Here is a 72,089-nt window from a genome sequence, read left to right on the forward strand (position 1 = left end):
TGAACTGGTAAATTAAATCGAATTGAACTAGTGGATTTAGTTTCAATACCGGGTTTGGTTAAGTCCAATATCGATTTTATTTTTTTCAAAGCCGATCAAAATCGGTCTAGTTCTGATTTTTCTTTTTCTAACTGGATAGGTTCATATATATATATATATATATATATATATATTATTTTATATTATATAAAATATTTTTTATATGATTTTTTATTAGATAATTATATATAAAATAATTTTGTATTATATGATAAATCACTAATTAATGTAATATTAAATTTTAAAAGCCTATATAAATTACTAGATATTATCATTATAGTTTATTGTATTAATAGTTATACTAATACTAAATCAATATATATTATAATATACTATAATATCTTACTCCATTATATACTATAATATATCACTATAGTCTATAATATAATTATAATATATATGATAATATACAACAATATATTCACTATTTTATTATATACTATAATATAGTATATTATATATACTATATAATATACCAGAAAAACAGACCAAACTAGACCAGAATCAGTAAAATTTAAAGTATCGGTTTAATAGTATAATTGGTGCGATATCAGTTTTTCGAATCGTAAAATAAGTATATACCAATTCGATTATAAAATATATCTAAAACCAAACTAAACCGGTTACACATTTATCTTTATTCTTGTTAAACTTCCCTTCAATATTTTTCTTTTTTTCTTTATATTTTATCTTTTTTAAATATTACTTTTCTTCATTTTTCTTTAAGTTCTTTTTAAAATCTCTTTTTACTTTTAATTAAAGTTGAATACGATTTTCTTAAAGATGAAAAATCGTATATATCTATAATCATCATAAATGTGCGCTATTCTCCTGTGTTTATGAGTATAATGATAATATTGTTATATCTCAAATCATGTTTGTAACAATTTTTTATTATATATAGTACTACAATATATATTATGAAAACTATTTAAAAAATAACAATTATCTTGATGTTATTTCATTCTCCAAAGATAAATTTTTGTTGCGCCATTTCTAGTACGAGAACAATAACAAGCACGCACACACACAGGTACTTATACCGAGTAAGAAGAAATAATTGATTAAGGCCTCTTTGGGTTGGGGCAAATTATTAAAAAATATTTAAATAATTTTAAAAAAATTAAGTTATTTGAGTATTATATATTGAAACACTTTTAATTTTAAATAAGTTAAAAAGTACATTTGAAGAATATAATTTGATACTTTTTCTCAAATGTACTTTTTTAAATGATACGGAACGTAATTTAAATTTAAAAAAATTGTTAATTGACAAAAATACTCATACAATTTTTAAATAATTACAACTTTTAAACTTTCAAAGATATGATTATAAGAAAAATGCTAGACCTACCGACATTTGGGTCCTGATAAAAGTTTTTGCTTTTTTTTTCGTTTTTGTTTTTTTTTTACTTAGTGATTGAGGAAATGTTTTTTTTTTAGTGATATTGTGAATTGTTTTTATAAATAAATATTTAAGAATAAAAAAAATGAATGAAAAATAAATAAAACTTTTTGCTTTTCTTGGGATGAGTCTCGTGTTACATTTTCAGTGCTGCTCATTATCATAATCTTTAAAAGTTCAAATAATTGTAATTTCTACATCAAAAAGTATTTTATTTATTTATTTTCAAACAAATGTAACATGTTTAAAAGTGTTTTAAATATAAAGTTACCAAATTATAAATAACTTTTTAATAGTAGAACTTATCAATTAAGTTATAAAACTATAAGTCTTAAAGGTATAAGTTATATTTTCCACTGCAATCCTAAACATGCATTGAATGGTTCTATTAACATGTACAAATTTACTTATTTACATGAATGTAAAACTTATTAAAACAGTTAATATAAAAAATATTTTTATTTTTATTTGTTATTAGCAGTGTGACGCCCCCAAATCCTCATGCATGGACATAGAGAAATTGAGACGTCCGGATGGTGACATCGCGGGTCACCACCCTATCTACGAGTGTCAAGTGTGTGTATAAGTAACAAATGTGCATGAGAAACACGCAGCGGATAGTAAAGTCATATAACTAAGTACTATAATTTTTCTTAATTTAATACAAAACTGTTCAAAACTTACATATTAAAATATTACAAAACACAAATATATTTTCAAAGCCGAATATAAAGCATAACCCAACTCAGAACTCCGGCGGAGCCGCATCCTCGGGCTCAGCCTCCTCCTCCTCCTCCTCGAACTCTGCATCAAAATCTACGGAACCAAAAATGGTGCCGCAGGTAAGTAAAATCCAAACACCACTAGATAAAAACATATAAAACTCAAACAATATGCATGAAATAAAAGCCAATGCCCATGTCCTGTAAAACCATATTTTTCCACGCACGCCAAAAACCCATTTGGCCCAAAAACATATCGCTTAAAATCAAGCCTCGCTATTATCCCAGATAATGGCCCAAACCACCATTTTCCCTGAAAATGGTTCAAAAGCCTCAAAACCAAACCTCGCCATTTTTCCAGAAAATGGCCCGCATCCGAAAACCATAAAAACGATCGAATTATGCATACACCACGATCTCCCCTAGGGATCATCCGCACACCTTGGCTCTATGCCACACCGCAGGTAACGACTACGCGTGTGACACCTAAACGAGCGATGCCCAGACTCGCGCCCAGCGCGTACCAGGCCAGGTCATCCTCTAGTCCCCGCCACTCTAAGGACCACAGAGTCAACATGACAGCGTTACTGTATCGTGCGATCCGGTTGTCACCCTGCGACAACCCAGGGGATGTCACTCAGTATTATCCACTCCCGAGTTACCAGAGGAGCTCCAATGACATAATAATCTATCCCGGCTTGGGCTCGTGAGACACAAGCACCCGAAAATCCATTTACGCCAACAAAATATGATTTTCTCAATTAAAATAAAATATACATGTATGCAAAATGTAACGCATGCCTCATGGAACAAATAACCAAGCAATCATAAACAACCAAAACCAAGCACTCCGTCCACAATCCATCCGACCTTCGAACTCCTCGGACTCAGTTCGGAATCAATCAACCAACAGATAAATATTCATTGTAAGAGCATAATATATTTAAATCTATAAGTAGAGTTTATAAAATATTTACAGTGCTATACGGTATTTTTTGAAAGCTCGCGGCGTTGCAAAAGGTGGAGGAAAAGCAACGTAATAGTGTAATTTACATTGTGGCCGTGGGTAATAAATTACCCACTTTCGAACGGGGACAAACCAAGGCACGAAATTGATAGGGAAAGGTCTTGAGATATTTATGAAGTTAAGGGAAACGAGTTTTGGCCGTGGGTGGTGGTGGAAACGGCGGAGGAAGCGGAAAAAGCTCAAATCGGAGTTGAGCTCGTGGGAGCTGCTCCGGCAACGGATCGAGGCTGGAAATGGGTGGGTTAGGTCGATAAGAGGTAGGGGAAAAAGCTGTGAAGAGATGTTGGCTGGAGGTGGTGCGACGGCGCCGGAATCGGTGAAAAATCGTGTGGCTTGGAGGAGCTCGTGGTGGCTAACAGTGGATCGGATGGATGTGAAACTTGGTAGGGATGTTCATTGGTGAGAGGGGAAGAAAACTGGGTGGGTGGTGTAGGCCACACCGCCAGCGAGCGGCGGTTTTGGGCTGCGAAAGCAATCGGCGACAGGGGAGAAAAATAGGGCAGGTGCCGTGACTTCCAAGGGCTCGTGGCGGCTAACGGCTGGTCCGATGGCTCTGAAAATCGGTAGCGAGGATCTCTGGTGGGAGGGGAAGAGAATGGTGGGGGTGGTGCACTATACGGTCGCCGGACGGCGGAGAACCTGGCGGTCAAAAGGGCGGTGACGGTAAGGAGAAAAGAGAAGGAGTAGCGTGCGGGGAGAGAGGAACCGGGGAAAAAGAAGAAGAAAAAGGAAGAAAAGGGAAGAAAAGAAGGAAAAGAAAAAAAGAAAAGGGAAAAACAAAAAGAGGAAAAAGAAGAAATAAGGTCCAATCCTCACTCCGGAAACCAAAAACAGATCCGCTGAAAACGATTTTAAAAACCGTAAAACGACTAAATAAATTAAACACAACCTCAAACAAATTAAAAATCAATTAAAATACATTAATTTAAAATAAATAAACCAACATATTAATTAAATTAAAAACAACCCTTTAGTGAAAATACACGTAAAAGCAGGTCATCACATCCTCCCCTCTTAAAAACAAATTTCGTCCTCGAAATTTATAAGATCAAACACCAACTTGAAACAAGCCACATAAAACCACCTGTGACTAAGATTAAGAGACGTACCGTCTTTTACTCAAACAAGTATGGGTGCTGCTCCCTCATGTCAGCTACTCTCTCCCAAGAGAAATCTTGAGCTAACGGATCACCCCATGCCACCTTTACCAGATGTATTGTCTTGGATCTCAACTGTTGCTCTTTTTAATCCATGATCTGTGACGGAACAACCTCATAAGTAAGGTCCGGTTGCAACTGAATACTCTCTGGGTCGACAAAGCGCGGCTCTTGTTGTCCAAAACTCTTCTTCAAGGATGATACGTGGAAGACATCATGAATATCCCCAAAATATTCTGGCAAAGCAACTCTATAGGCGACGGATCCTACCTTCTCCAGGATCTGAAAAAGGCCGACATACCTCGGATCCAGTTTCCTCTTTTTACCAAAACGCTTAACTCTTCTCATGGGAGAGACTTTGAGATAAACCCAATTATCTTCTTCAAAAGATAACTCTCTCCTCCTAGTATCAGCGTAACTTTTCTGATAACTCTGAGCTGTCGCCATTTTATCCCTGATGATCCGAACTTGGCTTTGCATCTCTTGAATTATTTTGGGTCCAATTATCTTACTCTCCCCGACTTCATCCCAACACAAAGGCGATCTGCACTTCCGCCCATAAAGGGCTTTATAAGGAGCCATCTGAATGGTCGCATGGAAGCTGTTATTATACGCAAACTCTATGAGCAGCAAGTGGTTTTCCCAACTCCCTTGAAATTCCATGACACATGCCCACAACATATCTTCAAGGGTCTGAATGGTGAGCTCTGATTGGCCGTCTGTCTGCGGGTGATATGTAGTACTGAACTTTAACTTAGTACCCAATGCTACCTGTAAACTCTTCCAGAACTGAGACGTGAACCTTGGGTCTCGATCCGACACAATACTCTTCGGTATACCTTGCAACCGTACTATCTCCTTGACGTACAAGTGGGTCAACTTACCCAAGGAATCAGTGTTGTTGACAGGCAAGAAATGAGTACTCTTCGTTAACCGGTCAACAATCACCCAAACAGAATTCTTCCCACTAGGAGTTCTCGGCAAGCCCACTACAAAATCCATCATGATGTCATCCCACTTCCACTCAGGAATAGGGAGGGGTTGGAGCATACCTGCGGGTCTTTGATGCTCGGCCTTGACTTGATGGCATGTATGGCATTTCTCAACATACAAGGCAATATCCCTCTTCATTCCATCGCACCAATAATTTTTCTTCAAGTCTCGGTACATCTTCGTACTGCCAGGATGAACTGAATAAGGGGCCGTATGAGCTTCTACCATGATCCGCTCCTTGAATTCTGAATCTTTGGGGACCACCCTACGATCTCGAAACCGAATAATTCCATCTTTATCCATACTATAATGCAACGGCCCTCAAGATTTTCTGACTCTTTTTTTGATATCCAACAGCTTCGGATCATTCCTTTGAAGAGTCTTTAATTCTTCAAAATCAGTTACTCGAATATCAAGAACTGAAGATAATATCTCCTCTTGCTGTGAACTCTCAATAAGGAGTCTTCTCATCCCGCAAAGCAAAGAATCCAGTCCTGACGACTCGGCCTCATCTTCTAAGTGCGATTTTCGGCTCAAAGCATCAACAACTATATTAGCCTTCCCCGGATGATACTTGATCTTGCACTAGTAGTCACTGATTAACTCCAGCCATTGCCTCTGCCTCATGTTTAGATTCTTCTGAGAAAACAAGTGCTTCAAGCTCTTGCGATCGATGTATACTTCACAAGCTTCCCCATACAAAAAGTGTCGCCAGATCTTGAGAGCAAAAATAATCGCAGCCAATTCCAAATCGTGCGTCGGATAATTCTTCTCATGATCCTTTAGCTGACAAGATGCATAGGCAACAACCCGTCCTTCTTGCATAAGGACACAACCCAATCCAAATTTAGACGCATCGCTGAAGATTACGAATGGCTTATGCGGTTCTGGGAGTGCTAACACTGGTGCAGTCGTGAACCTGTTTTTCAATTCTTGGAAGCTTCTCTCACACTTATCTGACCAAACAAATTCTGCATTCTTTCTAATCAACGCTGTGAGAGGTCCGGATAGGCGAGCAAATCCCTCCACAAATCTTCGGTAATATTCAGAAAGTCCCAAGAAACTCCAGATCTCGTGCACTGTAGTCGGACGCTGCCATGACAAAATGGCTTCCACCTTACTAGGATCAACAGCCACTCCGTCTTAGGAAATCACATGCCCAAGAAATCTGACTTCCTCCAACCAGAATTCACACTTGCTGAGCTTGGTATACAATTGGTGTTCTCTCAATTTCTCAAGTACTAGATGAAGATGATACACATGCTCTTCAACATCTCGGGAATAAATCAGAATATCATCAATGAATACTACCACAAAGGAATCCAGATAAGGTCGAAATACTAGATTCATTAAATCCATGAAAGCAGCAGGTGCATTGGCTAACCCAAACAGCATCACCTTAAATTCATAATGCTCATATCTCGATCTGAAAGCAGTTTTGGGCACATCCTTGCCTCTGATCCTCAACTGGTAGTATCCTGACCTCAAATCAATCTTTGAGAACACGACTGCTCCTTGAAGTTGATCAAATAAATCATCGATCCGTGGGAGAGGATATTTATTCTTGATGGTCACCTTATTTAATTCCCGATAATCGATGCACATACGGAGGGTTCCATCTTTCTTTTTAACAAACAAAACTGGCGCACCCCACAGCGAAGTACTTGGTTGAATGAACCCCTTATCTACCAGCTCTTGCAACTGAGTCTTCAACTCTTTTAATTCAGCCTGTGCCATGTGGTGAGGAGCTTTATGTACAGGAGCCGCTCCAGGTTCCAAGTCTATAACAAACTCCATTTCACGAACAGGGGGTAGCCCAGGCAAGTTTTCCACAAACACATCCGAAAATTCCTCCACAACGGGAATGTCTACCAAAGACTTCTTCTCAGACGGTGTAGACAGCATCTGAACTAAGAAGGCATCCGCTCCCAATGCATTATCTCTTCTTGCTTGAATTGCCGATATAATTACCTGCTTTTCCTTTAACTAACTTCCCACAAATTCCAGACAATCACCATCTGGAAGCTGAAAGCTAATTACCCGACTTCTGCAATTAATACTCGCAGAATATCGGTATAGCCAATCCATCCCAAGAATGATATCAAAACCCAATAGCTTAAACACCACTAAATCAGCATCCAAGAACCTTCCATTAAAATTTAATGGGCAACCCAAAGCGACCTTGGAACACCACACCATTTCACCATTAGGTAGAGCCACTACCGATGACTTCGGCAAAGGTTCCATGACCAAATTACACATCCGAGCAAAAGTGGAAGATACAAATGACTGTGAAGCACCCGAGTCAAACAAAGTGCAAGCATAAAACTCATATAAACGGACTCTCCCTGAACCAAACACATTAACCCATGAAATCCAAATACATAAGGAAATCAAAGCACACCAAAAATCAAATCCAACATAAAATTAAATTAGATCCATACCTGTAATTACTCTAGCATCATGGGTCGCTGGTGCCTCATCATCCACATCTCCGGGTGTGACAGTATAAACTCGGGCTTGCACTGTTTGCCTTGGATTTGTTCTTCCACCGCGCCTACCTCCACGGCTTCCTTGAACTGGCCTCGGACACTCACGAGCAAAGTGACCCTGCTGGCCACAATTATAGCATCGAGCCCCACCAGAAGGGCACTCACCCACATTGGCTCTATTACAAACTCCGCAAACTGGCACTCGTCCTCCCATACGAACACCTGAGGACGCTTATGGTCGAGTTCCGGTCCGCTGAACAAATTTCTGAGGCGACCCCGATCTACTTCCTTCACCAGAAAAACTCCGCCTCTTATGTCCTGGTGGGGAGCCCATACTTAGATTATTCTCTCACTCTACAAGAGTGGCCACATCCACTAAATTCTAAAAAGTGGATATCCGGTGGCTGACCACCATACGACGTATATCAGGACGTAGACCCTCCTGGAAATGCTCGGCTCGCATTTCCTCTGTGGCGATGAGGTGGGGAGCAAATCGCCCAAGTTCTATAAATCTTCGGGCTCCACAGTCATGCTCCCTTGGACCAAGCTTGAGAATTCTCTTGCCTTTTGCGGCCTTACAGAAGCGAGAAAGAAGCGATCATTAAACTCTTTCTTGAAGCGCTGCCAGCTCACAGTGGCAAAAGATCCCAACTCTGATTCCAGCATTACTCTCTTGGTATCCCACCAATCAGAAGCGGTGCCTTGCAACAGATAGCTGGCGTAGAGCACTTGTTACGCCTCAGTGCAACCACACACCTCAAAAGTTCTTTCAAAGTCTCTGACCCACTTTCCAGTTTGAAGTGGATCCTCTTCTCCAGTGAAGTGTGGAGTTCTATGCGCTAGAAAGCGCTCATAGGTGCATCTGGCTTGCACCATGCTACTAGGCCCTCCTGGGTATAGCCAAGGCCCTCCTTGAGGTGGCCAAGGACCTCCTTGTTGTGACCAAATCCCTCATTGTTGCGGCCAAGACCCTTCTTGTTGGGGCCTAAAATTCTGCTGCATGAACTCCGTCATCTGTCATATTGCTTGGGCTATGGAGTCATCTCTCGATATATCGTCCCGTGGTTCCTGAATAGATTTCCTTGGTCTCACCATTTTTTCTGCCACAACACAACCTTTGATCCCTTTTAAGAAAACAAATAAAACCAATATAAAACCAAAAACCAAAACCAAACCATATAACAAGAAACAAAAGAAACCAGCATGCAATAACATAACTAAATAAATAAAAACAAGCAAACAAGTTCAAATAATTAAAACAAATAAAACATGTCAAATAGCAATTTTACTTAAAATAAATTTTAAAACACAACTTTAAAAAATTATGGTACTACCTATGAGACATGTGGTTTTACCCAGAGCCAAACCGCTCTGATACCACCTGTGATGCCCCCAAATCCCCACGCACGGACACGAGAAAATTGAGACGTCCGGATAGTGACATCGCGGGTCACCACCTTATCGACGAGTGCCAAGTGTGTGTATAAGCAACAAATGTGCATGAGAAACACGCAGCGGATAGCAAAGTCATATAACTAAGTACTATAATTTTTCTTAATTTAATACAAAACTGTTCAAAACTTACATATTAAAATATTACAAAACACAAATATAGTTTCAAAACCGAATACAAAGCATAACCCAACTTAGAACTCCGGCGGAGCCGCATCCTCGGGCTTAGCCTCCTCCTCCTCCTCGAACTCTGCACCAAAATCTACGGAACCAAAAATAGTGCCGCAGGTAAGTAAAATCCAAACACCACTAGATAAAAACATATAAAACTCAAACAATATGCATGAAATAAAAGCCAATGCACATGTCCCGTAAAACTATATTTTTCCACGCACACCAAAAACCTATTTGGCCCAAAAACATATCACTTAAAATCAAGCCTCGCCATTATCCCAAATAATGGTCCAAACCACCATTTTCCCTGAAAATGGATCAAAAGCCTCAAAACCAAACCTCGCCATTTTTCCAGAAAATGGCTAGCATCCGAAAATCATAAAAACGATCCAATTATGCATGCACCACGATCTCCCCTAGGGATCATCCGCACACCCTGGCTCTGTGCCACATCGCAGGTAACGACTGCGCATGTAACACCTAAACGAGCGATGCCCAGACTCGCGCCGAGTGCGTACCTGGCCAGGCCATCCTCTAGTCCCCGCCACTCTAAAGACCACGGAGTCGACATGACAGTGTTACCATATCGTGCGATCCGGTCGTCGCCCTGCGATAACTCAGAGAATGTCACTCAGTATTATCCACTCCCGAGTGACCAGAGGAGCTCCACCGAGATAATAACCCATCCCGGCTTGGGCTTGTGAGACACACGCACCCGAAAATCCATTTACGCCAACAAAATATGATTTTCTCAATTAAAATAAAATGCACATGTATGCAATATGTAACGCATGCCTCATGGCACAAATAACCAAGCAATCACAAACAACCAAAACCAAGCACTCCGTCCTCAATCCATCTGACCCCCGATCCCCTCGGACTCAGTCCGGAATCAACCAACCAACAGATGAATATTTATTGTAAGAGCATAATATATTTAAATCTAAAAGTAGAGTTTGGAAAATACTTACAGCGCTACACGGTATTTTTTGAAAGCTCGCGGCGTTGCAAAAGGCGGAGGAAAAGCAACATAACAGTGTAATTTACACTGTGGCCGTGGGTAATAAATTACCTACTTTCGAACGGGGACAAACCAAGGGAAACGAGTTTTGGCTGTGGGTGGTGGTGGAAACGGTGGAGGAAGCGGAAAAAGCTCAAATCGGAGTTGAGCTCGTGGGAGCTGCTCCGACAACGGATCGAGGCTGGAAATGGGTGGGTTAGGTCGGCAAGAGATAGGGGAAGAAGCTGTGAAGAGATGGTGGCTGGAGGTGGTGCGACGGCGTCGGAATCGGTGAAAACCGTGTGGCTTGGAGGAGCTCATGGTTGCTAACGGTGGCTCGGATGAAGGTGAAACTTGGTGGGGATGTTCACCGGTGAGAGGGGAAGAAAACTGGATTGCGGCGGCGGTTCTGGGTTGCGAAAGCAACCAGCAATAGGGGAGAAAAACATGGCAGGTGTCGTGACTTCCAGGGGCTCGTGGAGGCTAACGGTTGGTCCGATGGCTCTGAAAATCGGTAGGGATGATCTATGGTGGGAGGAGAAGAGAATGGTGGGGGTGGTGCACTACACGGCGGCCGGACAGCGGAGAACCGGGCAGTCAAAGGGGCAGTGACGGTAAGGAGAAAAGAGAAGGAGTAGCGTGCGAGGAGAGAGGAACCGGGGAAAAAGAAGAAGAAAAAAGAAGAAATGAAAGAAAAGAAGGAAAAGAAAAAAGAAAAGGGAAAAAGAAAAAGAGGAAAGAGAATAAATGAGGTCCAATCCTCACTCCGGAAACTAAAAACAGATTTGCCGAAAATGATTTTAAAAATCGTAAAACGACTAAATAAATTAAACACAACATCAAACAAATTAAAAACCAATTAAAATACATTAATTTAAAATAAATAAGTCAACATATTAATTAAATTAAAAACAACCATTCAGTAAAAACATACGTAAAAACGGATCATCACAAGCAGAGTTGTAAAGAATCGGGCTATACGATTGTTTGCCTAATAGCTGTTCAATTAAACTCAAATCAAACTTGCAAAAAAGAGTTTAAACGTGAAAGTAAAAACCTACTCGATTAGTAAATAACACATTATTAACCAAACTTGTCTCAACTTAGTTAAAACTTGTTAAGGCTGTTCGTATATGCCTGACTTAGCTCATAAGCATGATTAGTTTAGGGCTCATCCAAACATCGTTGAATATATTTATATATAATGCATTCTCATATAATAATATAAGAATATATATATATATATATGTGCGCTTGCTTATATACATATTAAATCTAACGATATAAGTATAGCAATATTTCTAATTAAATATGTACTATGTAACCGAGTTACTTATGCCTAGTCATTAATACCTATCTATGGAAGATAGTTCATACATACACATTAGTCAATTAAGAACTTAAGTAATTACGTTATAGTAGCTATTTTCTAATATGTATAATAGTTAGTATGTAGGACCTAGTAATTTCATATACTACAATGTAAAAACCATATAAGAAATGTATTCATAAAACTTTTATAATAATTGAAAATAGGGTTCATATATTAGTTGTAAAAGTTTATTAAATTTAATAATTTTTTTAAAATTTTGTATTTTTAATTATTTAATTAATTTAAAAATAAATAAAAAATATTTAAAAGAGTGCAAAGTAATACTGAAGTGATGACGAGTCGGCTAGAGTTCGTTAAAAAGCACAAGTAAAAATGCACGGCTGAAGCTCGAGTTTGAGTAACTGAAGTCAGTTTTGATTATCTTATTATGAGTTTTAAAATTTTTTAAATAAAATATAATAAATAATTTAATTTTTTTAAATTTTAAGATAATAATATTAAAAAAATATTTTAATAATATTTTATAAACTTTTAACTTTCATTTAAAATTATTTTAACTTATCTAACTGTCTAAATAACCTCTAATTCGGTTTTGCTTGGTAAACTTCTGGCTTGAGCTTAAACTCAGATTATTTGAATTAAATTCGACTCGATAACTCAAAAAATCAATCTGACTCGACTTAATTACCGCCCTAATTATAATTATTTTCGGACACAAGGACTTACATTTAGCAAAATTCGCCCTATTATTTAATTACTATAATCAATTTCATTCGTATCATAAAGAGTCCGGTAATTTTTTCTTTGGATATAAAAGTAACTGTACTTACGGGGCTCCGTGTTTTGTTTTTACGGTCAGCAACTGTATAAGGACAACAATGGAAATACACAAAGAAAGCTGGGGCAGACTGTGCAAAACGTAGAGGTAGGAATAGTCAATACAACCCCAACGCCTCCTTCCCCATTGTATACGAAAGTGATGGCTTCAGCTATATATACCCTCAACTTCTCTCTGCCCCCCTCTCTCTCTCTGCGTCCTCGGCGTATTCTCTTCCTTTTCCTCTAGAGACCTTCAAATTCTGGTTCGTGGGTTTTATGTTTTGGAGCAAAGCTACGCAGAGAGGCACGCTGGGGAGTTACATATTCCATTTTTCTTTTCTATATATTGGAAGGTTGTTTTTGTTTATGTGCAATTGCAATGGCTACGGCACCGGTGAAGTCTCAGCCACTGCACAACTTCTCCCTCCCTTTCTTAAAATGGGGAGGCAAGAGCCACACCAACACCGCCATCCGCTGCCGCCGAACCGTCTCACCGGTTTCCTCCGAACCAGAATCTGACCAACACGACTCCGACCCGACCGCTCGCCTTGGATCCCGTTCATCGCGCAACCGATTCGGATTCTTTCCCTGCTACCTTGCCGACAGACCTCAGAAGCAGCCGGAGCGAGGAGAGAGCGGCGCGGAAGCAGATGACGTCGGACAGAGGATGCTGCAACCCGCCGAGGAGGAGGAGGGGGGTGAGGAAGCCGAAGCCGCGGCCGAGGAAGCGGCGCAGAAGCCGTGGAACTTGAGGCCGAGGAAGGCCGTACAGAGGAGCACAATGATTGAGATTATTACGGAGAATACCGCTAGTGCAGTGCTTGCGATTCCTGCCGCTCAGCAGCAGCAGAGCGAAAACGCGCAGCCGAAGTCGCTGCGGCTTCGGGGGATAGCGGCGGAGTCGCACTTTGCGGAGAAGAAGGAGAAAAGGAAGTTCTGGATCGCTTTGTCCAGGGAGGAGATCGAGGAGGACATCTTTGTCATGACTGGGTCCAGGCCCGCTCGCCGGCCCAAGAAGCGGCCCAGGAATATCCAGAAGCAGATCGACGTATAACTCTCTCTCTCTCTCTCTCTCTCTCTCTCTCTCTGTGTACACATATATATGCTTATGTTACTATGTATAATGCGTATGCATATATTTGTTTTGCTGTTTGATTGTTTTCGATGCGCTTGAATTCTTTTATGGTGGCTGAAAGATTATTTCCTTTTTTTTATTTTTCGTTTCAGAATGTTTTTCCCGGGTTGTGGTTGGTGGGGACGACGGCTGATTCATATCGGGTGACCGAAGCTCCCGCAAAGGTTCTCTCTCTCTCTCTCTCTCTCTCTCATTGCAGAGTTAGATATGCTCTGCTTATGCTTAGATTAATTTCTGATACAAAGGTCTAGATTCTGTCGGCATGCTTATCCGTGAAAGTTTTCATTTCAATCTGTTCAGCAAGTTTCCTATTTTTATTTTTTAATTTTCTGAAATTCTTGGTAATTTTATACTTAATTGTTTCTGAGAAGAAACTAATACTTTCTTGACGGGATCTGCAGAGGTAGACACGACCACAAAAAATAATGATTTTGTGAAATCTTGAAAGGTTAGAGACATTGCTTCTGCAAAATTGAGTCTTCAATTGGAGGTAAAATGCGCTGCATTTTGTTAAAAGGAGGAAATCAATTTATCAATGGAAGGAAGAAAATGAAAAAGAAAAAAAGAAGAAGAGGGATTAATTTCTTTATCCTTTATTTCTTTTTTCATTTTATGTTGCGCATTTGGAGTATATTTCTAGAGGTATAGTTAAGTTGTCTTTTACTGTAGTAAGTAGTTTGAAGATGTAAACATGAAAATATAGTGGAATGAATATTTGTGTGTGCCTGTATACGGTTTTGTAACTTTGGGCAAATTGTGTCTAGTTTGAAAGAGTTCTGATTAATTGATTTATTTACAATGTTTTACAGGCTTCCCTACATCAACGTGGGGGTAGGTTATCAAACAAGCTTGTAGTTATTTTGCAAAAACATTATTCAATTCAAGATTTATTTGTGGGGGCATTTCTTGCTTCCTTGGCTCGAAGAGCTATTCTACTTTTAATTGAGCTTCATGAAGAGGAACCCCCCTGATGCGGTTCAAATGTTTATATGTTGACTGCTGCCCCCTTTCTATGTTTGTTTTCCCGTTCTGAATTGGTGCTTAAAAATACCTTTTGACTCGGTAACCATATACAATGCCTAATATTGGTTGATAGTTACTCTAAACATGCTGATATTTTAGAATGATTGACGGGATAAACATTTTTGGCATCTTGGTTTTTGAAAATTTTGATGTTTTAGGATAGTGGGAGATTCTTATAATTTGTACACATTTAATTTTTTTTTTTTCTTTTCTATATCATAATGTGGAAGGCACCATGCAGTAGTGGTTCTGATAAACCTTCTAGGCATATTGAATATTTTTGAAGAGTCTAGAAGTGCTACTTCATGATTAGGATCTCTTGGGTATCTGAGTATGCAATTAATTAAGAAAAGTGTGAAGTATATTCATGCCAAACATTGTAGTACATATTTTACCATCGAAGCCCCTGAAACTTGTGCACGTGCTTCTTTTTCACGATTATAATTTTACCGGCAAGATGGCTGCTAGCTGCTGCGAGTGTATGGCGATGAAATGTCAGACTTGAGTTTAAGTTGCCTTGTCAAAATGGACTCTGCTTTAATCAGTTTCCTTCTTGGCTCACTTGTTTGAGAAGGGAGAGGTGGGGACGTCTTTTAATTGCTAACTATTGTATCTCTACCTACTTTCTTAGCTATCTCAAGTCAGAATATCCATGGATTATTATTTTCTTTGATGACGTAGAACTTCACCATGATAGGACACTTCATACTTCCGAAGGTGTAAACCCAAATACATGACTCCACCTATAATTCGAAGGAGCTCTTATTGCAGAATCAAATCCAGAATGTCGGTCTACAGCTCATCCCAATCCCATTCCTTGATGCCTAGGCTGCACCATGATGGGTCTTTGGGTGAATATGATACTCTGTATTCCATGTTGACCTCCATTCGGCTTCTTCTTTCTTTTAATGCTGAACTTGCGTGTGTGCTTCATGGAATACATGTATAATGATGACAAAATATAGATTGCATCTGACTTGACAATAATTAAGGCATGAATAGTGGACCTGGTGACTTCATCACTTAAATTTCTACGCCAGGAATTATCTTTTTCACTCCAAGTTTAGCAATAAAAAGGGATGTCGGAGGGAGAGAGATTCTCTCAAATGGTGAGATGATATAAGAAGTTAATAATATATGAATATTTTGTACCTTTTCAGACCTAGACTAGTTGAGCATTATTTCTATTGCCAATGAGATGGTGGCTTTCAAATTTATGATCTTTTTACATTTCCGATTTGATCATATACCAATTTTGTGTGATTAGAAAAGTATGTTAGGCATGAAGAAAGTGGCTGGGATTTCGAGTTTGTAATAAATAATAAAGTAATGTCTTATATCACTTCGCTAATTTAAGTGGCAACAAATATTTTGTCACATTTTGCAGGTATGTTATGATTTGATGTAATTTCATTCATTTTTGTCAACTGAAGTGAGGCCGTGGAGCCTAATCCTATAGTAGGCAAATGCTGGTGTGCATGTGTTTGTGAGGGTGAACAAGAGAGATTAGCCTTGTTTGGGGTACCAATCTCTTTTATGTACTCAGTTTTTGCCTCAAATTTCAACGGCAGCTTAGCCACTTTTGTGCTTGGTGCCTATTTTTTCCCTGGCACCAAGCCAATAAATACAATTGGATTATTCTTTCTTCTTTCTTAGGTCAATCTCTCTCTCTCCGTTTGATGTGGTTGTTGTGGAACCTAATGATGACCAAGAGAAAAAGAATGCGAGATCGGGTATAATAAATCCTAGAAATGACCGCATATGACCAAAAACTTTCAAAGATTTGTTAGAGGTATATAGGAATCAAAATACTCGAAAAGGAAGTTGTAGTAGTCCTAGATAGAAATTTTAGAATTTGTTAAGAACAAAAAGAATTTTGGATGACATGGTGCCAAGTGGCACACCATTAGATCAATGGCCAAGTGACGTGTCAAACATGTGCCAGCTCATCACAACAGCCCCACATTTAAGCCAAACGCCCAAGATGGCTCTAGAAGCCTCCAAGCAAAAGTGCACGGTCAGTAACTCACTAGCCATCACTCTACACCTCACCACCAACTTAAAGTGCCACCACCTACTTAAGATGCAAATTTGATTTGTGGAAGCTACACAAAAGTAAGTATAACTGTTTGATCTTTTGATTGAGATTTCTGTTCATATGATGCTTAATTAGTTGGAGGTGCGATTCCAAGAATGAGCTTGAAGCAAAAATGATGAACACATACATCATCATGATATACGTGGTCTCAGGTTTGAGCTCTTTAGTTGTAATTAGTGTATGATATGTGTAAGCTATTATGTAAGTGATGAGTTAATGGTTAAAAGATGTGATTAGGTTCTGTTTAAAGCTTAACAGGCGATATAATTTATGATTATGCAAGAGTGTATGTGAAATTAGTATCGATTAGAAGTTAGATGACACAAGTTGGATTTAGGGTTAATGATCATCATTATGAAACCGCTTTAAATGTAGAACTTTGGGTTTGGTTCATGCCTCAATAACTTGACTAAAGTGTGCCAAGTGTTTACTTTAATAGTTTGAATCAAGAACTAGAATTACAAACTAAGATCAATTCGGTTATAAGGTTTATGATCACCAATGAAGAGTATAATATGTGCTTTGCCTAATGTCAAGTTGATTAGGCATAATTAGGTGTTCAATGGACTGAATTAGTAAAAACGGGTTAGTAGTAACAAAAAGAGTTCATAAATTTAGAATCTTAGCTTGTGTCTAGATGAAATAAAATTTATAAGGTAACGAAGTTAGCCAATTAGCAAAAATTGAGGTTTAGGAAAGGTTTAAGGATTTCGGCCCTAGGAGGTTTAACATGCTAAGTGTGAGCTAAATTGAAAATGAACTTAGATACGAGTCTAGATAAGAAGATAACGAAGTTCATAGAAAACGGTTAGAGTCGGGGTCAAAATGCAAATATTGGAAAATAGAGGGGGCTAAGTTGCAAATTATATTTTATTAAAGAGGATATTAATCAATTTGGTAAGAATTTTTAGTTAAGAAAAACTTTACTCATTATCCCCATGCCAGATATTATACATGATTTTTTAGTTATTTATTTTTTTTCCTTACCAAATATATAATATATGGATGATAAGTAGAAGAAGTTAATTAGTTTAAAAAAAATAAAATTAAAAGTAAATAAAAATAAATGTGATATATGATATGTGAGATGATGAATAGTAAATCTGGTTAGTTAAAATCTAATTTTAACTCATAATTGACCACTGCACAGAAAATGAGGACTAAAGCCCAAACTGATATGTGTTGGTTTGGATAGACAGATAAAACACAAAGCATCTCATCTAAATTGTACGGATAGTTTTACCTGTGCATCTAAATGCTCAAATGTACGTTTTTAACTCATCTGTATATCTCTACGTTGTACATTGTTTACCTAGACAAACTTTTGACCCCTTTTGATAGCCCACTGCTTCATGCCTCCCCTACCCCTACCATCTACAAACTTTTGAGAAAGTCAAACTGTCAAAAGTAATCCTACCGCCAACTTTATCTTCGCCTCCTCTTCCCTTGCCACTGTTTTACTATTTTTTATATATTGATAATATTTTTTAATTTAATAATTAAAAATATTTTTTAATAATTAATAAGACCCACCCTTTTACCAAATTTCTAAAAACTTAACCATTTAATTTTATCTCATCTCACTATTTAAATATATATTTTTTTATAAATTATCTCATCTTATCTTAATTAAAAAATCTCACTACAATTCAAAATATTTTATCTTATCTTATTTAAACTGCATTAATCATACAAGGTATAAGTTGTTCTTATAACCTCTGTGAGCTTTCAAATGAATGTTTTATAGCCGATTGCAATAGGCATATAGTATGTTTTCATGCCAATATGAGTTTAATCAATGAGCCTGCTGTAGTAATGTTTTGAGTTTTCCTTATAGGGAAATTTGGTCACACACCTCTTGTGCCATACCCGACTTTTGATTATTTCATTGGCCAATTTTTTAGAAATAAGACCTGTGCTTTTAGTTATTTAGAAATAGGTCCATCCTCAACTTTTCCGTCCATCAGCAGCAAACACGTGTCCCAATCACAAACTTACACAAGTCATCTATAATCTTCTAAAAAAATAAATCAAATTTGTTCAACCAAAACTAATTTTAATAATAAAAACATCAAAAAATTAAAATTTTTAAAAAACGACAGACAGCTGGCCACCACGAAGCGTTAGCGGAGTGGCCTGTTTCTAAATAACTGAAAGTCTGGAACCAAAAGGGCCCAAGGGGTGTGTGACCGAATTTACCTCTCATAAAATATCATATGCGTGAATGAATGAATATGTTGACACTGAACTTGTTGAGAATTTTAACTTCCCAAATTTATCTTTTTAGAATCTATTGAAATACCAAGAAAAAATAGAAAAATAGTAATAATATAAGATATTTACATAGAAACTCTTAAACATAAGGAAAAATCATCAAACTCAAAGAAAAAAATTTATTATATAAAAAATTATTATAATAACAATTTTTTTTTCTCATCTCAAACACACCTAGCTTTTCTTATTAACAAAATTTTAACTCACACCTCTTCTCGTTTTATAAAAATGAATAATATAAAAATTTAACTAGAGTCAAAAAATTACTAGTTAAGTATTTGACGGATGTATTTAAACTAAAAGGTTAAGTCTATTATTTATAAGCCATTCACTTTCCATCCATACGAGACTAAGAAGAGCAAAAAAGTCAAAGAACCTACGTTGGGGGCATCACACCTAATTTCTATCCTTTTTTCAAAACTGCTTCATGATTGTAAGGAAAACAAAAAAGCCTTTCACTGCATGATGTGGATATATATGGTGTACCGAAAGTAGAAAACAGCAACAATTATGGAAGTTGCTTCGAAATTATTGAGCACAAAGGCGTTTGTTCTTCTTACTTTCCCCCTTAAGAAGTCACAGAAGCAACTCTTTTGGTTTATTACTTGGTAAAACAATTAAACTTGAATTTCCACTCCCCATTTTTTCAAAGTTTGACGTCAATTGGTTCGGTAGCCACCTTTGTTTGGAAGGAAAAATTTAATTGTAAGTATAATTGTACATTAATTTACGTATAAATTCAATGTGATTGGTCAAAAAGTAAATTTTATTAAAAATAATGTTAATTTAAATTTTAAGTATAAAAAAATCAGTATTGGTACGTAGATTAGTACGCGACTTTATTTATATGTAGTAAAACTCTGGTTGAAAATTCAAAACATTGCATAGTTAGAAGCTCGTAACAGTGACATCATATATTAAAAAAATGCCTTCCTTGTAACCTTTTCTGTTGCGTTTTCTTCTGAGAATGACCGATTTAAGTTGTTGATTCCTTTGCTGCATTCAATAATATATATAAGCAAAAGGATCAGGAACTACTGCTATGATATTCTGCTTGTAGGATTAATTATCCACAGAATCTTTATTTCTAGATTATCCTGCTTACCTTGGGACTTCCAACTCTCATACTGATTGATCCTTGATGAATTGAGGCAAGCACTTCCATCACAACTTGAGTCAAAAGCTTGGAGGTCCAGATTTTGACCAGATGGGTTGACAGTTTCTCATACCAGGTAATAAGCGTACACATCTTGTGGGCTGAAGATTCTATTTTGATCATTGGGCCTTAAGTTCTCTTTTTAATTAAGCTCAGGTTAAAAGTGGTTGTAGGTATGAAATCACTACTTGCACAGAACGTTTAAATTTACGAAAAGAGATAAATTTAATTATTTATGTTATATTCAGATAAACATTTCATCTTCTTCCAAAATCTCATAGTGGCCAAATGTTATTTGGGGGGGGGAGGGGGGTGGCTTTTTGTGACGTCGCCAGTTTGGAGAAACCAAGGCCTATTGCTGTTGGGAAGTGAGGCCTAATTTTCTTCATCTTTATTGTTGGACGGTGCAAGCTAAGTGGTCACCACTGTCAAAATTTGTCTTATCCTGTTGATTACTTGGTGGAAAGATGGTATCCAATTATCTATATAAGCCCGTAACTCAAATATAATTTAGGTTATGTTTGGGAAGTAATATTATCTCACTTTAAAATTTTTTATAATTTTATTTTTAAATATTATTAAAATATAAAATATTTTTTAATTTAAAATTTTTAATTTTTTTTATCTAATCTTTTACCTGATTATTATAATTTTTTTAAACTTTCAAACAAAACATAAAAGATAATACAACTCATTCAAATTTTAAAATAAAAATAATATTAAAAAATCATATTCAAGTAATTTTTTAATTCTATAATATTTTTATTCAACTTTTTCTTCATCCTTTCTTAAAATTCAATAAAATATCTTAATTTAAATTATATTTTTATTACTATTTATAAACTATTTTATTATTATTTATAAAATTCTTATATCTCTTATTATCCAAGCATTTCTTAATTGACGTAGAAAATATTTTCTATGTCAATTATTGTGTCTACAAAGACTCAACTCATTGGTCTATCATCTTTTATTATCGTCATTTTATTATCGTAGTTAAGAGAAATTATATAAAAGAATTTTCAAATTATCAATAATGAAAAGATGATGAAGGGCATTACCATTTATAATCAAAATGTCATTGTCATTTTCTTCTACGGGAAAATGCTGAAATATTCAACCGGAACTTGTGGGATAAGTCACACCGCTCGATTATATAATTTATGTATTATTTTGTTCCGAGTTGACCCGTCAACACAGCAATGCCTCCCCCCCGCCCCCCGATCGTCTTATGTAAAATCCCACCCCCTAGTCGTCTCGTAGTCTCTCTCTCTCTCTCTCGCCGAAATCCTATCCATCATCGCCGGTGACTAGCAAAGGCTGCCATTTGGCTAGATTCGGTGTTTTCTTTTTGGGTTCTATTTCCTCACCCACTTTTTCATCATCATGTCATTGTCATTTTCTTCTCTAGGAAAATGTTGAAATATTCAACCGGTCCTTGTGGGGGTAACTTACACTGCTCGATTATATATATGAAAAATGATAAATACACAATGCTTTTTTACAACATATTTCATAATTATTTTAAAATAAGGGATATTATAGTAAAATATTATATAAAGGTAATACCATTTTATAAAAATAGCTTCATTTTACTTCATTTGTTATAAAAAATATTACGTAGAGTGTTGTACGTATATCGTTACTCCTCGTTTGAAAATTAGGACTGAACAGTTAACTGCCACATCACATTCAGCAAAAAAAGGATGCGTATTATATTATGTGCACTCCGCATTTAAAAATCTCAAACAAATATTCATTAAGCATAAATAGAAAAAAATGTAAAATTAAAAAAAAATTAGAAATAAAAAAATTTAAAGAAATAAAAAATAACATAATTAAAAAAACATAAAATAAAAGTCTATAGACTAATTTAAAAATAATAATAGAAAAATAATAGAAAAAATAAAGTTACGAATACTAAAACATCAACTAAACAAAAAATAAAAACATATATAAAAAAATAACAATAAAGTTTTTTAAAGCACATAAAATTTAAAGCAATCATTAATTTTTTTTTATAAAATTTTGAAAATTATTAAAGAAATAGAAAAATTAAGATAAACAAAATAGGCATAAAAATAACTGAAAAAGTTATCTATCAATTCTTTATTAAAAAAAATAAAAAAAAGTGAAGAGAGAGAGAGTAACTAGCCACCCACGAGAACAAGATGTGGTTGTGGGTGTCCATCAAGGGCACTTGGACGGCACCCCTTTGGGAAATCCAATTTGGGCCTCCCTAAGGGGCCATCTTTGCCTAGCCCTTGGGGTGTCCTAGACCAGTCCACCCAGCGGGTGTTTGGTGGTTAATGTCTTCCATCCTCCTGGGCAGCGTAGTTTGGGTAGCCCAAACAGTTGTTGGTGGAGTATTCATTGGTGGCCCTAAAAGAGGCCACTGTTGCCCATTTTGGGACGATTGCTTGGGAGGCCTGATTTAGGCCACCCAAGCCCTGTGGACAGCTAGATTGAGCCACCCAGATGTAACATCTCGTTAGAAATTTAAGAGATACATTTATTTAAGTTTTAGAAATCTCGTGAAGACTTGAAAGTATTTATTTTCACGAATAGACTCAATTGTTTGTTTTAGTATGTCAGCACAGTCAGTCTATCCACTCACTATGGTATTAGAAGTACGGTTTTATTTATTTGAGGTATCTAGAAGTATAAGAATGGGAACGGTCTGCGCCATTAATTTTGTTTGAATATTTAAGATTTTATGGTACAATAGACCTATTTTTAATTTCCGAACGAAATGCTTGTTCGAAAACGCGTTTTGATTATTTTGAGATCATTTGGATTTGAAATTTGATAAAATATTGGCACTATTAGGTTAGTACGATTATTTAAGATCTTTAAGTGTAAAGTTTGTTTTTTACTTTTTGGCGTAAATAGTAATCTCGATAGTAGCACCAAGTGTAGTGTTTACAAAATCACTATTTAGAATATCTAAATTAGATTAGAGAAGTTTTATTTAGATACTTGCAAAGATCTTAACCACACTCAGTGAATAGTATTGAAAACTTGGTACCAAGAGATATCATAAGATAGAAATGTGAAGGAAATCAATGTGTAAGAACATGCCACCTAAGCAAAAACTCTATTCCATCCAACTATTGGTATTGTGTCAAACCAAATAGGGTTTCACTTTTAGTGAAACCCTAAACAGTTGAAATCCAATTGACACCCCAAAATCTTAATTAAAATAGAAACTCTAAACAGTTTTCCCAAACCCTAAACTTGATTCCAAACCAACCCTCTTTAAACCTTAAAATGAGGCCCATTCAGTTAAAGCCCATTAGGCCCATGAATTTAGACCTCCTTGGCAAATCTTATTGAGAAAGTTTCCTCCCACCAATGGTAGACTAACCTCTATCCAAGGTAGCTCTCAAATGGTACTTGATGGGAAAGCAAAGTCCAACTCATCATCACCTCACTAAATGGCAGCTGAAGGCAACCCAATACCATGGGTGGCTTGCCCTTTTCTTTTTTGGTCCAAACCATTGACATGATCTCAAATGTGCTTCCAAATGTAGAACTATCAAGTTATATCAAGGATAAGTTCAAGATTGTATTCCACAGAGATAGTGGATTATCAAAACATTTGTAAACTTTATTGTAAAATAAACGTGTTGACTATGAGAGATGAAAATAAAATAAAATGCAATGGAAAGAATCTTTTTATACTTTTTATGGTTGTATAAAAACAAAATATGCTATGCAAAACTAAACTTAAAATGAAATGGTGAATTTCACTTTTAGTAACTTAACACATGAAGATTCTTGAAGATGAATTAAGATGGAATGAACTGACATGATTTAAACAGAGCATGGATTGAACTTGAAACTCAACATGACATGAACTGATATGAGAAGAACTGAACTGACTTGAACTTAAACATGACATAAAGTTGAACATGAATTGACTGAAATTGAACATGAACTGATGTGAACTGACTGAATAACATGAACATGAATGTGAAACATATGAACTTGGAAACTTGTTTAATAATTAAGCGTGATTAATAAAAGTGAAATGGGTTGCTACATGAGTTTCCTTGAGCCATGTGTCTCTACCGATTATTGCATCACAATATAGGTATTTGCATCACCTATGAGTGCGTAAACATATGTGCTAGTTCATAGATATCTGCACATGCTTTGAAACACGTAATGTACGTATCCTGTGTTAGGTATTTGCACCAGTACAAAGTATGTATAAAATGAAATTGAAATGTGGGTGGCACCAGCAACGTTAGTGCCTGACTTTGCTCAGGTGATGAGTCAATTAGGTCTCATTTGAAGCTTATTGATCTTTACCTTGTCAACTCAGGAAATTTCACACTAGTTTAGACAATACAATGTGAACAAGGGAGTTTCATTAGGAGATTACTACATCCTAGCATTTAGGCTCCATTTCGATGTTGAGCTGAGTTGAGATGAATTGAGTTATTTATAAATAATAGTGAGTTGAGAAGTGAAGTGAGTTTTGTGGTGCCCACCTAAGTGAGTTTAGATGTGTTTGAATGTTAAAATGAGTTTAGATATATTTATGAAAAGTTAAAATAGGTTGTGGGTCCCACGTGTAAAGAGGTTTTGAGTTGAGATGAATTTAGTAATTTTAAAATTTGGATGTTAGACTTAATTTAAAATTAGATTGAATTACGTTGATCTTAGTTCAGTCCAAGATCCAAAAGAGGCCTTATGGTCATGATAAACATAAATACACTTGATTGATGTGGAAATACTGGTTTTGAGATACACAAACTATACTTGAGACGTAACATGACATGAAATGAATCGATAGAGGACCTAACGTAATGTAACGTGACATGTAAGTAAGACGAATGACATGACGTAATATGAAACAGACAAATATTTCATGACATGGCATAACATGTAATAGATAAATATTACGTGACATGACATAACATATAAGAGACAAATATTATGTGATAGAATATATTGTGTAACAAATAAATATTGTGTGACAAAATATATCATGTAATAGATTAATATTATGTGACAGAATATGTCATATAACAGATAGATATCTCGTGACATAATATTATATGTAACAAATAAACATGTAGTGACATGGCATAGTATGACATATATGATGACATAAGTACATAAATAATAGTTCTCTTACCAATCACACATACATAGTAATATGATAGTAAGTTAGAAACTAACTTATAATGATTGTCGTGTTTACGGAGAAAGCATAAAATATGAAAAACTGTAAGTAAGGATTTCCAAATATTATAACGTCATCACTAATAACTTAGAAACATGAAAATTCTATCTTAGAGTAAAATTTCCATTTTACCCTCTATAATCTATATGTAGAAAAATGACCATTTTAATCTTAATTTAGGGATTTTGCATCTTAACTCCAAAATTTACCAAAATTTAAGTTCCTCATGTAAGTTTTGTCCTAAATCCAAATATCTAATTAGAAAAATTTAAAACAAATCACAACCATGACAATAACACTAAGGTTGAAACACTCATAGGCAAAAACACAACCTCATAACTTAAGCTTAAACCAAAATATTGCAACATAGATCATCATATTCTATGCTTAAAAAGCATACTAAAACAACCAACAAAAATCTACTTCATAAAAACACAACTTTTTAACAAAAAGTTTCAAACTTTAACTGAAAACATAATCTTTGATTCACAAGGTTTGATCTCCTTTAAAAACATCTCCAAGAACTCTACATTTCAAAAATAACTTCCAAAATCACAAACCAAAAACATCACTTGGTTTAAAGACATTTCCTAAAGTAGATCCAAGCATTAAACTCAAGATCATGTGGCCAAAATTAAACCATAACATGGATCTAACCACAAACCTTAATCGAGTTACTTTATGGCTTAATCGAGTTTCCTCATGAATAAAAATCATATTTTTAAAAATAAATACCAAAAATATTCAAACTAACATCCCAACATGTATATCAAAGACTTAGGATCATCATATATAAAAATATCAAAGCTATTGGAGTATGACTTAACCACAAATGATCAAAGTTTTCACAACACAAAATGTTTTATTCCTTCCAGTTTCCAACTTTTTAGATCTAAGAAAAACTTTTATCAAAATCTTATAACATGCAACAAATTCTCATCATACTTTCCTATAAACATGTTAACTACACTCCATAAAAAAATCAGACCAAAATCTTTTCAGTAGCTTGGTTAAAAATAACAAAATAGCAAGCACTGTCCAGTTTCTTCATGACCTTTCTTAGCTCAAAACAACTTTTTACTGATCACATGGCCTTGAAAATAAAAAAATCTGGAAATTCATGAGATATTACTTTCAAAAACTTCAAAAAAGACGTACAAAGTGACTCAGAAAAATTGTCCAAGAGAACCTTTAGGTTTCTCTCTAAGAAAAGTGTTGGAAATGGATGAAATTAAAGGGAAATGGACTGGACACATTGTTACACAATCGAGGGGTGATGATAGGGTTGTGAATGACCTTAAGTGATGGTTGTGTTAGCCTAAAACAATGGGTAAAACCAACTCATGGTATTACTGCGTAGAGTTGCCGTGTGAGACTTAGTGAGTAAGTTGGCTTTGGCGAAATCAAGTACAACTTGGAGGCTATTTTGGGCAGAGTTTGGTTAGCCATGGATGGGGGGAAACTTCAAGCTTTGAAAAAGTGGCCCAATTTGGTGGGCCTCAATTTGGAATTTAAAGAGGTTTGGCTAGGGTTTAGGATGCTATCAAGGCAAAATCTAATTTTTTTTACCCAATGAAATTTTCAAGGTCTAAGGGATTGAATAATGATGTCATAGAATGAATTTGATTGGATAATAGCATGTGAAAGTGATTTAATCAAGTGATTAAATACTAAGCTAGAAACTGGATTCATTTTGAGTTTGAAAACAAGTTTGGGGTTTGGGAAAACTGTTTAGGGTTTCAGTTTCAACCAAGTTTTGAGGGTTTCAATTGGATTCCAAGTATTTGAGATTTCACTAGAGTTGAAACCCTATTTGGTTTGGCACAAATTGAATGATTGGATGAAATAGTATTTTGCTTAGGCGACATGATCTTAATGCTTGATTTCCTTCATATTTTCATCTCATGGTTCCTCTTGGCATCAAGTGTCCAATACTATCCACTAAGTGTGGCTAAGATCTTATCAAGTGTCCAAATAAAACTTCTTTAACTTAATTTGGACATTCTACATTGTAATTTTAAAAATATTGCACTTGGTACTACTAACGAGATTACTAATCACTTCGTAAAGTTCTAAATATACTTACTAACCTTAGGGTGCAAATATTTTATTAAACTTCAACTCTGAAGTCCTCAAAATAATCAAAACGCATTTTCGAACAAATGTTTCGTCCAAAAATTGCAAATGGTTTTATTATGTCATAAAATCCTAAATAATCAAACGAAACTAATGGCATAGACCGTATCCCATTCTGGCACTTCTAGATATCTAAAATAATTAAAATTGCACATTGGCACCATAGTGAGTGGCTACACTGACTATGCTGATAGACTGAAAACTATACGATTGAGTTGATTCGTCAAAACTTTCAGATTTTCACGAGGTTCCTAAAACTTAAAGAAATTCATCCCTTGAATTTCTGGCGAGGTGTTACAAGCACTCTTGTGTGGTTCCCTCCACCTCTATATGGTCAAGGGTGACAAATTGTGTTAACGGGTCATGTTTGTGTCGTATTAAAATATGCACATTATAATATATGGGTCAACATGAACATGACTTGTGAAGCTAAATGTGTCAGAATTTTAAACTCTAACACGACTTGTTAAAATAACGAGTTAACACAACACGACATATTTTGACCATTTATTAGTTAATTAGAAAATAGGTTAACATAACACGGCTCATTTTATGTTATTGGGTTGAACTGACCCAAATAACCAATTTGAATTTTGACCTAATTAGCATAATTTTACATAAAAATTCAAATCACAATATCTCACAAAAATATAAAACTAACTCCAAATAAACAATATTGGTACTTTTCATATTTCAACATATAATAAAACCAATATTACAAATTACAATCCAAACAGTAAGAACACAAATCCAAATTAAAATCCAATATTACAATCCAAACAATAAAAACACCAAAATCAAATTCCCAACAATACCAACATAAAATAAATGACATAAACATAAACAATCCAAGATTACAATCCAAACCATACAAACAAAAACATATTGTCTATTATCAAAGTTACAATCCAATAATAATAAACACAAATCTAAACATTTGATTGGTTTAGCTCCTCCAATTTCATTTTTTTTGTGTTTCTATTAAAATAAATGGCATTATTAAAGTATATAAAATTATTGTATTGAAAACATTACATTCTATTATCTAATAAAATAAAAATAATGCTAACTTGCTCGCCATATACCCAATCTCTTGTGCAAACCAATGCTTCATCACTATTTGGTTTTAGTGCACTCCTAAATTGATCGATGATATGCCCACCAATACTAAAGGTTGATTATGCAACTATAGAAACATGAGCACTAAATAAACCACATAGGCTATTTTAGTATTTAACCATAACTTAAAATACTAAAATTAACAAAGGAACATAAACTCAAAATTTCTACATATCTTGGGATTATTTTAGCTTTCAATCCCAACTTTCCCCAACTTAAAGAGGAAAATCAATTAAGGATTTGAAACTCAAAATTTCTACACAACAAAATGAGAATTTTGGCACATCCTCAAAGTTCTTCCCATAATTTATGATTACTTTATCATACATACAGGATTAAATCGTGGGCCACACCAATCAAATTATTGCTCTTAAATTTTGAGTCTTTGGAATGGTCCTGAATAAATTAATTCATAAAATAGACAACAAGAATAATGTAACAACCCTGCCCTGGAAAGGGTAGAATCACTACATACATAATTGTCCCTATGCAGTACCTTTGTTTGTTTGTTTATTTGTTTGTTTTTTTTTAATATTCAATCAGCATGAACATGACACATGTGTACTATAAATTTCTAATTTAATAAAGGAAAAATTGATAGGCATTCTATTCAAACATTAATCCATAAGAGACTCTCAAAGTCCATCATACGTTCATAAACACATAACTATTCTAGTGAGGAAGGGACTCCATCTCTACCATACATACAAGAAGGCACTAAGTCAATGTATAAGGGTTTACGATCACTCCACTATAATGGTGAAACCATACCAAGAGAAACATGATTTAAAGTCAAACCCGACATAACGTCCCGACAAGAGACTCATCCCAAAATAAAAACAACATCCATAGATATAACCCATCATCCATGTAAGGTTGAACCAACAGGGAAGACACTAAGCATCTGACTCTTCCTCTGCAGTAATGCCTTACTCCCCAACCTCTTCGACATTACCGGGATGTTTAAAACATGAACACAAAGTGAGTCTAATACTCAATAAGTAGTACACCATACTGTTAACTTACTAATCATCTAATCTTTTTCTTTTGAAATCATGCATATATAAATCTTTGCTAATTTTGACAATGCTTTCATGCATAAAAGTTTTAAGAAATAAATCATACTTTCATGCATAAATATTTAAGCAATACTTTCATGCATAACATTTAAACAATACTTTCAGGCATAACATTACTTTCATGTTTCACTTTCATTTGGCCGGTACACACTATTATGCCCCGTATGTTGGGGTTGTGATGCCCCCAAATCCCATGTACGGACATGGAAAAATCGAGACGTCCGGATGATGACATCATGGGTCACCACCCTGTTGCCAAGTGCCAAGTGTGTGAAGAAGCAACAAGTGTGCAAAAAGAAACACGCAGCGGATAGCAAAGCCATATAACTAAGTACCAGAATTTTTCTTTGTTTAATACAAAGCTATTCAAAACATACATAATAAAATATTACAAACCACAAATATAGTTTCAAACCAAACTACAAAGCATAACTCCAACTCAGTACTCCGGCGGAGCTGCCTCCTCGGGCTCAGCCTCCTCCTCCTCGATCTCTGGACCAAAATTTACGGTACCAAAAATGGTGCCGCAGGTAAGTAAAGATCCAAAAACCACAAGATAAAAACACGTTAAAACTGAAACAATATGTATGAAAGAATGCAAATGCACATATCCCATAAAACCACATTTTTCCACGCACGCCAAAATCCCATTTTGGCCCAAAACATATCCTTTAAATATATCCTCGCCATTATCCCCGATAATGGCCCAAAAACCAGACCGTCAGAGCATTGTAGGTGGGAATCACAGGTGGGACTCTACCACCATCCTTGCTCGCCACCGTCCCTACGCGTGCACCGTAGGCGGGAATCACAGGCAGAATTCTACCACCGTCCCTGCTTACCACCATCCCTACACATGCCTCTGACTCGAACCAGTCAGTCCAACCGTTCACATATACCATAAATCCTTTCTCGCTTACAAGCCCAGTTTTCCATTTTACAAACATATGTACATGCATGCAACTACACGAAAACTCGGTTTTCCCTTTTTAAACATGAACATGCATGCACTATACAATGAAAACATCAAGGCACAAATATCTCAAACAAATATCAACATCAACCCAACAACTCCGTCCTCAATCCATCCAACCCCCGAACTCCTCGGACTCAGTTCGGAATCAACCAACCAATCCAATAATTTATTGTAAGAGCAAAATATATTTAAATCTAAAAATAGAGTTTGGAAATACTTATAGCGCTATAAGGTATTTTTTGAAAGCTTACGACGTTGCGAACGGCGGAGGAAAAGCAACGTAACAATGTATTTTACACTGTGGCCGTGGGTAATAAATTATCCACTTTTGAATGGGGACAAACCAAGGCACAAAATTGATAAGGAATGGTCTAGAGATGTTTATGAAGCTAATGGAAGTAAGCTTTGGCCGTGGGTGGCGGTGGAAACGGCAGTGGAAGTGCCAAAAGGGGCTGATCGGAGTTGAGCTCGTGGGAGCTACTCCAGCAACGGATCGAGGCCGAAAATGGGTGGGTTAGGATGGAAAGAGGTAGAGGAAGAAGCTGTGAAGAGGTGGTGGCCGGAGGTGGAGCGACGGCTTGGAAGGAGGTGATTTTTGGTGGGGGTGTTCACCGGTCGGAGGGGAGTTTTTTGGTAGGGGTGGTGTCAGCCACGCCGGCCGGCGGCGGCGGTACTGGGCGGCTGAGCTGAACGGCAAAGGGGAGAGGAGAGAGAGAGTTCGTGCGAGCAGGAGGGAAAAACTGGGAAGAAAAGAAGAAGAAAAAAGAAAGAAAAGGAAAGAAAAAGAGAAAGAAAAAGAAAAGAGAAAAAGAAAAAAGGGAAAAAGAAAAGATGAGGGAAAGAAATGAGGTCCAATCCTCACTTCCGAAATTCAAAAACTGACCCGACGAAAATGATTTTAAAAATCATAAAACGACTAAAATAAATTAAACACCACATCAAATAAAATAAAACCAATTTAAAATACAATAATTTAAAATAAAAGATCTAATATATTAATTAAATTAAAAACACTCATTCAGTGAAAATACACGTAAAAAGGGGGTATCACAGGGGTTAGCCGTCTTTTGGACCTGATTATGCCTGTGGCCGTGAGTTGGGAATCCTTCCGTCAGGGGGCAGCATTTGGTGTATGGCCAGTACTACTTACCCGGCATTGCAATCTGTCTAGTCCTTTGGTACCATAATTCATTTATCAGTCATGGTTATTACGTAGTTTCATACATTAAAACATTCATTTCCTTTCAATCCTTTCTTTCTTTCATTCAATTCTTTTTATTTACCAGTTCATTAATGGAAAAATGTCGTTTAAAATAATGAGCTTAAACATCATCTTTCTTGCCGTTACCTATTTTCATACCTTAACCTCCTTTTCATTTCTTTCCTTTCTTTATAATCAAACGTTTTCATTATCTTTTCTTAGTCCAGTGCATATGCGTTTATTTTTGAAAAAAAGCATTTCATGTCAAGCTACGTATAAGTAATACCTTAGTTATTTGAGAGAGCATGTATGAAAATCTCATGACTTAAAATCTATGTGCATGAATTACCTTATACACATACAAACAATTATAATCGATAGGTTGCTTAACATGAGTTACCAAGATATGCTTGTACATAATATATACATTTACTCTTTCTTTAGAAGAATCTTCGAAAAGAGAGAGACATTCTTTTATAAGAGAACTTTGTTTAAGAAGTATGGTCATAGCTACTTACCTCTATGCTCCTCGATACTTCCAACATCAATATAGGTCCTATTCCAATAAATAGCATAAGAGTGTTAATACTCATACAATATCCTTTAGGCCTTCTTTTAAATGAGAAAGCCATGACATTAACCTAATGCCCTTCTACACTTAGTGCTAACCCAATAATTAACCTCTCGTCTAACCTTTACAAGAATAACATAATTAATACTAAAGCATGCTAGCTGTCCATGAAAGGCCATTTAGAAAGTTTACATGGAAAGGTAGTTGAGATCTCATAGGCTTAACAAGGTTTATTTGACTCGATCTCATTTTGAGATCATAGGAATTAAAAACTCAAATCTGGAAATGCTCATCAATGGGCTTTAAAATAGATTTAGGCATCTCAAGTAAGATAACAAGCTTAGGAAACATGCCCCCTTGAAATCAACTCGTGGTCCCTCATTATAAAAGGCTAGTTTATTCAACATTTGAGCTCTTGGGTTTGGTAGAAATTAACTAAAAAGAGAGGCAACATAAATGGGCTATTCCAAAACAAGAAATGGTATAACATAGATTTAAGAGTTCTTGGACAGCTTTACATACTATAGTACCTTTTGCACCTTTGGTCACCTCTTCTCAATACCAATCCATTTTATAAATCTAGATTTATAAATCTATTTTATAAATCTAGTGACATAAGTATAATAAATAGCCTAGTTAACATACACTATTTAATTAAGCATAACATAGAGAATAGCAAGAATAACCCATTAAGTAAACTTAAAAATCTTTAAACGTCAAGTTTATAGTTTAATCTTTTAACACATTTAAAATCATGATATGTGACGCAGCCAGATTTTCGCTTGGGATTGGACGGAAATTTGAAGCGTCGGGACATACAACCCAAGGTTACTTGCCCTCGTTCATGACATATAAGTTGCAATGTTCCTAATATGCATCTAGCATTATGCAATATTCACAGCTGATAATTTTTTTTTTCTTGAGCAATACTATACACCAAACTTATAATATTCCAAATAGTTAAATCGTAATAAAAGCATACTTAACAAAATAAACATCCACAATTTTAGTACGAGTCTTAGAAGACTGTAATATCAAAAACATAGGAGACCAGACTCCATATTTACATTACCAAAATATACTATTGAGGAAGTTCATTGAGTAACAAGTGTAACGCGACTAACAAGGCCATAATACTGTCCAAAAACTAACTATCGAAGTTGTAAGCTTCGCGTCGTGTCTGTGGCGTCTAGTCAATCTCCTCCAGTCTACCAATGTCCACTCCCTACTTTGATCCTGACACATCGCTTATCATTTGGAGGGAGTGGTAGTTGAGACTACCACGATGAGATTTGATTACTGAGATAAAATCTCAGTAAGTTAACAGTAAGTAATTATGCACGACAGTAAAAGCATGAATGCATAATTAAAGTTGTGAGTAAGAATAGTATAACTTGACATATAGCATGGTGTAATTGACATAACCTGAACTGAAATGTGAACTGAACTTGATTTAACATGACATGAACTTGAACTTAAAACATAAATGGACTAGCAACATAACATGAACATGAACTTGAAATATAACATGGACTTGAAACATAGCATGAACAAATATGAACATACATAACATGAACATGAACTTACAATAAACCTGAGCATAACATGACATAAATGTGAATTTGAGACATAATGTGAATGTGAACACAACATAAAATAAACATGAATTTGAAAATAACATGTACGTGAACAAAATATGACATGAACGTGAACTTGAAACATAGCGTGAACATGAACATAACATAACATGAACGTAAGTTTGAACATAACATAAACGTGAACATGACATGATATGAACATGAACTTGAAACTTAATGGGAACATGTATGTGAGCATAACATAACATAACATAACATGAACTTGATCTGAAACTTGACTTAACATGGACTTGATCTGAAACTTATTCTTATCTCATGGGATCACCACGATTGCTTATTCTTAACTTCTTGATATAAACTTGGACTTGAATTCTGACAATCAAAATGATTCCACCCAACAAATTCCATCAAAAATACTCAAATAATCAGAATGATTCCATCACGAGTATTTTAAAACATGTACCTTAGCAATCAGAATGATTACACTAGGAGTACCTAGTAATACTCTGACAATTAGAATGATTCCATTACGAGTATTTTAAAACACGTACCCTAGCAATCAAAATGATTACACCATCAGTACCTAGTAATACACTAACAATCAAAATGATTCCATCACGAATATTTTAAATAAGATACCTTAACAATCAGAATGATTACACTAGGAGTATTTGCATAACTGAACTTGAACTGCATTCTGACAATCAAAATGATTTTGCCAAAAATACCTCGTGTGAATTACAAATGGAGATGCTTGGGCAATTATAATGATTACATCGCGAGTATCCTAGACATAACTGACTTGAATGTAACTCGAAAGACATGACTTACTTGAGATGGAAACATTTCATAACATGACCGAACATGTAACATATATTGTACTTAACATGACATACTTGCAATAGTGAATATTACATGATATGACATATATATAATATTTGGTATACTTAACTTGGCATACTTATAACATATAACAATACATGATAGAATAGATTGTGTAATAGATAAATATTAGTGATAGAATAAATCATACATAACAGACAAACATATAATGACGTGGCATGACATGAAATATATGATAACATACATATATAAATTGTAGTTCCCTTACCCATCATACATACACAATAAACTGATAGTAAGTTAGAAGCTAACTTACCTGGATTGTCGCGTTCTATGAGAATAAAATGCGAAACACGAGGAACTGTAAAAGGATATTCTAAAAGTTAGAAATTTAATTATTAGCAATTAGAAATGTGTAAAGACACAACTTAGAGTAAAATTACCATTTTACCCTCTATATGTGTGAAAATGACCATTTACCCTTAACTTAAGGATTTCACATCCTAACTCCAAAAATTTCTAAAATTTACATTCCTCATGTAAATTTTGTCCTAAATTCAAACAGAAAATTTTTTAAAAAATCACAAATATGGAAAACACACTATGGCCGAAACATCTATAGGCCATTTCTCTTGGTTTTTGTTGCAATTCATTCCAACTTCAAAACTCATACTTAAACCAAAATTTTACAACAAAGATATTCCTATCCTAAGTTTAAAACCATACTTAAACATTTATTTAGAAAAAGCTAATAATCGACACCAAACATTTTGTAAAAAGATCCAAGCCCTTGAATCACAAACTTTGACCCTAAATCAGAACATCTCTAAGAATTCCAAAAAAATCAAATCTTACTTCTAACATATTCATAACATCATCCTAAGATCAACCACACTTTAAATCATCAAAATAAAGTCACCAAAATCACAAAATAGCACTTGAGTTTTTGGTTTTACACTTAATCCAAAAACAGAAACTTTTTTCTTAACTAGTTTTGATTAATCTCTTGATCCATGGCTTAAAAAGATGAGATCTTCAAACTAAAAAAATCACATGGTTTAAAAATGTGTCCTAAATAATATCCAACCATCAAAATTAAAATCACATGGCTAAAAATCAATAAAACATGGATCTAATCCAAAAAGTCAAGTCTTAGGCCTAACATAATCCTCTTACATAGAAAAATCATATGTTTGAAACTAATACTAAATATCTTCAAAATAATATCTTAACATGAAAATAAGAGACTTAGGATCATCATATAGAAATATCAAAGCGTTTAGAGTAAGATCAAATCTCGAAATATTCAAATTTTCTCCAAATAAAGACTGTTTTGCCACTTCCAGTTTTCAAGTTTCTAGATCTAAGAAAATCTATCATCAAAAGCTTTATTCATGCAACAAAACCCCAATGAATAATCTTAAACACATGCTAAAAACACTCGATAAAATATTTGGACCAATATATGTCCATTAACTTGGTCAAAAACTCCAAAATATAACATACTTTCCAGTTTTATGCCCAGAATGACCTTTCCATGCTTAAAAAATATTTTTGACTGACCAAATGACTATGTAATGATACGAATAATATATATATATAGAAACTATACTCAAAGGGGAACAAATTTTATGAAGGAGTCATATTGTGAAAATACATACAAAGGGTTGAAAAGCTCCACATAAAAAGACCCAAAAATCTGCTCCAGATAGCTCTTTTGGGTTTGTCTCTAAGAACGGGGGTGAAGAAGTGATTGAAGGGAAAGAAGTGTGTCTTGCACGACTCCAGACTTCTGGAGGGGGAATATATGGGCTTTAATGACCCTTGATTGGAGGTGGCTATGTGACCTAAAATGGAGAATATTGAGGGGAAAGGACTGCTTGCAAAAGCAGTGAGGTATGAAGGTTGATGGGGTGGATTTCTCCATCTCATCAAGGCACTATTGGGTGCAGCCAAGGGTAGTGGATGGTCTGCTAGGTGGGGGAGGAAATTCTTCAAGAAGCTTTGTCAAGGTGGCCAAACTCGTGGGCCTTGGTGGGCCTCAACCAAGTGGACTTCAATTTGGGATTTAAAAGGGGTTTGGTTAGGGTTTGAGATGCTATAAAGCCCAAATCTAATTTTTCTTGGCCCAATCATATTTCCAAGGTTTAAAAGGTTGGATAATGATGTCATAGCAAGGGTTTGAGAAATTAATAGCATGTACAAGTGATTTAATCAAGTGATTAAATACAATGCTAGAAATTGGATAAAAAAGGGTTTGAAGGCCAACTTTAGGGTTTGGGGAAACCGTTTAGGGTTTTAGTTTCAACCAAGCTTTTGGGATTTCAATTAGATTCCAAGTATTTAGGGTTTCACTTGGGTTGAAACCCTCTTTGATCTGGTTCAATTTGGTTGATCAAATGAAAAAAAGTTTTGCTTAGGTGGCATGATCTCACATCTTGATTTACTTCACAAATCCATCTAATGGTTCCTTTTTTGCCAAGTGTCTAATACTATTCACTATGTATGGCTAAGATCTTTCCAAGTGTCCAAATAAAAATTCTCTAACCTAATTTGAACATTCTACACTGTGATTTTGAAAACACTGTACTTAGTACGCTTATCGAGGTTACTATTCATTCCAAAAAATGTATAATAAAATTAGTACTGAAAAATTATAAATATTCATATTAAGCTACTGTGATGACCCGCTTTTACGTGTTTTTTCACCGAAGGGTTGTTTTTAATTTAATTAATATATTGGTTTATTTATTTTAAATTATTACGTTTTAAAATTGGTTTTTAATTATTTATTTGATGATGTGTTTTATTTAATTAGTCGTTTTACGGTTTTTAAAATCGTTTTCGGCTGATCAGTTTTGGGTTCTGGAGTGAGGACTGGACCTCATTTCTTTTCCCTCATCTTTTCTTTTTCTTTTCTCTTTTTCCTTTTTCTATTTCCTCTTTCCTTCTTTTTCTTTCTTTTCTTCTTCTTTCTTCTCCTTTCTCTCCCGCGTATGCCGAACAGTTCTTTTCTCCTTCCCGTCGCCGCCCCTTTGATCGCCCAGTTCTCTGCCGTCCGGCCACCGTTTAGTGCACCACCACAACCATTCTCTTCCCCTTCCACCAAAGATCATCCCCACCAATTTTTAGAGCCATCGGACCAGCCGTTAGCCTCCGCGAGCCGCCGGAAGTCGCTGCACCTGCTCTGTTTTTGCCCCTGTCGCCGGTTGCTTTCGCAGCCCAGAACCGCCGCTCATCGGCGGCGTGGCCTACACCACCCACCCAGTTTTCTTCCCCTCTCACTGATGAACATCCCCACCAAGTTTCACCTCCATCCGAGCCACCGTTAGCCACCACGAGCTCCTCCAAGCTATACGGTTTTTCACCGTTTCCGGCGCCGTCGCACCACCTCCGGCCACCATCTCTTCACAGCTTCTTCCCCTACCTCTTGCCAACCTAAACCACCCATTTTTGGCCTCGATCCGTTGCCGGAGCAGCTCCCACGAGCTCAACTCCGTTCAGCCCCTTTTTGGCCTTCGACCGCCATTTCCACCACCACCCACGGCCAAAACTCATTTCCCTTAACTTCATAAATATCTCAAGGCCATTCCCTATCAATCCCGAGCCTTGGTTTGTCCCCATTCAAAAGTGGGTATTTTACAACCCACGGCCACAGTGAAATTTCACTGTTACGTTGCTTTCCTTCCGTCGTTTGCAACGCCGCGTGTTTTCTAAATATACCATATAGCGCTGTAAGTATTTTCCAAACCCTACTTTTAGATTTAAATATATTTTACTCTTTTAATAATTAATTGTTGTTCGTTGGCTGATTCCGGACTGAGTCCGAGGAGTTCGGGGGTCGGATGGATTGAGGACGGAGTGCTTGGTTTTGCTTGTTTGTGTTTGTTTGATTATTTGAGCCATGTGGCGTGAGTTGCATATTGTGTTTAGGTGCATATTGTTTTAATCGAGAAAATCCCATTTTATTGGCGTAAATGGTTTTGGGTGCGTGTGTCTCACGAGCCCAAGCCGGGATGGGTTAATATCCCGGTGGAGCTCCTCTGATCACTCGGGAGTGGATAATATTGAGTGACATCCCCTGGGTTGTCGTATGGCGACGACCGGATCGCACGATACGGTAACGCTGTCGTGACGACTCCGTGGTCCCTAGAGTGGCGGGGACTAGAGGATGGCTTGGCCAGGTACGCGCGGGGCGCGAGTCTGGGCATCGCTCGTTTAGGTGTCACATGCGTAGTCGTTACCTGCGGTGTGGCACAGAGCCAGGGTGTGCGGGTGATCCCTAGGGGAGATCATGGTGCATGCATAACCGGTTTGTTTTTATGGTTTTCGGATGTGGGCCATTTTCTGGGAAAATGGCGATGTTTGGTTTTTGAGGCTTTTGATCCATTTTCTGGAAAAATGGTGGTTTGGGCCATTATCTGGGATAATGGCGAGCCTTGGTTTTAAGGATATGTTTTTGTGGGCCAAATGGGTTTTTGGCGTGCGTGGAAAAATATGATTTTATGGGTTTTGTGCATTGGCATCCTTTCATGCATATTGTTTGAGTTTTATATGTTTTTATCTAGTGGTGTTTGGAGTTTACTTACCTACGGCATCATTTTTGGTACCCTAGATTTTGGTGCAGAGATCGAGGATGAGGAGGAGGAGGCTGAGCCCGAGGATGCGGCTCCACCGGGATGCTGATGTTATGCTTTGTATTTGGTTTAAATTTATGTTTGTGTTTTGTAATATTTATTTAAGTATGTGTTGAACAGCTTTGTATTAAACAAGAAAAAATTCTGGTACTTAGTTATTGACTTGCTTTTCGCTGCGTATTTCTCGTGCACATTCGTCGCTTATACACCCACTTGGCACACGTCGATAGGGTGATGTCCCGTGATGTCATCATCCGGACGTCTCGATTTCCCCGTGTTCGTGCATGGGGATTTGGGGGCGTCACAGCTACAGTGAAAATCGCTTACTAAAACTCAACCCTGAAATGCCCCTAAAAAATAATTCAATAGTTTTGAACAGGGGTTTCGTCTGAAATTATGAAAATGGGTTATTGCGCCATAAAATCCTAAATAATCAACTGAGTCTAGTGGCACAACCTATAATGTATTCTAACACTTCTAACTGCCTCAAACAATTAAAATTACATTTCTGACATCATAGTAAGTGATAACACTGACTATGTTGACAAATTAAAACCTTTGCGATTAGTTTATTCATGAAAACTTATGAAGTTTTCACGAGGTTTCTAAAGTCTATAGAAATTCTACTATTAAATTTCTAGCGTGCTATTACATCCTCCCCTCCTAAAAAAAAGATTTCATCCTCGAAATCGACGCAAGTACAAACATAAAACACGCTCAATAAAAGATGTTGCTTACCAAAACTACTATCCATCACTGGACCTATCATCACTAGTTGGCTCCAAAACATGCTCAACTGAAATTTGGCTGGCTCCTCTAACTAAAAATTTTTAAGTTGTTGGCCCTTTACTTTGAAAGTGTTTCCATTTTGAGGATTGATAATCTCAACAGTTCTATATGGAAAAACAGTTTACATCATATAAGGCCCACTCCATCGAGACCTTAACTTACCAGGATAAAAAATCTCACGTTGGATGTGTTTGTTGGTATACATCTTCGAGAAATTTGGTCAAAACAATATTTAAACAAGTAAAGGTCAGCATAAAAAAAATAATTTAACCTCATATTTGAACTTTTGAATGTCCTGAATGCTCCAATGAGAGGAGGAGCCCACCAAATTGTAGTTGGAGGGGTGACAAGCATGTAGCTTCAACAACCTTGGCTCCGGGACTCTCTCAACTGGCAATTTAAGCACCTGCAATGCAAAAGAAGGGACTTGAAGATATGGTTCAGCAGCTGAGTGTGACATTTCAACAGTTCATGCAAGGTCAAGCAACACTCAACAACCAGAATTCATTGGCAATTAAAGACATAAGGAGTTCCCTCACAAGGCTGACTACATCTTTAAGTACCCAAGAGAAGGGTAAATTTCCTGCACAGTCCCAACCAAATCCACAAGGGCAACCTCATCAAGTTTAAACATTACGTGAGGATCCTAGCTTAAAGTCGATCAAAGCGGTGACTACTTTAAGAAGCGGTAAGGTGGTAGACATTCCAACACATGAGCCATACAATTCTAGTAAGGTTTCTATGACGCCCCCAAATCCCCACGCACAGACACGGGGAAGTCGAGACGTCCAGATGGTGACATCACGGGTCACCACCCTAATGACGTATGCCAAGTGTGTGTATAAGAAACAAATGTGCACGAAGAAACACGCAGCGGATAGTAAAGTCATATAACTAAGTACCAGAATTTTTCTTAGTTTAATACAAAGCTGTTCAAAACATACATAATAAAATATTACAAAATACAAATATTATTTTAAAATCAACTACAAAGCATAGACTATAACTCAGCACTCCGGTAGAGCCGTATCCTAGGGCTCAGCCTCCTCCTCTTTCTCGAACTCTGTACCAAAATCTACGGTATCAAAAATGGTGCCGCAGGTAAGTAAAATCCAAACACCACTAGATAAAAACATAATAAACTCCACAATATGCAGGAAAGAATGCAAATGCTCACATCCCATAAAATCACATTTTTCCACACACGCCAAAATCTCATTTGGCCCCAAAAACGTGTTCCTCACCAACTCACGCCAAAAGTCTCATTTGGTCCAAAACATATCCTTTAAATATAACCTCGCCATTATCCCCGATAATGGCCCAAAAACCAGATCGTCAGAGCACTGTGGGAGGGAATCACAGGCGGGACTCTACCACCATCCCTGCTCACCACCGTCCCTACGCGAGCACCGTAGGCAGGAATCACTGGTGGGACTCTACTACCATCCCTGCTCACCGCCGTCCCTACACGTACCTCTGACTCAAACCAGTCAGTCCAACCGTAAACATATACCATAAATCATTTCTCGCTTACAAGCCTAGCTTTCATTTTTTAAACACATGTACATGCATGCAATTACACGAAAAACCTGATTTTTCCCTTTTTAAACATGAACATGCATGCACTATACAAGGAAAACATCAAGGCACAAATATCTCAAACAAACATTAACATCAATCTAACAACTCCGTCCTCAATCCATCTGACCCCCGAACTCCTCGGACTCATTCCGGAATCAACCAACCAATCCAATAATTATTGTAAGAGCAAAATATATTTAAATCTAAAAGTAGAGTTTGAAAAATACTTACAGTACTATACGGTATTTTTTGAAAGCTCGCAGCATTGCAAACGGCGGAGGAAAAATAACGTAACAATATAATTTACACTGTGGCCGTGGTTAATAAATTACCCACTTTCGAACAGGGACAAACCAGGACACAAAATTGATAGGGAATGGTCTTGAGATATTTATGAAGCTAAGGGAAGTGAGTTTTGGCCGTGGGTGGTGGTGGAAATGGCGGAGGAAGCGGAAAAAGCCCAAATCGGAGTTGAGCTTGTGGGAGCTCATCCGGCAACGGATTGAGGCCGGAATTAGGTGGGTTAGGACGGCAAGAGGTAGGGGAAGAAGCTGTGAAGAGATGGTGGCCGGAGGTGGAACGACGGCACCAAAAATGGTGAAAAACAGTGTGACTTGGAGGAGCTCGTGGCTGCTAACGGTGGCTCGGATGGAGGTGAAATTTGGTGGGGATGTTCATCGGTGGAAGGGGAAGAAAATTGGATGGGTGGTGTAGGCCACGCCGCCGGCGAGCGGCTGTACTGGGTTGAGAAAGCAACCGGCAACAGAGAGGAAAAACAGGGCTGATGCTGCGACTTCCAGCCATGCGTGGCAGCTAACGACTGGTCCGATGGCTCTGAAAATTGGTGGGGATGATCTCTGGCAGGAGGGAAAAATTTTGTTAGGGGTGGTGTACTACACGGCTGTCGGAAGGCGACGCACTGGGTTGACAAATAGGCGGCGACGGGAAGGGGAGAAAAGGGGCTACTGTGCGTACGCGGGAGAAGAGGAAGAGGAAAGAAGAAGAAAAGAAAGAAAAAGAAGGAAAAAGAAAGAAAAAGGAAAAAGAAAAAGAAAAAAGTGAAAAGAAAAGAAAAGACAAGGGAAAAGAAATGAGGTCCAGTCTTCACCGGAAACCAAAAACGGATCCGCCGAAAACGATTTTAAAAACATAAAACAACTAAAATAAATTAAACACAACAGTAACTAAAATAAAAATCAATTTAAAACACAATAATTTAAAATAAAAGAACTAATATATTAATTAAATTAAAAACACACCTTCAGTGAAAATATAAGTAAAAACGGGTCATTACATCCTCCCCCTTAAAAACAAATTTCATCCTCGAAATTTGCAAGATCAACCATCAGCGCCAAAAAGATACAAGATACAACTCTGAACCTAATTGAGAGATACATATCATCGACAACTCCCAACAAATCCAAAGGTTATTATCTTCACACCATAAATTACTAATATCAACGACGTCTCTGCTTTACCTTCCAAACTTTCATCCCATTCCAGCTTTGTTAACCTAATAGCCACTTCTAAAGTTAACCATCCATATACCAAATTGCACGACCAAAAGATTAATCTCCCATTAAAACTTCGAATCACTACTAATTCCTCAAAATCAACATAAAATTTGAACTTCTAAGAATCTCCAAAAATCATGCTTTCGCACGCACTCTGATAACTCACCAAAATACATAAAGGCTGTGTCCTCAAAAAATTAATATCATGAAGTATAAGCTCAATCCACACCTAATCACAAGAAAAGCTTTACCACCTTTCCATAGAAAATCATATACCTCCAAAAAAAATCACAAATCTCCACTCATTCCTCAGTTGGCCATCGCTACCCTAAACGAAAACCAACATTTCGCAAAAATACATCCATTGATTGATGACGGAAACCAGTACTAATCAACCACTAGGCCCCAATTTGAAAACACATAACATCATCTCAAAATACACCTGTCTCTTCTGAAGATAAGGAACATCTCCAAAAGGCCCAAGTCCTTCCCACACTTCAAGCTCATTACCTATATTTTGAATAACATCTACTCCTGCAATAACTAACTCACTATAAACTACCATTGACTTCACCTAGACATAAACGAAACGCTCTTGGTAAATCACCCACCTACTCGTACTCTTAAAAACTCTAGTTTTAACACAACTAATTCCTTCAATAGCACTTCACAAAAACATCTCAAGACAGGCCATACTGTTTAAATCTTCAATCCATCAAAACTATTAAACAACACTCATGGATCCTAATGCTTTATTACTTCACACATAAGATTATGCTACCCACCTTTGGTGCATAAGTTTCAACTTCCAAGATTTCCAAGATTACTTACCACACATGGTGACCTAACATCTCTTTTCAAGTTAAATAACCATATCCCCAATTCTCCCAACTAGATACTTGATCTCCAAAGAAAAGTATAGCCTCACCAATTTAAATTCCTATGACTTCAAGTTACAATTAATTCTCAAGACAAACAAAACAGCTATTTCAAACCATCATCCCAAAGGGTAACCCGTTTCGACTGCACATTCCGTTCAAGTTACCAAACAACTCAAAGCCAAAATCTCTTGAATTTAATATTACCATACAGATTCCTCTTCAACTCCTACCAAGCCAAAAATATATGAGACTAGGACCCGCACTCCCCGGAATCCATACGCACTTACCATTACTACTCATCGATCTCATGTACTCTTAGCCAATACCAAAAATCATCCAAACGTACAAGTGATCCATTATCACATTTCCATCATCTGGACTTATATCCTCAACTCAACAAGAATCATTCTTGATTCTACTCAACTTATATCCTTAAATCAGCAACTAGCCATTGCTTAAAGTTTGTTACCGAGAAGGACCTTAAACCTGCTAAGAATCCATTCCCAAAAGTCTACGGATCATATAGCCTCAAATTCAATTGTATTCAATACCAACACAAATCTACTATTTCCAACACCCTAATGGACCTATATCTTTCGAATCGATAGAATCATTTCCTAAAATCTGCCAATACAACCTCCAGATAACAATAATTATTTTCTAAACTAGCTCGATATCTTCAATCCTCAAAGAAATACACGAACTAGATCATTACCTCCAATCCTCAAAGGAATCTACTCTAGAAAATTTTCATATCAATAACTCAACTCTAATCAACCCCATTTTAATGGTTACAAACTAATCACTCACTAGAGTAGATCAAGCTACAGCACCAAGTCTGTAAAACTGAGAACTCAATTCTTATTATAAATCAGTCATTCAATTCTGCAATTCTAAAACCTTAAATCAAATAAGGATCATCTTCCGGAACTTCTAAGATCAAGGAACTTACATCCCATAAAAGAAAAATCGACTCCCAAATCCTTCAAATTCTAAAACATTACTAGATAATAAATCATTTTATGAAATTCTCAAGATTGTGGCTTTAATCCAAAACATTCACCTTAAAAGCTTGTAAAATCTAAAGCTCCAATTGCCACCAAATTATTCATCCGAATCACGAAATCTAAAACTCGAAATTTAATTATTCCCCCCCAAAGCTTGTCAAATCTAACACCTTAACTACCATAAACTTATTTTCCTAAAATCTATAAGGCCCCAAACTTTAAAACTTTGCTGAAACTTCATAAAATCTAACATCAAAATTTGTTGAACTTACAACCTACTACGTTATAGACCATTTTCATAAACTCCATGGAACGAAAGAACTCAATTATTCTACTTCCCTAAAAGATCACCTAGATCATGCCACTCTCTTCAAGCCTCGATAATATATATAAAAAAAAACAAACCACACAAGGCGTTCATCACTAAAGATTAGATTAGACCCTTACCTACCATGACTCCAGCATCATGGGTCACTGGCGCCTCATCATCAACATCTCCAAGTGTGACAGCATAAACCCGTGTTTGCACTGTATATCTTGGATTTGTTCTTCCACCGCGCCTACCTCCACGGCTTCCTTGAACTGGTCTAGGACACTCACGAGCAAAGTGACCCTGCTGGCCACAATTATAGCATCGATCCCCACCAGAAGGGCACTTACCCACATGGGCTCTATTACAAACTCAGCAACCTGGCACTCGTCCTCCCATATGAACACTTGAGGATGCTGTGGTCGAGTTCCGGTCCACTGAACAAATTTCTGAGGTGAACCTGAACTACTTCCTTCACCAGAAAAACTCCGCCTCTTATGTCCTGGAGGGGAGCCCATACTCAAGTTATTCTCTCGCTCCACAAGAGTGGCCACATCCACTAAATCCTGAAAAGTGGATATCCGGTGGCTGACCACCATATGGCATATATCAGGACGTAGTCCCTCCTGGAAATGCTCGGCTCGCATTTCCTGTGTGGTGTTGAGGTGGGGAGCAAATCGCCCAAATTCTATAAATCTTCGGGCGTACTGTTCCACTGTCATGCTCCCTTGGACCAAGCTTGAGAACTCTCTTGCTTTTTGCCGCCTCACGAAAGAGGGAAAGAAGTGATCATTAAACTCTATCTTGAAGCGCTGCCAGGTCACAGCGGCGAAAGACCCCAGTTCTGATTCCAGCATTACTCTCTTGGTATCCCACCACTCAGAAGCGATGCCTTGCAATAGATAGCTGGCGTAGAATACTTGTTGCACCTCAGTGCAACCACACACCTCAAAAGTTTTTTCCAAGTCTCTGACCCACTTTCCAGCTTGAAGTGGATCCTCTTCTCCAGTGAAGTGTGGAGTTCTATGTGTCAGAAAGTGCTCATAAGTGCATCCAACTTGCACTATGCCACTAGGCCCTCCTGGGTATAGCTAAGGCCCTCCCTGATGTGGCCAAGGACCTCCTTGTTGTGGCCAAAGCCCTCCTTGTTGTGGCCAAGGCCCATCTTGTTGTGGCCAAGGACCCCTTGTTGTGGCCAAGACCCTCCTTATTGTGGCCAAGGCCCTCCTAGTTGGGGCCTAAAATTCTGCTGCATGAACTCCGTCATCTGCCGTATTGGTTGGGCTATGGAATCATCCCTCGGTGTATCGTCCCGAGGCCCTTGAGTAGATCTCCTTGGTCTCACCATTTCCTGCCACAACACAACCTTTGACCCCCTTTAAGAAAAACAAATAAAACCAACAACATAAAACCAAAAACTAAAACCAAACCACGTAACAAGAAACGAAAGAAACCAGCATGCAAAAACATAATTAAATAAATAAAACAAGCAAACAAGCTCAAATAAATAAAACAAATAAAACATGTCAAATAGCAACTTTACTTAAAATAAATTTTAAAACACAATTTTAAAATCATTTTAGTACTACCTACGGGATATGTGGTTTTACCCAGAGCCAAACCGCTCTGATACCACCTGTAACGCCCCCAAATCCCCACGCATGGACAGGGGGAAGTTGAGACGTCCGGATGGTGACATCACGGGTCACCACCCTAACGACGTGTGCCAAATGTGTGTATAAGAAACAAATGTACACGAAGAAACACGCAGCGGATAGCAAAGTCATATAACTACGTATCGAAATTTTTCTTAGTTTAATACAAAGTTGTTCAAAACATACATAATAAAATATTACAAAACATAAATATTGTTTTAAAACCAACTACAAAGCATAGACTTTAACTTAGCACTCCGGCGGAGCTGCATCCTCGGGCTCAGCCTCCTCCTCTTCCTCAAACTCTGCACCAAAATCTACGGTACCAAAAATGGTGCCGCAAGTAAGTAAAATCCAAACACCAATAGATAAAAACATAATAAACTCCACAATATGTAGGAAAGAATGTAAATGCTCACATCCCATAAAATCACATTTTTCCACGCATGCCAAAATCCCATTTGGCCCTAAAAACGTATTCCTCACCAACTCACGCCAAACATCTCATTTGGTCCAAAACATATCCTTTAAACATAAGCTCGTTATTATCCCCGATAATGGCCCAAAAACCAGACCGTCAGAGCACTATAGGCGGGAATCACAGGCGGGACTCTATCACCATCCCTACTCACCACCATCCCTACGCGAGCATTGTAGGCGGGAATCATAGGTGGGACTCTACCACCATCCCTACGCAAGCACTGTAGGCGGGAATCACAGGCGGGACTCTACCACCATCCCTGCTCACCACCGTCCCTACACGTGCCTCTGACTCAATCCAGTCAGTCCAACCGTTCACATATACCATAAATCATTTCTCGCTTACAAGCCCAGCTTTCATTTTTTAAACACATGTACATGCATGCAATTACACGAAAAATCCAGTTTTTTCCTTTTTAAACATGAACATGCGTGCACTATACAAAGCAAACATCAAGGCACAAATATCTCAAACAAACATCAACATCAATCCAACAACTCCGTCCTCAATCCATCCGACCCCCGAACTCCTCGGACTCAATCCGGAATCAACCAACCAATCCAATAACTATTGTAAGAGCAAAATATATTTAATTCTAAAAGTAGAGTTTAGAAAATACTTACAGTACTATACGGTATTTTTTGACAGCTCGCAGCGTTGCAAACGACGAAGGAAAAACAACGTAACAATGTAATTTACACTGTGGTCATGGGTAATAAATTACCCACTTTAGAACGGGGACAAACCAAGACATGAAATTGATAGGGAATGGTCTTGAGATATTTATGAAGCTAAAGGAAGTGAGTTTTGGCCGTGGGTGGTGGTGGAAACGGCGGAGGAAGCGGAAAAAGCCCAAATCGGAGTTGAGCTCGTGGGAGCTCCTTCGGCAACGGATCGAGGCTGGAATTGGGTGAGTTAGGACGGTAAGAGGTAGGAGAAGAAGCTGTGAAGAGATGGTGGCCGGGGATGGAACGACGGCACCGAAAATGGTGAAAAATCGTGTGACTTGGAGGAGCTCATGGTTGCTAACGTTGGCTCAAATGGAGGTGAAACTTGGTGGGGATGTTCATCGGTGGAAGGGAAAGAAAACTAGATGGGTGGTGTAGGCCACGCCGCCGGCGAGCGGCTGTACTAGGCTGAGAAAGCAACCAACGATAGAGAGGAAAAACAGGGCTGATGCCGTGACTTCCAGCCATGCGTGGCGGCTAACGGCTGGTCCGATGACTCTGAAAATTGGTGGGGATGATGTCTGGTGGGAGGGAAAAATTTTGATAGGGGTGGTGTACTACACGGCAGCCGAATGGCGGCGCACTGGGCTGACAAACAGGTGGTGACGGGAAGGGGATAAAAGGGGCTGCTGTGCGTACGCAGGAGAAGAGGAAGAAGAAAGAAGAAGAAAAGAAAGAAAAAGAAGGAAAAAGAAACAAAAAGGAAAAAGAAAAAGAAAAAAGTGAAAAGAAAAGAAAAGATAAGGGAAAAGAAATGAGGTCCAGTCCTTACTCTGAAAACAAAAAACGGATCCGCCGAAAACGATTTTAAAAACATAAAACAACTAAAATAAATTAAACACAACATCAACTAAAATAAAAACCAATTTAAAATACAATAATTTAAAATAAAAGAACTAATATATTAATTAAATTAAAAACACACCTTCAGTGAAAATACACGTAAAAACGGGTCATCACAGTTTCTAACCCTTATAATAAAGATGGAGAGCATGTGTTTGATGAGCATGAGAAAATTAATTGTCCTATACTTGCTCCTTTTCCTCAGCAATTAGTTCCGTTGCATAAAAATAAGCATCTCGCTGAAATTCTTGAGGTTTTTATGCAAGTTAGGATTAACATTCCTTTGTTAGATGCTATTAAGCAAATTCTTAAAATTTTTAAAGGATTTATGCGCTGTGAAAAGAAGATTAAATGTGCATAAGAAAGCTTTCCTTATTGAGCAGATTAATGCTATCATTCAGAGTAATACACAACCTAAATACAAGGACCCTGGAGCACCTACAATTGCTTGTCTGATAGGAAATTCAAAAATTGGTCACGCTTTGTTGGATCAAGTGTCAATTTATTGCCTTACACTTTGTATGAACAGCTTGGTTTAGGTGAGCTGAAATCCACACCTATCATTTTACAACTTGCTGACAGATCTGTAAAAATGCCTAGCAGTATAGTTGAGGATGTTTTGATTCAAGTTGATAAATTTGACTATCCTATGGATTTTGTGGTGCTTGATATGAACTTGTCGACTCCATCTACTTTCCAAGCTGTTGTAATTCTTGGTAGACCATTTCTTGCTATATTTAATGCATTAATTAATTGTAGAAGTGGAATTTTAAAATTGGGTTTTGGAAACATGACATTGGAGTTGAATATCTTTAATACTTGCAGACCTCAGGATTTAGAAGAAGTTTAGGAAGTTCATTTGCTGGAAAATATCATTGATGAAGATTTTTACTAGAATCTTCCTTCCACTGATTTACATTTGTCATTAGAAAGTGTTCTAAGTGATGTAAATATACTTGATGATACTTCTAATGTTTCTTTTGTAGGAATTGGTCATGGGGTGCTTTGGCAACCAGTGTTTGAAGAGTCGCCACCTTGGACAGCACCCATTAAGCCATCTTTAGATGACAAACACCATCTCATTGGAGCATTCAGGACATTTGAAAGTTCAAATCTAAGGTCAAATCATTTGTTTCTATGATGACCTTTACTTGTTTAAATATTGTTCTGATTAGATTTCTTGAAGATGTATACCCAACAAACACATCCAATGTAAGATTTTTTATCCTATTAAGTTAAGGTCTCGGTGGAGTGGGCCTTATGTGGTGCAAAGTGTTTTTTCATATGGAGCTGTTGAGATTACCAATCCTCAAAATGGAAACACTTTCAAAGTAAAGGGCCAACGACTTTAACATTTTTTGGGAAAACTTTCACCTGAGGATACTTCCATTCCTTTGGAAGATCCTACTTATTCTCATGATCCTTAGTTCATTTATGTTTTGCTTTAAATTAATTTTTCTTTTCTTTTCTTTTTATGTTCTTGTTTTTTTCACTTTTATGTTTTGTTCTTTCCTTTGTTTTCTTTTTCTCTTTCTTTCTTTCTTTTTTTATCCCATCTCTTCAGGTTCAGCACTATTTAGTTCATTTTTTTTCTAGTTTCATTTTTACTTCCATGATCCACTCAGCCATCTCAAGTATTTCCTTCGGCCCTATTCTCTTTCATGCCTTGTTTATTCATGATTTGCAATGAGGACACTGCCCATTTTTAGTTGGGGGTAAGGATAGATTCTCCCACTTAGTCTCTCAGGATTTATAATTGTGGGTTTGATTTTTTTTTTTTTTTTTTTTTTTTTTTTTTTTTTTTCTGACAAGTTACTGATTTCACACTTCTCTACTTAAGATCAGATAGTTGTAGCCTTGGGTTACACTAATTCCCACTGGTTTAGGTTTAAGTTCAACATAGGACCTTATGATAATTCTTAGCAATTCAAACTTAGGCAATATATTCCAAAGCTATTGATTGATGACCCTAATAGACACAAGATAGATTCTTTTGTTGTTTGATTGATGTCAATCAATAGTTTTCATCTAAGCAATTAGCAAGAACTACAATGAATCATATCTTAATGGCCTAGGAAAAGTGAATGAGAAACTCCAAAAAAAAAAAAAAAATGGAGGTAAAAATACATGAGAAAAGGGACATGCCAGAGATTAAAAAAAAATGGTGCAAGTACATTAGAAAGGGTTGCCTATCACCAGGATCTGTTAAAAAAAAAAAATGAGTCTTTCAAAGTGTGAAAGTGTGAAAATCGTAAATGTAATGGTTTTGAATTGGAGTAAAGACCTTTTTGGTTTTTCTTGAAAATGTTGCTAGGCTGAAGCTATTGTGATAAATCTTGAAACCAACAAATGGCAATCTGTTCACACACTTGATGCACTCAAAGATTTACAGCTTAGATACATTCCCCTTGTTTGAGTTCTTGAGAATTTTATAAGCCTTTGTGTTGAACTATAAACTGACCTAACTACATTCTAATGCCCAGGATTTCAATATGATTTGATCTTTTGTAGAGATTTTTGAGTTCGGTGGCTCACTCTTGGATCCTTAATTTGTTATCGCATTATTTGCTAGAGACTAGCAATAAGCTAGTTGGGGGTTGTTAAAATTGCATGATTAAGCTGTCTAAGTGGATAAATTGTGTAACAAAAAAGTAGTTAAACACTTAATTATGCAGTTGATTAATCAATTGATGAATTCTGATAATTTGCACTTGAAAAGATTCATAATGCAGCTGTTAGGCCACATCAGAATTACTATTTCAATTTTATCCCTCCATTATGAACACTTAATTTGAATTGATGTAGGGCATTTTTTAGAAATGCAAGGAAAAGGGGCATAGACTTGCCACAAGCTGGAGTGCACTAAAATTAAAGGCAAGCATGTGTGAAAGAAAGGACTGGCAGATGGCCTCACAATAGTTCATGACCTTGGACCACAACAGGTCACGCAGGAGATGGCATGGGAGGCTCACGCGAGCACTTGGTTTTCATTTTTATTTCTTTGTTTTTTGTCCAGTTTTGTGTTGGCATGGGGTGGAGCTCTCACGGTCTGGGGGTTTTTCATTTTTTTTATTTACTTTTGGTTTTCCGTTTTTGCTTTTCGTTCGGAGTGGACTGGGTTTTTGGTTGGGAGGTGGTTGCTTTTATTTTTTTTTCTTTTACTGTTGTTTTTATGTTTTCAGTTTTAGGAGGAGACGGGTTGGAGGTTCTCAATCTCTCGGCATGGGTTTTTTATTTTCGTTTCTTTTAGTTTTCATTTAGTCGGTCGGTTGTCATTTTTTTTTTTTTTTTAGTTTTGTTGGGTTCTTTTTCGAGACCTTTTCGGTAGCTAGATTTATTCTTTGCTTTACGTTTCAATTACAAACCTTTCAGTCAAATTTATTTTTCTCGGCATTTTATGTTTCTGCAGTTTTGCTTTACGCACAATAGCTTCTTGGTTCTATTTCTTTTGTTTATTTTACTTTAGTTTTCAATAAACTCACAAATGTTTAGAGAGATTATCCATTTAGAAATGATAGGCTAGATTTTTAGCTTAGGATTCAATGAGTAACTCATGACTGGTTTGGGTTGGATTTTCTTCAAGGTTATAGAATTTTGAATGATTAACTTGACAGATTGTATTTCATTTTGCCTATGGGATGGATTAAAGTTCTATGTTCTTGAACTTGATCAGTCGTAGACACAAAGGCACGATTGATGCTTGAACTTGTAACAAGATTTTGATGACTTTCTTTTACTTTTACACTTGTTATAAAATCTATCAAGCACCTTGATTATATTGAAAAGTGTGCTTATTGTTTAATTAACAAATCATAATCTATTGGAATGAGAAAATAGTTGAGAGAAGATGAAGTTAGAGGTAAATCCAACTTCAAATTAGAAATGGGCGAAAATTGCATCCCAAGTGTTTGTTTTATTGCTTCTTACAAGTTTAATTCAACTTCTACACATTTTTCTTAAATCTCTTGGTTCTTGGTAATTTTAGAAACATAGATTCACATTGCATTTTATTTTATTTTTATTTTCATCTGTCATAGTCGACACATTTGTTACACAAGAAAATCTCACAAACGTTTGATAACCCTTTGTCCCTGTGGAATACGATCCTAAACTTCTCCTTAATACAACTTAACACTTCTTCACTTAGAAGAACACATTTGAGACTGAGTCACTGAGAGTATATGGAAGTGGTGGAAGAGTACCAGAGAGTGCAACGTAAGCATGACGGGCGTCATGCTGTAACTTGGGAATTTGTTTCAAGCTTCATAATGCGACAGAGGCATATTTGTGCATGCAGTCCTCTTGTTAAATGGCAGGAACTGTGTAACAGTGTCCCGAAGTAGTGATGTTATGACCTGTAGTTCGAGGTGACGAGTGTTACCTTGTGGTTGACTATGGCTAAGAGTATATGGAAGTGGTGGAAAAGTATTAGAGAGTGTAGTGAAAGTATGATGAACGTCGTGATGTGACTCGGGATTAGTCTCAAGCTGCGTGACTTTACATAGGTGCATTTGTGGATGTAGTCCTCTCCTATCAAGTGTTGGGATGAACTTGTACAGGGTCTAAAAGTAGGAAGAGTCCTATTGACCGGGTTTGAGCTAGTTGGTATTGGAGTATGGAGTTTGTTTATGCAAGTGGGCGTTCATTGGAATTATAAGTTGTTTTTAGGTATAAAATGGGATAAGATACTGGTGTCTCTAGCGAGACACCTGTACCAGATAGGTTTACCATATGTAATGGATAGTTTGTACTCAGCATGGTTACATGGTGTTTTAGCCCTAGAATTGGCTTGTATTCATGTAGCCTGACTAGTTGGGAATGAGGATTTAGTATGGGCTAGGATACGTGAAGGTAGTAATGAGTAAGTTGTCCAAGGTTGGAATGCATGACTTTGTTGGTTGGAATCATGCATAGGAATGTGGAAATAGAAGAACAAGACGGAGGTATTAGTATCTTAACCCTAAGGTGAATCACGGGGGTTCACTTTAGGGAATTAGACCTTGAAAATTTTAGAATAGTATATGGCACATAAGAGCCCAGGGATGGATGTTGAGTGTTCCAAGTGAGGCATAGTTCTATTTTAGTATAGTTGCTTATGCATTGGATAGATGATGATGTAAGGGTTATGTGTATGCATGTAGGTTGCCATCTGACACGCACATGAATGGACTATATGGAATGAGTATGGCATAAAGTCCAGGTAAGTCTTGGTAAGTATTGCGTTCATACTCTTCTAGAGTTTTTCTTAAATAAATGAAGAAGAAAACAAAAGCTCTTCTCTAAAAGAAAAACAAAACTTTTCTCCACGAAGACACGCTTTAAATAAAAGAAAACGAAGCTTAAGTTTTCAAGTATAAGTATGTAACGACCCTCCTTGACAGCCACTTTTCACGCACTCAAAATATGTACGTGTATGCATGTGGATGGATTCTATAAGTGGTACGTATTGTATGTATGTTCAGGAAAGGAAACGATAAGAAGCTTTAAAAAATGCAAGAACAGATGTTTTTAAGATGAAAAGAAAGAAAACTGCTTTTTTCTAAAATGACTTTTGTGAAAAGAGAAAATTCTCCTAGAATGACTTTTACTTAAAAGAAAGAAAACCATTTTCTTTTAAAATGACTTTATGAACTGAAGAACTGTAAGAACCGTAAGAAAGGACTGTAAGAATTGTAAAGGACTGAATGGACTATAAAGGAAATGAAAGGACTGTAAAGGAATGAAAGGAGTGAATAGATGATGTATGAAAATACGTAACGAGCATATGGACTGAAATGGAAATGGTACCAATTGGATTGGACTAGGTAGATTGCAATGTCGGGTAAGTAGTACTGGTAGTGCACCCAGTGCTGCACCCTGATGGAATGGATTCCCAACACATGGCCATGGGCTAAATTAGGTCCGAAAGACTGCTAATCCCAGCACACAATGTGATAGTGTGCTACAAGGCCAATGAAAGTGATAAGAAAGAGCGGATGCATGTTAAGAAAGAATGCATGTATGTATGTATGAATATATGTATGCATGAACATATGTAAGAAAAGAAGTATCCATGAACAGATTCTTTAAGAAATGAAGGCAGCAATGCATGGGGAACTATTTTAAAGAAGAAAATGTTTTTAAAGAAAAACTCCATCTCGCAACGTTTTTAAAACGAACAGAATGACAATGCATGATAAGTATGATATGAATGTATGGAATGATAATTGTATGACTGAAAACCTATGTTAATATATTTTGACTGTATGAAGTAATGCTTAGGAGTTATCGACTCATTTTAGTTTTTATGTGTGCCCTCCCAAGGACAAGATAAGCATGACAGGTCATGATGGGCGTAGCCTAAGGGGAAGAGCACGAAGGCCTAGGCAAGATATTTTGTACGAAAAACTTTAATTATAAAATTTAATATTTTTCACTATAATTATTTAATTAAAAAATGATTTTTGTTTATAATATGGAGTCTTTTGTATCCTGGGATGAAAGGAAAAGAAATTTTAAAAAGAACCAAAATTCCCGTCGATTTTTATTAAAATTATTTTGAAAAGTACCCACCACAAGGACGGGCGTTACAATTATAGCCACATGACGACGTCCTCATGGTAACCCTGTAGGTTGTCACAAACCACGTATTGGATCCTAATTGATAACGAAAGTTAGACAAATTTCCTCTTTTGGGGTGCATTTAGGAGGATGGGAATCTGACAAGATAGGTTGTTACTAGCCCCTACACCACTATTAGGTTTCTTGGGAGAACCGATGCAACTAGTCGGCATAAATTACATTACCTGTTATGGCAGGAGTTGGACCTTGCTCAAAATAACGATGAAGGGATTTTTCATGGTGAAAGTCTGTTCTTCATACAATTTGATCCTTGGTTGCCCATCCTTGAAGAGGATTAGGACAATTACCTAGACTTACCATTGAAAGATGAAGTTCTTGATGCGCAACTACGATGGGGACGTTTGCAGTGAGAAAATGTTGGCATGTGAATGCTATGTGCAAAAGCTAAACAACGGAGGTGATGAGGTCTGTTCTACAAAAGAGGGGGCAAGTAAAGAGGTGATTCCCCCACTGCTAGAGCTCAATTAGCGGCAATAAAGACTCAAGACGAGGAAAGATTATGACAAGGCAAAGCTTTTAAGCCACTAGAGTTAATTGCCATGTATTTAGACCAACCAAACGTAAAGAACAGATGAAGTAGCTTATGATCGAGCATAGGGATGGGCTCGCATGGAGCCTTGAGGAGATGCCAGAATAGACACTAAAGTATTAAAGCATAGCCGCATAGTGTTATGGTGTAAGAATGGGGGTTCGAAGATAACCCATAAAAGATTAGGATGATAATGGAAATAAGATCTCACTGAAATCTAAATGAGGTGCGGAGCCTAGTTGGCAAGATTGTGACAAGTAGGCTTTGTGCCATGAAAGACCCAAAGAATGAGATATTGAATGGATAAGGCATTAGAATAGATGAAAACCAAACTATCTAGTCTGCCCCTCTTCAGCCAAACCAAGCTAGGAAGGACACTACCTATATTTATTGGTTATACCAAATGCGGTAACTGCTATGCTAGTAAGGGAAAAAGGAAATGTATAGAAGCTTGTGTACTACACTAGTTGAGCTGTGAGAGGTACTTAGACACACGACCTATGAATAAAGCAACTGGTGTTTGCTCTGGTTATGGCAACAACTGAGTTAAGGCCTTTTTCCCATTGAAGAAGGCCGGGTATCATCTAGATACAAAAGGCAGTCTTGTGAACTGGTCGATCTAGTTAAGCGAATTTCATCATGATTATAAACCAAGGATTGTGGTGAAAGGCCAGGTTCTTGTAGACTTCATTGTTGTGTCTAGCAACTTCCTTGAAGAACCACAAAGTGTGCTGGAAGGAAAACCTTGGTAGGTATATGTTGATGGCTCTTCATGCCATAATGGTACGGGATCTAGTAACCGAATAGGGCGAGGAGATATACTACTTTATGAAGTTGGTGTTCTAAGTTGTTGCCCAGATGATTAACCCAAGAGAGGGAAAATTGAGTTTTTAAAAAAATTACAAATTATAAATCCAATAAACAATATAAAATGTGAACAAAATACTAGGCAGTACTAAATATAGAGAGCATGGGTAAAAGAGATGCAAAATCAGTATTGTAATGAGCTTCAGCTTGACTGCCTATGTCCTTGTCTCAAACTACTTCTTGATAATTCTCAAATTCACATTTCAATGTCCTTTAGGTGGATATAGAAACATATTAAAACTTTGAGTGGTGTTGTTTCAAAGAATTCATGAAGAACACCTTCTCCACTTACAATCACCTTACAAATCGTGATTTAGCTATTCCATGTGTTAAACTCCTACTACCCTCACAAGAGTTACATACACCCATTTAATGTTTATACAAGAGCGAATAATGGTAGGTTATCAGAGTACACTTCTCAATGAACTAATGTTAACTGAACTTGTCTTATGGCTCAATGCTAGAAAAAAAGAGTTTGATAGCTTTTGATGAATCAATTGAAAACTTGTGGTTGCTGTGTATTTTTTAGATCTAAAATGAACTATTTATAGACCTAGGAGAATTCCTTTTCAAATTTTAAAAGATTCAAATGTCAAAAAGGAGCATAATTCAATTTTAAAAAATTTCAAACAAAAGTTTTTCCTTTTGTACTTGTCAAAGACAATATCATTTAATTTTTAAAATTTTCAAACAAAAACTTTGACCTTTTTGCATATGTCAAAAACAACATCAATCACTTTTCAAATTTTCAACATATCACGCACATGTAAAAAATGACAATAAATCATTTTTCAAATTTTAAACTTTCAATCATATTATGTACATATGAAAAATGACAACGAATCACCTTTCATTTTTAAAACTTTCAAACATGTCATGCACATGTGAACAATGAAAATTGATGTTTCATGAGAAATGATTCTTTTTTAGGCTTAAAACTTTTTCAAATTTTTAAAAAGAAGTACAAAAAACAATTAGGGTTTCATTTGTAAGTTTGTCCCATTTCTTGCTCATGTTTGATTTGTTGATGTCCCTAACTCCATTTTGTTAACAAATTGCGACTCTTTTATGCTTGAACTCATTTGTTATCATCAAAATGCTAGAGACGTTGGGTATTTCGATATTTGGCAAATATTGAAGGAAGAGAATTGGGCAGTGTAACAACCTGCCATAAATTCAATGGATGAGTTTATATAGACCTTAGAGTGTCGTGAGATCCTGTAAAGATTTCACCAATCTAGTAGCTCCTTCGGTTTTAGTTTGTCAACATAGTCTATTTCCTACCCGCTATTATGACAAAAGTGACATTTTAAGTATTTGGGGGTACATAGGAGTACGACATTGAGAAACATTTTGCAGCATTAGTTTCGAATGAATATTTAGATTTTATAGTGCAATAATATGTTTTTCATTTTACAGATGAAAAGTTCTTGAAAATGCCTTTTGATTTATTCAGGGCACTTAGGAGTAAAATTTTAGTAAAATTGTACCACTTAGTTCATTTAAATATTTAGGATTTTATAGTACAATATTTATTTTTGCTCTTTTCTAAGTAAATAGTAACACTCAAGATAGCGCCAGGTGGCCTCCATTTCAGTTGATGGTGAAATCACTATGTGAATTGTCCAAAATCAATCTTGAGGAGTTTTAAGGCCACTTGGAAAGATTCTAGTCACAGTTGGTGAATAGTATAGGACATTTGACACTATTCCATCCAATCCTATACTTTGTGGCCAACCAAAAAAGGGTTTCAACCATAGTAAAACCCTAAACCATTGAGTCCAATTGAAACCCCAAAACCATTGTGGAAGCCCCAAACCCTATTTTGGTCGATTTAGTTTAAATAATGAATCACTTTCACATGTTATTAATCGCTTAAATTCATGTCATTGTACCATATTTTATACTTTTACATCTTGGTAATTTCATTTTACCAAGAAAAATGAGATTTGGGCTTGTTAGAAATTGAAACCCTAAACAAACCCTTTTTATATCCTAGAGTGACGCCCATTCAATTAAGGCCAATTTAGGTCCATCAAAATGGACCAACAAGCCAAATCTTCTTAATGTCCTATAGCTGCCTGATTGAGCTATAATATTGTGATTATTTTACACTTAAATTAGAGTCAATCACACTTTTCCTACTAGTAATTGAATGAGTTGAACTTCGATAAATCAATTCTAACTCAGTTGATAACAGCCTAATTTTATGATCTTAATCTCTAATTTATTACATGAAATTGAGGAAGTTAATTGTTGTGTATATATGCAGGTGGCCATGCGGACATTTCAGGTTAATTTACTGCATTTTCAATCTCACTTTTTGGATTTGACGGAAGAGGCATGTAGCCCCTGCATCTTCATCATTCTGGAATGCACCTCAAGGAAGCCATGTGCCCAAATTCACCTCACTTTTGGTCATGAAAATTAAGCGAATTACCAAAAAAGGCATACATTTTGGAAAGAAAGGAGTTTACAGATTCGTGGATTTTACGGAGGGTGCTCCAAACCAAACGTGCAGGTCCAACCATGCGAAGCTCCCATGCAAAAAGACACCGCAATGCCCCTGCTTTCAACAATTCCCTATGTCAAAACACAACACTGAAGTCAGTAAAATTCCTTGTCTTCAATGGGGACCACCTTTGGACACATGCCCGACACACAAGAAGTTGATTCTTTTGACTCTACAAGCTGCTGTTGGGCAACAGGCTTCAATGGGAACCATGGGACCAATTCTATGAGCCTAGCATAGCTTGTGCACCTTTTGGCTTGTCTTCAAAGTGGACCCCGCATGCACCTTTTGACTCTTCAACTTGATCTCATACCCTTGCTACTCACCAGACCGAAACTAAATACGGAATTCACGCATAGCAGCATCACATGATGCAGAAAGCACTTCAAAGAAAAAGCATAAGCTCTACACCAAATGAAAAAGCCCCTGCATCAAAGAACTTATGGAAATTAAATGAAGCTATCATGCCTAAACCAATTTCACTTTGACGAAAAGCACCATTCGAAAAGCACACTTATGGAAAGCTGGACATTGGGAGGCGAGAGCGAGGAAAGGGACGTTGAACAAAAGATTGAAACATGCGAGATTTTTTCTGTAGCTATTCTGATCCCATGTTGACTAAAATGCAGAAGGCAAATTTTGAGCTTGGGCTTCTGGATGAACCAGAAAAGAAAGGATCTGGTTTTTATGAGACAAACGTTGGCTTGGGAATGAAACGAGAGGGGCAAAACTGTTTTTACAAAAAAAGACTTGAGGGAGCTTTGCTCTGGAGATAGGAGAGAGTTTTACTTTTTTGGGTGGATGTTTGACACTGAAAAGAAAAGTATTGCAGCTGAAACAAAGAGGCTGCAAAAAAAAAAAAAAAAACCACTGGGAATTACCAGATGAGAGGGAGAAGAACGGACACTTGCTAGAGGGTTGTAGACTGTTTTTCAACCAACTCCCAAGTTCTACCATTCCTCACCTTCAATCACAACAGTTTGCTCTTCATAAATTTCAGCCGTGTTGTTTCATTTTCATTGCATTTATATTTAAGCTTTTCTCATTCAATTTCCCTTACGTTCAGTATTGTATTTTTGGTAGTTACTAGTATTTGAATTTATTTTTGGTGGCTTTAAATCTCTCTTCCAGTAGTAGTTTAAATTTCATTTCCATTAGTATTTCTAGTGGTGACTTGTGCTGGATTTATTTTCATGCTTTGTTGGATTTGTTGATTTAAGTTGGACTATTTTGGGATGTAGTTTTCCTTAATTTACGTTGGTTGCTTGGTGTCAGTTGTGCGTTGGATTATATTCAATTGTGCCGAATGATGCTAAGTAGTGTAATTTTTTCTGGGTTAGATTGAACTCTATGGAATGGAAAATAGTGGCTTTTTTATTTGCACATATGGTGTTTGATGAAATGTACCTTAGAATATAAGTTTCGTGAACTTCCTTTTATTGCTTGGAAACATTGGATAAGTTGACACTGATGGATGTGGTTTAGATTCTTAAGCGAGGATAATCATAATTTAATCAATGCACATTCACGAATCCACTTAATGTATAAAAGTGATTGAAGTAGTGTCAAGGTGCATTAGAGTAAAAATTCTTAAATGCTAGCTAAATATTTCCTATTCCTTAATCGTGTTTGACACATTTTTCTCCTTATTTTTCTTGCATATCCTTAAGCATTCACTCACCATCTTATACAAAAGGAAACAAGGAATTTTTAACAATGTCCAAAATGAATCAATTCTTATTGTGAATATCATTGTAGATAGCCTTAGTCAATAATTTTATTTTATTTTCGATAGTAAATGAATTTGAATATTAAACTAATCGTTCTTAAATGTTAGCTAAATATTTCCTATTCCCTAATCATGTTTGACACATTTTTCACCTTATTTTTCTTGCATATCCTTAAGCATTCACTCAACATCTTATATAAAAGGAAACAAGGCATTTTTAACAATGTCCAAAAAGAATCAATTCTCATTGTGAATATCATTGTAGATAGCCTTAGTCAATAATTTTCTTTTATTTTCGATAGTAAATAAATTTGAATATTAAACTAATCGTTCATTGATGAAATGACTTAGGGACTTTCCTATTACTACTTGTCAACTCTTATACTTGGGAGTAATTCGTAAAACACTTTTTAAGGTGAGTCACTACCAATGTTAGCCAAGTAGTAGTTGATAGGAGGCCAAACTGCCACCCCAAAACTCTTATCACAGGGGTTGTCTTGCCCATGAATTTGCCCTTAGTTTTGGCTGACAAAACCTCCATCAAAGGGTCATCCTCATGTCCTCCATCTGTCCTATAATCCTATATAAATTTTCCTTGGTTTTCCCTTCACCTTTTGGACACTTTGCTTTCACTTTCTTGGAGAGAACTCGAGTTAGAGTTTCTGCCAGTGTTTCTGGCCAAGTTTGCTCAATATTTTCTAAGCTTTTGTAAGTATATTCTCACAAACCTTCCTTCATATTAATTGTTCTACTTTGAGTTTAGTTTCCAATGATATATGTTTTGTGATTTTACATGGTGCATGGCTAGTGAATAATGAGTTATGACACACAAAAGTCATACTGGGCAATAATTTGGATGATGTTGTGAAATCTTGATGTTTCGGTGAAGCTTTTGTTAAAGTTAGGTTCGTCTATTGGTATGATGAAATGCTAACACTTTTTTATACATTTTATGAGTTGATCCAAATTAGGTAAATGTTTTATTTAAGAGTCATATATATTTGCTTTGGAGATGAAACTGGACCACACAAAACAACTTTTGTTTTGAGGTTATGGTGATAGTTGGTTCTTGAAACCTAGTCCATTAATTATGAAATTCTTATATTTTGTTCTTAAGAATTCTAACTTAGGTGTAAAGAGTCTTGTTTTGAAGAGAGTTGGATTAAATAATTTTTGGAAGAATGCATTGCATGCAAAAGTTCAGCTATGGTTCAATATTGAAGCTCTCAAATTTTGCTTGGTGTTTTTTGAAATGTCTGCCATATGATTTTAGGTTTGATGATAGGCTCCTATTTATGACTTGAGTATGAAATATATAGCTTTATTTATTGAAGGTTTTAGATTTAGTGTTTGATCAAAGTCAAGAACATGTCTTATTCGGTTTACTCTTAGTGTGCACACCGATTGATTTGATGAGGATTTTGTGATTTTGATCATTTTTCAAGCATCACTATCAATTAGAATTGATTTGTAAACATGGTAAGAGTAATTTTATGGACTTTTGGAGTCCTTGGAGTTTATTGGAATGGTGATAGACCAAGTGCATCAAAGAGTTGTTCTATTTGTTTAATGTTTGGTGTTTTGGCACTTCTCTTGACATAAGGAATTTAGAATTTTGTGATATGATTATTTGGATGTCTTGGTGTGATTTTATAGCCTAGGATTATGTTTTTCTACATTGCATAAATCAGTTTGAGTATATGGTTTGAAGTCAGAAAGATTTGCAACAAAAATCAAGACTTTTTAACCTTTACGTGTTTCGGCCAAGGCATAGTTTATATGGTTGTGTATTGTTTTAAATTTTTTCTTATTATATATTTGGATTTAAGGAAAAATTAAATGAAGAATGTATATTTTGGTAGAATTAGGAGTTCATATGTGAAACCGTAAATTTAGGGACAAATGGTCATTTCTCACAAGTAGAGGGGGTAAACTGGCAATTTTTTCAAAGTTGGTGAATTTGGTATTTATAAGTGTTTAAAGGGATACTCTAACCCTTATAATTTTCTCATATGAGTCCACACTATTTCACCCCTTTTACATACATCATGCTACAGTCACTGTAAGTTAGTCTCTAACTTACTTTTCGATGTATATACATATGTGCGATGATAAACAATAACTACCATATTATTGTCATTCATACTTATTATAAATGTCCTTGTATGCCATGCCATGTTAAATATTTCAATTACATGCTTATCTGCTTCATGCTATGTCATCTGTCACACGTTCATTGTTACTTGTTTGGTCACAAAAAATAGTATTTTCAAGCTAGTCAGTTGAGTCTTTTATTTTTGTCATGAGCCCAAGTATTAAGATGGGGTAGTATCTTAATGGAATTCCATTATCTAAGCTGGAGTGTTTAAACTGTTGTGGAATTTCTTGGGTTGACAAGGTAAAGATCAAAAACTTTGAATGGTACCTAAATAGTTGATTTCTGGAATGAAGTCAAACACAAACACCGGTGGTGCCAACTACAGTTTTATTCTATTATATTAACATTCTCACAACTGGTACAAATACCTATGATGTGATGCTAAGTTAATGTACTCACAGAGGGTATAGATACTTGTGATGTGATATCTTGACACACTCACAGCTGGTGCAAATACCTATAATATAATGTAGTACCAGTAATAGCACACGGCTCAAAAGGACCTATTTAGGATCCACATTTTATTTTTAATTAACCAATTTATTGTTAAACAAGATTCAAAGTTCTTGTTCAGTTCATGTCAGTTCAATTTACGTTAGTTCATTTCATTTCAGTTTAGTTAATGTCAATTTTCAGTCAATGTCAAGTTTTCACTTATGTTAGCACATGTCATGATATTTGTCAAGTTATGCCATGGACGTTCAATCTTTTTGGTGTCAAGTGTCCTATACTATTCATCAAGTATGACTAAGATCTTACGAAGTGTCTAAATGAAACTTTTCTAGACTAATTTAGACATTCCACACAATGATCTAAAAAGACTGGACTGTGTGCCACATGGCACTAACACATAAGTTACTATTCTCTCTGAAAATGATAAAAATAACTTTGTACCATAAAATCCTAAATAATCCTATGAAACTAGGAGTGCACTTCGTTTCATGAATTTCAACTCCTAAGTGCCTCAAATAAATCAAAATTCATTTTTGAACAACCGTTGTACGGAAAACGAAAATTGTTTTATTGTGCAATCAAATCTTAAATATTCATCTAAGACTAATAGCTTGGATCGTTTCTCATTCTCACACTCCTAAGTACTTCAAATAAATAAAATTACATTTCTTACACCTAAGTGGGTAAGAAACTGACTATGCTGACAGAACAAAGCCAAAACGATTGCTCAATTCGTAAAATCTTTCCGAGGTTTTCACAATATTACTAAAGCCTAAAAAATTCATCCACTGAATTTCTTGCGGACTGTTACAATGATTATGTCATGTTTATATATTATGTATCATTATTACATCATACCACTAGTCTCATGTACAAGACACATCATGCCAAGTTATGTCATCTGTCATTTCATTTTATGCTATGTCATGTCACGAGTTTTTATATTCTGACCCCAAGTTCCAGGATGAGGTTAATATTCTAGTGGAACTCTATTGCTCACGCTAGAGTGCTTAAACTGGTGTGAAATTCCTTGAGTTGACAAAGTAATTTGTCTCCAAAGCAAAGTTAGACACCAATGTTGATTGTGCCAACCATAGTTTGCATTCATGATGCAAGCCACAGTTCAGGCTCATGTCATGGGATTGCATACATTACATACTCGCAGAGAGCGTAGATACCTACTATGTGATGCATATGCTAACATACTCACAATGGGTATAGATACCTGCGATGTGATGTAGTATCAACAAGGGCACATGGCTTAAAGGGACTTTTGTAGCAACTACAATTCATGTTTAATCAAGCAGTTATTATGTGAACAACATCCCAAGATTATGTTCTATTTCAAGTTTAGTTTAGTTTCAGTTCACGTCATGTTATTTCAAGTTCAGTTTAGTTTCAGTTCACGTCATATTATTTCAAATTCAATTTAGTTTCAGCTCATGCATATTTATTTCACATTCAATTCATATAAGTTATCATTCATGTTGGTTGCAGTCCATGTGAGTTCAGGTGATGTCAGCTCATGTCATGTTAATTGTCAAGTCATGTCACGTTCACACATGTTCATGTTAGCATTCATATTTTTACTGTCATGTATACATCTGCACACTATTACTTAAAGGTTTATGTTAACTTGCTGAGATTTGTAATTAAATCTCACTTGGTAGTCCCACAACCATTCCCCTTAGCATGGTAGATCATGTGCCAGGAACAGGAGACATGATAGAGAGAGGGTCAATTGGAGAGGTCGATTAGGTGGCAAAGCAATGACATGGAGCTATTGCTTTGATGCTCTGTTTTATCAATAGTATTTTGGCTTCCTTGATCGAGTTGCGCTAGCTATTCAATGGACTAATTTAGTAGTTATATTAGTATTTACATGCACTTGAGGAGCGTTGTCTCCAGTACTCATGATGGTACAAATCTTTTGACATACACTTTAACTTTTGAAACATTTGTGTGAAATATACTTGGATATTTGAGATATATCTTATCTAGTACATAGTATTGCTCAAAGAAAAAAAAATATCAGCTGCAAATATTTCATATTATTAGATGTATGCTAGGTGCATTGCATATTTATTTATCATGAACAGTGATAGGTAACCTTGTGTTGCATGTCCCAACACTAGGGAGTCTGTTAAATCGCAAGCAAAATCTAGAGGCGTCACACATAACCCTTGTTTATGACAATTAACATGCAATAATTGCAGCTGAATAATTCAAAACTAGTAAAAGTTTGAGCAATTTAATATGGTACCAATACTGTTAACCCCAAAAGTAATTATTTTAACCATCCATACAACATTAAAATCCTTAAACATTGTTTTCATTGTTATTTTAACATAGCTATAGTCTAGAAATCCTTCTTTTCACAATTTTTTGGATGGTCGTCGCACTTATGCTTACCCATCGCTATCCTCAAGTCATGTCACAACTTCTACCATCCTATGGGGAATGGTAGTGAAAACTATCACAATGAGATTTCAATAAATCTTAGTAAGTTACACCAAAAGCATACATAGAGATAAGATAAGCATGTATAAGGTAAACAATAAACATAAATGCATGAGCTTGCAATTTATTTCTCTTCGAGTGGACACAGGGAGTTATCAATTTTTATGCACCTTTATTTATGTTAAGTGTAACATGTATGATCGGAAAAGTTTGTGGGAGGATCTTAGCTCTCATCTCATGGGTTCAGACCCTTGTCTTTTTGCTAGTGATTATAATTGTTTGTACTAATTTGGAGATAAGGGGGGGATGCCCACATCCCAGAGCTGCAATGGAAGACTTCAATAATTGGATTCAATAGTGTGGTTTGGTTGAGATGAAATCACAAGGTACCACTTTCTCTTGGTGTAATGGTCAGTTAGGGCTTGCCCACTCTTGGGCCAAATTAGATCGGGTTTTCATGGATGTTTCTTTACTTCCTTCGTTTTGAATTTTGTTTGCTCTTACCTTTCACCCACCACGTCAGATCATTCTCCTTTGTTTATTGAACTTAAGATGGACTCTTTCTCTTATGGACCTTTGCCATTTCACTTTCAACAAATGTGGGTGGATCCCCTGAATTTTTGGAGTGTGTCCGGAATGTGTTGTCTGATGATGTTATACGTAGGGTTCTCATGAAACTGGTGGCAAAACTAAAAAAAACAAAGGTCGCGTTGCGTGAATGGAATAAGCAGGTGTTTGTTAGTACCATTACAAACATCAATTTTCTTCAGAACCAAATTGAGGGGCTAGAACACAAATTGCAACAAGCCTGGGATGAAGAGACAGAAAGGGAGCTTATGTTTTCTTCTGTGGAGTTGGACTCTTGGAGATAACGGAAAGACACTAGATTGGCCCAAATGTCTAAATTAAAATGGCAAGTGGAAGGTGATCGTAATACGAAATTTTTTCCTACTTGTCTTGCTAATAAAAGGTGTAAACATGTTATGGAAATGTGCTCTTCGAATAAGGTTGGTTTTTATTCATTGGAGAGTATTCATCAAGGGGTTGTGGATTTTTTTCCAATTTTCTGCAAGGGGATCCAACTAAAGCATTACCAGATTTGTCAAATATCATTGATGTAGTCATTTCAGATTCTGATAATATTAGACTGTGCTCGGTTCCTACTATGAATGAAATTTTTTCGGCTTTATCTTCTAGTCCGTCTAATAGCTCCCTAGGGCCTGATGGGTTTGGGTTGGGTTTCTTCAAAAGTAGTTGGTAGGTGGTGAAAGACGACATCTTCGAAGCCATATTAGAGTTCTTTAGCTTTTAGCAACTTCCTAGATTTTTTACAGCTTCTTTTCTGGTCTTAATTCCGAAGGTTGATACACCTTCGGGTTTTGATAAGTTTTGTCCTATCAGACTATGTTTGGCATTTTATAAAATTTGCTCCAAAGTTATTGTTAATCGATTGACAGGTCTTCTTCAAGTATGATCTCGTGAGAACAAGGCGCATTATTTCGGGCATAAGTATTTTTAAAAACATTAGCCTTACTTAGGAAATGGTCCACTCCATTAATAAGAAGGCCCATGGTGGAAATATTATGCTTAAAGTGGATATGGCTAAGGCATACGATAGAGTGGATTGGAATTTCCTTCTGGAAGTTCTTCTTTGTTTTGGCTTCTCTCCACAGTTTTGTGATATTATCAGAGCTGGTATCTTGACTCCTTGGTACTCTATTATGATGAATGGCACTTTTAAAGGTTTCTTCCAAGGAGGCAGTGGCTTGCGTCAAGGCGATCCCCTCTCTCCTTATCTATTTATTTTTCTTCAAGAAGTCCTCTCTTGATTGATGAAGCAAAGCGTGGAGGCAAAACAATTTGGTCAATTTTCTTAGGCTCGAGGTACGCCTATTATTTTTCATCTTATGTATGCTGATATGTGGTTATTTTTATTAATGGCAGTTCACAAGCCATTAGGAAGTTCTTAGCGATGTTTAACAAGTATGAAAGTTGGTCTGATCAATGCATTAATCATTCCAAATCTGCCAGTTTTTGTTCTCATAAAATTCCCCTGGCTGGAAAGAGATCTTTATTACGAAAGACAGGTTTCTCGGAAGGCCTTTTCCCTTTTAAGTATTTGGGGGAGGAATGCGATAATTTTTTTGTGAGTATCTGATGGGTGAAAATCGTCATTTTTAAATGAGTAATGCGACATACAATTGTAGAGTGCACAAACGCCATGTAGTTATTTTGAAAAAAAGTGAGGTCTACTGTTAAAAAATTAATTTTTTTATGTGGATCCCGTATTTATTCACTTTTTTCAAAATAATTTTGTAGTGCTTGCACACTCACGACTGCAAGTATCACTTTTCTTTTTAAATGGGAACCCAAAGCTTTCAAATCTTTGCAAAATCTTGTTTGTCAAGAACATCAAGTGATTTTAATCTCCTTCCACACTAAGTTGATAGAGCTAGGGCTCAAGGCTTTGTAGCACTTGTCGAGACCCACACGGCTCCAATTATTTAGCTCTCTACAGTTTCTTTTAAAGCACTATTTTCATTAGTCCATTGCTTACTGCGGTTTCTTTTCAATGATGCCGAAAGGGGGAGCAGGTTTAAACTAGAACATTAATATGTTCTTTCCAATGCTTTATTTTCAAATAACATTCTTTGAATTGTAAAGCTTGTTAAATATGCTTGGAATTATGTTTATCTATTGCTTGAAAAACTAGCGCATATTCTCAGGGGAAGCTTATGTATTACTATAGGTCTCAGAGTTCTACTAAGTATCTGTCATCATTAAAGATTGGGAGATTGTTAAACCTGAGATTTCAAGTTTCATATAATTATATATCTACAAATAGATTTTGATGATAACAAATGAATTCAAGTATAAAGAAGTTTCAAGCTCAAGTTGTCTACACAATGGAGTCAAGCACATCAACAAACCAAGCATGGGCAAGAAAGAGAACGAGCTCACAAATAAAACTCTTGAAAAATGATTGATTATCATTTTTTACATGTGCATGGCATGATTAAAAGTTTGCATTTTGAAAATTTAAAAAAAAAAATTGATTGATTGTCATCTTTCACATGCGTATGTTTTGTTTGAAAGTTTTTAAAAATAGTTGATACTCTTTTTGACATATGCAAAAGGTAGAAGATTTTGTTTGAAAATTTTTAAAAGTAAATAATGCTCATTTTGCCATATACAAAAAGTAAAAAATTAGATTTGAAAATTTTGAAAAGTGATTTATGCCCTTTTTCACATATGCAAAAGTTGGATAATTTTGTTTGAATGATGTTGTCTTTAACAATTCCAAAAATGAGAAGCTTTTATTTAAAATTTTTGAAAAGTGAGTGGTGCTCCTTTTTGACATGTGAAACTTTTGAAACTCAAAAATGAAGTCTCATATGTCTATAAATACCTCAATTGAAATATTCAAATTCACAACAAGAGCATACACATCAATTGCAAGTTTTAGAATATTCATTCAAAACTTTCAATCTCTATTCTCTAAGTATTGAGCTTAACCATTGTTCATTTTGATAGATATATAGTTTATGCTGTACTATTTTCGTTTCACTCATTGAGTAGTATTATCTGATAACCTACTCGCTGTTAGCTTTTGTATCAGTAAAATGGTGTGTATAACTCTTATGCGTGTAAAAGGTGTTCTACACAAGGAATAGTTAAATTTCCACATATAATGTGATTGTAAGTGTAGAGGGTGTTCTACACAGATTATTTGTAGCAGTACTGCTCAACGGTATAATAGATTTTGATCTCTACTTGAAAGAGGTTGAATAGTAAATTTGAGAATCCTTAACTTGTAGCTTGATGTAATGACGTAGGTTGTGGGGCCGAACCTCGTTAAAATATTGAGGGTTTTTTTTTTACTAACACATCCTCAAGAATATATGGCAGTCCCAATTTATCCATCCTAAGTGTACCCCTTAACGTTCTCGGAAGTGAACTCCAATCCTTGTATCGCCGCACAATACCCTCCTTCCCTTGTCGCGCAAGAAAATCAGCTGGCCCATTACCTTCTCTGAACTAATGAGCAACTGTGAAATGAAGTCCCATTAACAAACTAAGAAGCTCGTCCCAATAATCCCACAAGTACCAGTTCAAACACTTCCTAGCCGACATCCAGTTGACTACCAGCCTTGAGTCACACTCTATTTCCATCTGCGTAAAACCCATGCTCACACCAAGTAAAAGGGCTCTCAATTTTGCCATGTTATTTGTACCATGACCAAAATGTGCCGAAAAAGCACAAATGAAATTGCCCCCATGATCTCGTATCACCCTGCCACCTCCGTAATTCCCAAGATTGCCTCAACAGCTCCTGTCGACATTAATCTTGACCCACCCCTTTACTCATTTGTGCTAATAAATTAGCTGCGCTCTTCGCCTCCGAAGACTGCATAAGGGAACATCGAGTGCATTCAAGATGGACATTTCCTCTACTGATATAGACCTGGCTCATAAAAACAAACCTGACAATTTCTGCAACCAGATTTTGATTGCTAGCCAAACCGTTTTCACCGTTTCAAAAGTTCCCTCCATTCTTGCCTTACAACAGCGCACCCAAAGCCTCCATGGGACAATGCATGAAAGGATCCATATGATTACACCACGCTGGGACGATTTCTTTGCATAAGAAAACCAATGCATCACCATTGCCTGCCAAGATTGATTTACTAGACATAGAAGTCCCAACGCTATCCTAGCCAGTTCCCAGATCTTTGAAGGTAACTCCCCTGCAGCCAACACATGATCAATAGATTCACAACTGTCCATTGAACAACAGTCACAATGTGATACAATTGGAATGCCCAGGGACCGAATTCTATCATCTGTAGGTAAACCATTGACCCTTGCTTTCCACATGCAAATCAAAATCTTCTTAGGCACAACAGAGTGCCATATCCACTCCATCCCTGTCTAATTTACCCCTCCATCCCTGTCTGATTTCCCATGCTGTTGCCAAGGAAAAACGATGCCAAATGATGGATTCCCGACCATACTTCCCCGCTTCAACGTTCTGTATAATTTCTCATGACCTTTCCTCGCCAACCATTTGTACCAGCCGTTCAACATCCCATCTGTTCTGCATCCAAACATCTTGAATACGCAATCCAGGATTCTCAATAAAATCTGAAGACACACATAGTGGCCCGCTTACAAGCCATCGATCATACCAAAATGATGAGCCCCCCTCATTGACTCGTATCTTTGAATTTTGTTGGACCTCTGGTAGAACTTGCAATACTAACTTCCAGAAGTTTGAAGCCGTGGCCCTTGGTTCTGTCAACAAGTGGCCATTT

At 36.5% G+C, this 72,089-nt stretch overlaps 1 protein-coding gene across 1 annotated transcript; it reads left to right on the forward strand.

Annotated features, from left to right (window-relative positions):
• The first annotated feature begins 12,731 nt into the window (after positions 1–12,731).
• LOC122282736 lies at positions 12,732–14,540 on the forward strand. Its single transcript, XM_043094737.1, has 3 exons — positions 12,732–13,661; positions 13,841–13,912; positions 14,150–14,540. The coding sequence occupies exons 1-3, from the start codon at positions 12,993–12,995 to the stop codon at positions 14,153–14,155; spliced, it is 747 nt and encodes a 248-aa protein (XP_042950671.1). The 5' UTR covers positions 12,732–12,992; the 3' UTR covers positions 14,156–14,540.
• The last annotated feature ends 57,549 nt before the right edge of the window (positions 14,541–72,089 follow it).

The sequence above is a fragment of the Carya illinoinensis genome, chromosome 11 (assembly GCF_018687715.1).
Source record: "Carya illinoinensis cultivar Pawnee chromosome 11, C.illinoinensisPawnee_v1, whole genome shotgun sequence".
Lineage (NCBI taxonomy): Eukaryota > Viridiplantae > Streptophyta > Magnoliopsida > Fagales > Juglandaceae > Carya > Carya illinoinensis.

Excerpts from the sequence above, each read along its gene's own strand:
- LOC122282736 (XM_043094737.1), top strand. The coding sequence starts at position 12,993 with ATGGCTACGGCACCGGTGAAGTCTCAGCCACTGCACAACTTCTCCCTC. Across the intron at positions 13,662-13,840 it reads ATATCCAGAAGCAGATCGAC|AATGTTTTTCCCGGGTTGTG; the intron begins GTATAACTCTCT and ends TTTTCGTTTCAG.